The following is a 64,424-nucleotide window of genomic DNA, read 5'->3' on the forward strand; positions in this document are numbered from 1 at the left end:
TCCATTTAAACGGGTAAAAAAGATGTGTTCGATGGAAACGTATGACAGCCTGATCCTATCTAAGGATAATGAGTACTCCATTAGACAAAACAAATTAAAATAAAAACTTTTCAGCAGAAATCGTGACGACTATGTCACAACTAATGTCCAACCAACGTCGAGTAGCAACTTACTCATTGAGCATCGTCATAACATCTTGTACCAGCGCCGAGTCGCAACTAATATGCAACGGAAGGCACCCTTGTCTTTCTAGCTTCTCTTTCTTCATATGTGGAATATTGAATCTATTTCCTCCCTCCTACCTTCATAGTCTCCATCATGACGAGAGGGAGCGTCAAAAAAATTCGGTTCGTCTTGCGTACTGGAAACTCGAGGAAGGCTTGCTTTATGTAAAAAAGATTAGCTGCAGATAATATGAGTAGATCATGAGTAGTAAATGTAAAAAAGGTGACACACCTCTTCAACTATAGGAATAAGTTCATTTATTGTTTTCGCATTCTTCTTGTGCCGAATAGACTCAACAACACGAAAAACTCCCAAATCTAAAATATTCAAATACGGTGAATTTGCTGGTTGACAAATAAGCCGAATATCAAATCCATTTTGCTTCATGGCTTCACAAAACAATGGGTAAGTAGGTTTAGCATTATCTTGTTGTATAAAGATAGGTTTATTGATATCTTCACATGGCCACTTAGCTCGAATAGCAAGCAATACTTTCTCTATCAAAAAAGTTCTAGCGACTTCCTTTGTGACAATGATAGGCTTCATTTCTATTGTCTCTGCAGCTCGATTCACATTTGCTCTCTTTGCAGGTTCATAGGTAACTAGAGGAAAACACCTAATTTTTCCATCAAATGTGCAATTTCCATCAGAACCAAACCTTGGATGAGCAATAGCACATAAAAACATGATTTTGGGGAGGAAGCTTTTGCTTTTACACGATCTTACAGGCTCTTCTTCATCAGGAAGCATGCAATATCTCTTTGTTTTTCTTATAAGATAGAATCATTTTTCATCGATGAATACAACATCAAATAGTCCCTTAAACACTGGATTATTGGGTATGCTTATTGGATCAAGCATAGAAATACACCACTATAACCTAGTCTTTTTGTCCTGCTCGGTTAAACCAGACTTTATATTGTTAGAGTGACGCTTTATGACACCCTCCTGCTGCATTGCCAATAACTTGCGTTTACCTACATGTAAACGGACACATACATCTTGTAGTGTTGTTCGATCTGAAAAGGTAACATCACATAGCACAGACAAATCTACTTGAACCCTCTTACGACCAGAGCGACACTTCCAGCTAGAAACATCAACTATATTTCCTTGTTGAAGACCATCTTTGCCTCGTTTCCAAATACGCTGAACTGATCGGATATTCACCATGAACAATGCAGCAACTTCCCTAGTCACATGCCGTTTCAATTTTCCATTGGTGCTTTTCACTAGCAAAGCTTCAAATAATTTTGTACGCACATCATTTGATAGATCTTTCCTGCCTACATTTTCATTACCCACCAATCCCATTATCATAGCATTCTCGTTACCATCTAGAATGGAAAACATGTATGCCCAAATTTAAAAACATTTTATTCAAGACAACAAAAAAAATGAATGGAACATCAAAAAGATGAAGATAATGAGAGAGCTTACTGTTAGAAGATGATGTCACATGGCTGATTTCCTCCGATAGATCCATGTCTTCATTACCATTAGGTCCTGAACCAGTCGCGTCGCTAGAAGCAATCTCGTAACCATCTAAAAGGCCAAATCAAGTATGCCAGATTTTGATTCAAGAATCAATTAAATATATGCAACATCAAAAGGATAAAGAAAATGATAGCTTACCGTCAGATGTTGAGGACACATGAGCATGAATGATTTCTTCCAATGGATCCATATTTAAATCTGCTGCAAGTGGTCTATGGATTATTTCTTCAGGTGGATCCATGTTTAAATCTACTCCAAGTGGTCTTCGACCTCCAATATTATCTGCCATGGCTTCAAGGGTGGTGGAAGAGGAGGAAACGTAGGAGTTTTTGTATGAGTTTGAGAGGAAATGCAGGGCCGTTCTGCCATGCATGGCTTCTTATGGTTGCATGAGGAAATGGAGGAGTTTCTGGCGGTAAAACTAGTAGGTGAAGGGTCTTCCGGTGCCAACTTGCGCCAAAATTGTAAAAAAAAAATCGCACCAAGGGAAATCAGAAGAAAAAACTGCAAAATGCTGCATCCAGTAATCAAACCTTGGACCTCTAGAAGGCAAAGGTAGGTGTACACCACCTTGGCAGTGGACATTTGTTTATGTATTGAATAAGTCTTTAAGTAGTTGAGTTATGATAGGTAAAATGGTAAAGAAACATACTTAAGCCACCTTGGTATCCTAAATCTTGTCTAAAATGACATCTAATATGAAACCGGAGGGAGTAGTTCGGTTTGGTTTGTTTGGCTTGTGACTCAGTTGGTTTGGCTGCCAGAGGATTATCAGTGACGTGAATTGATGTATGTGATGATGTCGAGAAACCAAGGTGGATGAGGATCTAGGTGGTCAATGACATAGACGTCGTGGACGGGAACTGAGGACTGCTATGGATAGAGGATGGTCTTGCCGTTTCATCGCTCACCGAGTCGTTGGCAACTAGCGGCTCGACGCCTGGGACTTGCAACCTTCGCACCCATGCCTCGAGCGGTCGAGCCCTCATCCCTCGAGCATCGGTTGCGGTGGCTACGAGAGAATAGAAATGAGATGCTGCGCTAGGGTTTTTAGGAGTGGGGCTATATATTTGATTATGCAAATGTGCTACTAGGCTGCACAATGTTGTATGGGCTGCCTCCTGCCTTGTTTGGCTTGCAAGTTTCTCACAAGTTGCTTGCAAGCTAGCTCGCTCGCTATCTAAACAAGCTAAAACTCTAGCTCAGCTCGTTAGATTTTGGAATGAGCCGAGCCGAGACAGACACGAGCTGAGCTAGCTTAAGAGCTTCAAGCTTTTCGTTCAGCCCTAGTCCTGCGTGTTGTAGTTGATCATCCAAAGGCACAACCGCCTATGGCAGTTGCCTCCTTGCCACCCTCCCCCCCCACATCTTCTTCATGTATATATGTATGAGAATTGAATCAATAAAAGTATACAAATTCATTTCTATCTATTTGATCTATTGTCTCTACTGTGTTAATCGAGTTCTCAACACATTATTAGTCACTTGCTCGATCCACTGATCATCGTCCAACCAAGGAAGGCCACTCACTGAGCAAAAATACAAAGAACAGATGAAGCACATGATAAGATCGATGATCCACCGAGGATTTACCTTCATCATGTTAGCATTATACAGTTCTCTATCTCCAACCAACACCCCGCCCTCGATCGACACTTTCCATGGATGAAGACCTCGATAGAGGTCATCCTCCTATTGCCTCCTGTGGCATCGAAGACATTGCCAGCAGTGGTGGCCAATGGATACCACAGCAGACCATGTCTACCTCTATCCGGTTGTGCCCCATCCAACGACATCCCATCCAGACAGCAATGACTCCAATAATAGGCGAATGTGGGTCGTCCAGTGACAACCACACCTCACTGTTGACAACGGCATTGGATCCAGATAAGGCCAGGTTTGGAGCCTGTAGCTGCTCCTTCCTCTGACAACCCTTAATGCCGATTGAGGAGTGATGGCCGAAACGGTGTCCTGCCTGAGATGGCTATGCCCGATAGTGGCCTGCCCGAGACCTGCCAGAGACTTGCCAGACCGGTGACCTCTCCACATCGGTACCCAGGTGGCGAGGCTTGCCCATGTTGGCCACTGCCCGACGGCAACACGTCTTGCCCGCTGGCGCATTCTTTTGTAGATGATCGAGCCATAGGTCACATAGCTTGCCCGAATGCGGTGATTGGCCGGGCATGGTGATCTACCTGAGCACGACGGCGGTGGCAGCCTGTCGATAAGTGGCAACACGACGGCCAACGACCGGAAGGCACGACGATGCGGCAGCCTACGGCCGGTGGCGGCTATTGTAGCGAAAATGGTCCTATTAGATCATGATTGTGATTTTGGTGATTAATGACAACATAGTTATTGGGACTAACATGCTTGTTAAGAATATATATTAGTAAGTCTCATGGATGCAATACATGAAGAAGTCACCGAAGCCAGGACAAAGTTTGGTTGAATTGGAAAAAGTCCCAGGAGAAATGATTTTACCGGATGGTCCGATGTTCACATGGTTGAACACACCAGATCATTGTGTCCAGAGGCATTTGACCTCACCGAATGATTCGGTGCTCAGAGAAGGATACACACCGGAGTATTTCCATCAGAGAAGGTTATAGCTATTGAAGATCGAAGGTCAACACACCGAAAGGTCCGGTGATGAAGAGAAGTGCACATGACAATACACTCGACAATGAACAATGCAAAGATAAAGAAGAAGAAGACCCCATCAGATAGTCTGGTGATTGATTTGAACACACCGGAGGAATGCACCGGAGATTTGTTGACAAAGGAGAGAATGCAGTGACCTCACCGGAAGGTCCGGTGTTCTGAAGATTTGTACACCGGAGTATATTTTCCAGAGAGGGTTGCATTGGCTCGGCTGGCAGAGGATAACGCACTGGATGGTCCGGTGATGAATTGATGTGCACTAGAGCACTTTACACAGAGAAGATGTTGGCTCGGATGGCTATGGTATACTCACCGGAAAGACCGGTGATGAAGGTGGAGTATACACGATAGTATCTGGTGTTCACAAAGGCTTGACTGGGGTTCCAACGGATAGTTTGTGAGAGTGTAATCACCGGATGATCCGATGTTTGTACCACTGTTCTCACCTGATCATCAGGTGTTAACAGCTTTTTAGAGATGTTGGGTTAATGGTTAGTGCGCGAGTTTAAGGCTAAAAAATACCCCTCCATTCAGTCATTTGAGTGTGCTGGAATCTAGAGAAGTTCATATACACCTGAGTAGACATCCAAGCCACCAAAGTGCTTAAAGTGATCATCTAAGGTAATTAAGCATAAGATTAGTGAGTGATTAGTGCTTATAGGCATAGAGAGTGAGTTGCTAGGTGATTGCTGCCTAGAGAGTGGATCAATGAGTGATCCAACAGTGTACCTTTTGGAATGCTAGCACCTTGGAGTCTTGGTGACTCGTCGGCAAGCTTGTTGACCCTCTGACTTGGTATGGAGCGACGGCAAGGCTATTGTGCGGGGACGTGGAGACCCTTGCCTTTTTGGCTCAAGCTCCGAAGTGATCACAACGGCAAGTAGCAGCAAGCCGCCTTTTAAGCATCTACAACCAAGGTGGTGTCCTTTCGGCTTATCTCACACAAAAAAGAGAAGATTGCAGCGGCTACGTAAGTAGGAATTAATGGAGTAGCAAACTGAGAAGTTGTGGGATGATACTTTCAATGAAGTTAAGCCAATGCAACCCGCGAAGCAAATGCGGAGACCGAAGGTAAATGCACTGACAGCTCCTACAGCAATCCCTTTGTCAGCAAAAACACCTGTGCTTATGCAAGAAAACAAGGAATATGAGGATTTGATTGATTACGATGATTTGCCGATGCATACTAATGATGCTTGACCGATTGAAGGTATGGATATAAATATAGTTTTTATGTTACCTTCAGAATTTTGTGCTCACTATTAGAAGCAAGATATTATCAACGGTCTTCTTCGTCATCGACATGCAAGGTAACTATAGTGTTATTCTTGGGCGTGATTGGATTCATGCAAATAGTTGTGTGCCTTCTACCTTGCATCAATTTTTAATTCAATAGGTGGATGATGAGGTAGAGATAATTCATGCGGATACTTCGGCCTATGTTGCTATGGCCGATGCTTCAACCAATTGGAGATACGGTAATACTGAGTGCTTGTCAAGTATTGGTTTTTCAGATTATGATTTTCTTAGTGTCTCCAAGGACGGATTTATACCTGTGGTTGTAAAGCCGACTTGTGATAATCGGCTCAATGGCATGATGTATCAATGAGTAGAGATAGAAATTTAGAATGGTTGCACAAGGGTATGGAGCAATATCGGTCAAATAAGAATGATATTTGTGAGGCCATTGAAGATTTATATGAGTTAGATAAGTTAGGTCAAGGTTTTTCATCGGCTGATCCATTAGAAGAAGTTGATACAGGTGATGGTAGTATTCCAAGGCTGACGTTTGTAAACAAGAATATGAAAGCCAATTACAAGGCTAAAGTAATCGAGTTGCTTAAGAGAGTATGTTGACTATTTTGCTTGGGAATATCATGAGATGTCGGGACTTGACTGAGGGTTAGTAGAACATCGATTGCCTATTAAAACGTGGTTTAAATCCTATAAATAGCCGCCTAGAAGGTTTAATACTAATATATATGATTAGATCAAAGCAGAAATAGACCGATTGTTGAAAGCAGGATTTATTAGGCCATACAGATATGCTGATTGGATTTCTAACATCATCCCGGATGAGAAGAAGAGTAACGGTAAGTTACGAGTTTATATTGATTTTAGAGATTTAAATAAATCTATTCCTAAAAATAAATATCCTATGCCTATAGCCGACATGTTAATTAATGATGCTTCAGGACATAGAATAATTAGTTTTTTTATGGTAATGCTGGTTATAATCAAATTTTCATGGTCGAGGAAGATACGTCTAAAACGGCTTTTCGTTGTCCTGGTTTTGTTGATTTATTTGAGTGGGTGGTTATGACATTTGGGTTGAAAAATGCCGGTGCTACTTATCAAAAGGATATGGATTTAATTTTTCATGATTTGCTTGGTGTCGTTTTAGAAGTATATATTGATGACATAGTTGTTAAATTGGATGGTAATGATTCTTATTTAGCCGATTTATGGTTAGTCTTTGAAAGGATGCATCGGTATGGTATGAAAATGAATCCACTCAAATGTGCTTTTGGTTTGTTGACTAGGAGGTTTTTAGATTTTGTTATACATGAAAAAGGAATAGACATAGATCCTAGTAAAGTAGAAGCTATACAAAAGGTTCAAGCACCCACATGTAAAAGAGATATGTATAAATTTTTGGGTAAGGTAAATTACTTGAGAAGATTTATATCAAACTTATCTGAAAAAGTTAGTGCTTTTACACCTATACTTCGATTGAAAAATGAGACCGAATTTGCTTGGAGGGGAACAACAACAACGTGTATTTGATGAAATCAAGAAGGATTTGACTACTCCTTCGGTGCTTTGGGCGCCTATAGCCGGATTACCTTTTCGGCTATATATTGCTGCGAGAGATAATGTGATTGGTACTGTTGTGGTACAAGAAGTTGATGGTAAAGAGCACGCAATTGCTTACTTGAGCCGACGTCTTTTGGAGGCAAAGACAATGTATGTCTTTATTGAGAAATTATGTTTATCACTATATCATGCTTGCACAAATTTGAGGTATTATTTGCTATTTAGTACTTGTGTAGTAGCATGTCAAGCCGATATGGTTAAGTACATGTTGCAAAAGCTATTTTTAAGTGGTAGGATTAGTAAATGGGATTATGCACTTATAGAATATGATTTGACTTATAAATCTTTGAAATCTATGAAAGGTTAAATCATAGCTAATTTTATTGTTGACCATCAGATTGATGATAAATATGATTTAGACGTCGGTTATGTGTCTATTAAACCATAGAAGCTTTATTTTGATGGCTCGGTTTGCGGGATTGGATAAGATATTGGTTTTATTTTTATTTCACCTAGGTGTGTTGTTTTTGAGACATCTTGCCGTCTAGATTACTTTTGTACTAACAATCAAGCCGAATATGAAGCTCTCTTGCTATGATTAGAAATCTTAAGTTACATGGGTATAAGGAATATAGAGGCTTTTGGTGATCTGTTGCTGGTTGTGCAGCAAGTTTTCGGTAATTATTAATGTTTCAAAGGATCGCTAAATAGTTATCTTGATACATGTCTAGATATCATTGCTATTTAAGATGATTTTATTATTAAGCATGTGTTTAGAGATGATAATTTCAGCGCTAATGATTTAGCATATCAAGCATCCGATTATTAAGTTAATAGAGGCAAATTCTTTATGATTGGAAGACCGATGCTTGAAAGTATTGTATAGTTGAACATGAGTTTTTGGGTTCGGTTACGTCTTCTCTAGTGGGAGAAAATGATGAAGTTGCTAAATTCAAAGATTGGAGAAGACCTCTCATTGATTACTTGAAGGGTCCGAGTAAGAGTGTTGATAGAAAGATTTGGCGACAAGCTTTGAAATATACATTGTTGGATGATGACCTATATCGTCGGACCGGGGATGGTGTGCTTCTCAAGTGTTTGGATTTGGATCAAACAAAACTTGCTATAGGTGAAATACATGAAGACATATGTGGCACACATCAGTCAGCGCGTAAGATGAAATGGTTATTAAAAAGGGCTGATTTTTATTAGCCTACTATGCTTAATGATTGTTTCAGGTATTATAAAAGATGTGAGCCATGTCAAAAGTTTGGTAATGTTCAGTTAGTTCCTGCTACTATGATGCATCCTATTATCAAACAATGGTTGTTACAGGGTTGGGCCTTGTATTTTATCAGTCAAATACATCCTCCATCATTAAAAGGTCATCAATTTATCTTGGTTGCTACGGATTACTTTACTAAATGGGATGAAGCTGTTCCTCTCAAGAACATGACACATAAGGAGGGAGTTGACTTTATTTTGGAGCATATTGTTCATAGATTCGGCATTCTACAAACTTTAACTACGGATCAAGATACTTCATTCATGTCACATCAGGTACGTGAATTTGCCGAGTCATTGAAAATTAAGCTTCTTAATTTATCTTCATATTATACTCAGGTCAATGGTCAAGCCGAAATTAGTAATAAAATTTTGATTAAGCTTATTAAGAAGAAGGTAGAGGAACATCCTAGAAGATGGCATGAGGTTCTATCGGAGGTTTTGTGGGCACATTGTATATCTAGACATGGTGCAACTAAAGTAACGTTGTATGAACTTGTTTATGGACAACAAGCTGTTTTACCTATTGAAGTGAATCTTAATGTTTTGAGATTGGCCGATCAGAATAACCTATCGAGTGTGGATTATTATGATCTAATGATGGACGGAATTGATGAAATGATGGATGAAATGTTGAAGGCTTTGAGAGAGATCAAGAAAGACAAGTTGAGGGTAACCAAAACCTACAACAAGAAGGTAAAAGCAAAATTATTTCAGATTAGTGATCTTCTGTGGAAGATTATTTTGCCTGTAGGATCAAAGGACAATAAATTTGGCAAATGGTTTTCGAGTTGGGAAGGTCCATACAGAATTGTAAGTATCGTCCCTAGACATTCTTATTTGCTAGAAAATTTGCAAGAAGAGAAACTGCTTAAAGCTATTAATGGACGATGTTTGAATTTTTTTTATCCTAGTGTATGGCAAGATGCTTAGGAGAAATATAGCTGATGTATTGATTACCATCGTCCTAAGGGGTATTAATGACCGATGTCTTAATCATCGTCCTAAGAAAGGTAGAAAGGAGATGATATGTTTTTTATGAGCAAGTTTCACCAAAAAAACATGAAGACATATGTTGATGACAAGATTTGATATTTATAGTGGCAATTACAGCGATGATTGGTTTAATAGGTGACCAGATGAACAATACCACGATCAGATAAACAGTACCATGACCAGATGGATAATATCATGACCAGATAAACAGTACCATGACCAAATAAACAGTACTATAACCTGATGAATAGTACCATAACCAGATAAACAGTACCACCAACTAAATAAATAGTGCTCTGACTAGATGAATAATACTTTTATACCGTAAACAATACTTTCGACCAGTGGTCACAATCAATGAGTAGGTGATTAGCGGTCATAGTTTATTTCTGCGGTTAGCCTCTAGACAGATGGAAGAGTTAATCAAATCTAATAAGATTGAACTATGTTAAAACGTATTCGGATAGATATATAGAGTCCTGTCTCGGAGATGCGAAATTAGCATGATCCCTGGAGAACGGATAGAAGGCCCCGAGCTCAATCCACCGGTTGGAGCTCCTCGGTTGGCGACGGATAGAAGCCACAGATGTCTGCGCCAGCCATCGGCATGCGGAAGATGCCAAAGTTGAGCATCGTGGAGATCGAATACCGGAGATTTTTCCCATGTGCCCTTGTTGTCGCCGGTCCAGTGCGCGGCTGCCGCGGCATACGCGCCCGACCCAACGGACGTGGAGCGCGTCAGGATGAACGGCATCTTGCCCTGGAGCCCCTGCAGCACCCTGTGCGTGGCAATGGCCTGTGAGAAGCCATACAAGCTGTGTGCATTGTACTCCAGGATCCCGTTGTAGTGTGTAGCACTGGTTGCAATGGTGTTGAAACCGAGACGAGCCGTCTGCCCAGAGGCATTGATCTTGTAAGGTGGCTCATCCCATCTGGTGTTTGTAAGGTTCTTGCAATCCAAGCAGCAGACCCATGGCGTCTTTGAGTTCGGCACAGGGCATTGGTGCGTCTTGGGGATTGTACACTTGCCGGTGCAGAAGTTGGAGGCCTCGTTCATGTCAATCCAGAGCCCATCCACCGGGACAAGATCATGAAACCTCCGCACCTCATCAATCCACCATGACACACCATTCGGATTCAGGAAGTCTGGGAAGTAGACAGGGCCAGGCCAGACCTGGGCAAGGTATGGCTGCCCATCTAACTTGATGAAGACATCGCGTGCCATGCCACGCTGGTAAACACCATAGGAGTTGTTCATGGCGATGCCAGGGTCTATGAGGACAGCGCACTTCATTCCCTGCGCATGGATCTTGTCGAGGAATGCCAGCAGTTTCGGGCGTGGGTAATTGACAGGGTCAAGTGTGAAGTCCTTGGCAGCATCCATGTGATCGTCGTCGTTCCAGATCACGTCGAGGGGTATCTGGGCATTCCCGTAGCCCTCCACAACACCCTCTACCACTGAAAGGTTCTTGTACCCCCACCCACATTAGTGGAAACCTGAAGACAAGCACATGGAGTATTCAGAGACTTGAATTTCAGAGTACAGAAAAGAAAGTATATTTGCTATTTTAGATAGTATGCAGGCAGCATGTTTCTTTTTTGTTTTTTGAGGAAGCAGCTATAATTGATACAGGGAAAGGGATATCATTCATTGTCTGAAATTTGAATGATTACAACAAAATTATTCATGATTTGCATCTAAGAACATGCACGTTCACACCACTACTTTAGTTTTCTGTTCTGAGTGCAATTAAATAATGAAAGCAAATGATCAAAAATCAAAATGTCCGGCAAGAAATCCAATACAAAACAACTAAATTGGGCAAATTAATTGTAGTGCGACTTTTGCTGGGCTTTCTGATCATTGCAGACCAAGCTGGTCCATAAACTTTGGTCTATTGTACAGAGCTGGCCCATGCAAAATCAATTGCATAGAGCATGCAAGGCCTTATCGTTATCAGTGTCACAGCCTTACCGGAGAGATGAAACTAGCAGCACTATCTTGTAAAGACAACATCTGGTCAAGTTTGGGAAGCAGCTTTTGGGAAATCATATATTTGACAGTTGCTACAGAGATCAACTAGGCGATTTCACAAAGCAGGTACAGAGATCAAGCTTTTGGGAAATCATTCAGACATCTGAATACCAGATTATGTTATCATGTCAAAGCGCAAGCGAGCTAAGTTGCAGGAGTATTCTATTTGCTAACAGGGCGACCCAGTACCTTGCATGTCTTTCTTTTATCTGAAGGAACTTCACATGATGTCAGCATCTTTGGGGAACTAGTTATAATAATACAAACCTACTGGGGAATAGGACATATTGCACGCTTAGCACTGGCTAAAGACAAGTGATCCACCAATAAAACTTCCATCTCCTGTCTCCCAAGACCTAAATTCATCCATGGCATCACACAAAACTATGTGTTATCAGTCACTCTGGACTCACTGAATGAATATAGTAAATAATTCATAATTTGCAGAGACTAAGGACATGTAAATTTACGATAACTTCATGTTTTGAATTTTGAAAGCATGTAATGGTGAAAGAAATAGCTCAGTACATGCTGCAAGAAATTTAATGCAACACAGATGAATTGGGCAAAATTAATTGTAGCCCGACTTTTTTCTCAGGTTTCTGAACTTCTTCAGAATAAGTTACTCCATTTACTCTGTACAATCGGTGCAGTGCATGCATATTTCAACATTTACTTTGTACAGACATAAACCAGTCACATTTGGTTGTGAAATTTGCAAGGTTAGGGTAAGTGTTTTGGGGAATATTTGCAGTACTGGTAATGCCAGTTTATGTCGTTATCTCTAACCGTAAGTGAAGTAGCATGTCTTTCTGTTTTTTGTGCAAAGAAGTTGACATGATACCAGGAATCGATTGGGAACCAGTTATAACAGTTTGCTACTGTTATCACCGTCTAACGAGTCACGACAACTGATCCAGCAAATAAACTGTCCTCTTATGTTCCCAAGATCCAGTAGATTAGTGTGTGCTAGAGTGACAGCATCGCATCCATGGCATCAGATAAAACTATATGACTATGTTATTGGTCAATCTGGAATTGAGCCAACCATAGCATAAGCAAATGAATGGACCAAGCAAATAAATTATTATAGCTAACCATAACATCTGATACAGGAAATAAACCGCCCTTTTCTGTCTCCTAAGAGGCTAAGATCTACATTGTATGAGACAGAGTGACAATGTTCCATCCATTGCATCAGAGAAAACTATATCTTATCAGTCAATCTGGAAGTTAGCTAACCATAACATAAGCAAATGAATGGAACAAGCTAATCTGACAACAATAATGTAAAGGACAGCACAAAAGATAAAATGATTGAGATAGGAAGTCCTTACCAAATGCCCAATAGGGCATGGCGCAGGACGGCCGATCATCGATGTGTACTGATCCACCACGGCCAACGGCGTCGGCCCGGCGAAGAAGTAGAAATCAAGAACACCTCCGATGACCTTGTATTTCAGGGAGGTCCCCTTGTAGAAGACATCCATCCCGTTGTTGTTGAGCAGCAGCACGGCGTGCGCGACGCCGCGACCGCCCAGGTTCCTGAGGTCCATGTACACCGGGTGCGAGCCGTAGAGGTCGGTGTTGAGGTTGATTGCCGAGATGTCCGTGGTGTAGATCGTGTAGGGGTCGTTGGGCCGCAGCCGGATGCCGCCAGCCTGCGTGTTCTCGCCGAGCCCGTACAGCGCCGCGTCCGTGGGCAGCGCTGTGGACACCTCGAGGTACTGGTCCTTGAAGGCTTGAACACCAGCGCGCCGGAGCTGGCGTTGAACAGAGGCTGCCGGGTGGACCTGCGGTGCACCGCGAACCAGAAGGGGTCGCGGCCATAGGTGAAGACCATCTCCTCGCCCGGGTACTCGGCGGCGGTGAAGGGAGCGCCCGTGATCTTGCCGCCGGTCACAGGTGGGGCTGGCTCCCTGGGAAGCAGGTTGCAGGGGACCTAAACCCTAAACCCTAGGACCTCCCACCTCTGCTACTCTGCATCGGTGATCTGCACTCGTACCCTGTCCCTCGTCTCGTGCCTGCACAACATTGCACCATTAGAACATGGCCTCAGGTGCTTCTTCAAGCCATGGCATCATGGTGAGAAGTCTTAGAATACTTGGAAACTCATGATTGCAAGTGTATGAACAGAAAATATCTAAATATGGCATTACAAAGGAACAAAGCATGGGACATTCTCCTCTAATTGTTAGGAGTCAAAGATTAGCCTGCCATCTCTTCACCATGACAAATCATTTATTGCAAGCACAAACTTTTTTTTTAGGAGAACGAGCTTTGCTTCTATTAAAAGCAATATAACAGTAAACATACACCTGTCGCTAGATGCAACATTGCAACCACAAACATTCAACTCAAAACTACTACAAGACGTGCTATTAACAATTGAGAGGGCACCACTGGAACATAGAACACTGTGCATAAAAAATGTGATGAACAAGAAATTACTGATTTTGTCGCGTGACGAGTGGAGCATGTTCTTACTTGACAAAGAGCTTGAGGCGAGGGATGTCAGGGCCATAGGTGGAGGTTCGCTGCTTCACCTGCAGCCTGCAGGTAGCCCACAAGGCCTCCCCCGTTGGGTTGCTGAACCAGCGACACTAGGCCTCAGTGTGAAGTGCGAGACAGAGACTGTGGGAGGAGACGCCTAGAGAGAACGAGGAGAGAGAGAGGGAGAGCTGCGGTGATACGAGGAATGGCGGAGATTGAGCAGTGGCAGTACAGCATGAATTAAGTGGCATGTCCAGTCGATACGGACCTTTTCCCTCCTTTATAGGCTCCATGTCCACTCCCAGTGAGCTGTATCCATGGCTGATAAGTGGGTCCGGCTAATTTGCAGAGACCTAAATTTCAGCTGCTTTATCTTTAAAGAAGAAAACCTCAGCTTATATTGAAAGCTGAGGAATAGGTTCACGACACACAAGAAGAAAAGAAAAATGAAAATAAAAGCAACAACTGAGAATATATGTAGATAGAGTAACAGATAAACATGCCGATCAGTTATATGTTTGAGTGAAAGCACCAAATCAAATTTCACGAACATCAGAAACTAGACCCTCAGTTGGGGTGAAGCTTTGCAGCCACTCTTAGACCCGAGTTGTTGCCGTGTTCACCTTGGCCCTATCATTTTCGCTGAGGAGGATACTCTATTTTTGCACGAAGGAAACAACGAGTGTTAGCACTTCAACAGGCTTATAGGGGAACTTCTTCTTGATCGATATGGTGTTTCACGTCCTCCAAAGTGCCCAAGCAATTCCTGCAAAAAGAAAAAGACCTAGATTTTAAGAGATTTTGAAATGTTTTAGGAGCCAGCTCGTCCATAAGTCGGCTACTGAGACAGGGAACCCATTCCAACCAAAACTGTCTCTCAGAGCACTCTAAGTGAATTGTGCCGAAACGCATCCAAAGAAAATATGATTGGCATGTTCAGGTCTATTACATAAGCAGTAATACATGCTCCTTTTCCATCCCTCTTCTTGAGAGAGGCGGACATAGGAAGCTTATTGTGAAGCATTTGCTACAAGAAAATCTTAATTTCCAAAGGGAGTTTATAGGACCAGATGGTCATTGTCCCATTGCAAGACACCCCTTCAAATGTGAGAAACCTGTATAGAGATTTGGTGGTAAATTTTCTCGATTTATCTAGAGCCCAAGCCACTTCATCCTCATCAGCATTGAACTGAACATGTTGTAGCATGTGCAGCAGCTCCTCCCATTGGAGTAAATTGCTAGCGGTCAGACTCCTTTTGAACTGCACCTCCCATTCGTTATGACTCCAACAATCAGAGACCATAGCATCAGGGTCAGCACAGAGGTTAAACAGATTAGGAAACTGAGTTTTTAAGGGAGTGTCTCCAAGCCACACATCTCTCCAGAAGGAAACTTTATTACCATTATTCACTTTGTACACCACTCCCCATTGGTATAAGTGTTTAACCTTATGCAAGCACTTTTAAAACTGAGAGGTGCCTCTCTGTCTGGATGAGAAAAAATTACCATCTGGCATGTATTTGGCCCTAAGAAGACTACACCAGATGTCCTCAGAGCCAGATGAAATCTTCCAAATCCATTTGACCATCAGGCAATCATTCATTATCAGAGTGTTTAAAATACCAAGGTCTCCCTAGTCCTTAGGCCTGGAGATGGCAGTCCATTTAGCCATATGGTATTTATTCACATCCTCCCCCTCCCTCCCCAAAGAATCTAGACCTGATAGTATCCATTTTCCTGTGAACCCCTTTATGAAGGAGGTAAAACCCTATGGTATACATAGGTAAGCTAGTGAGACAGGAATTTATCAGTGTCAATCTGCCTTCATAGGTTAGCTTTTTACCCTTTTATGGGTCTAACCTTTTGATCATTTTTGGAAGGATCTCAGTTGAGGCAACAACACCTAAATGGTGTTCAGACGGGAATACCCAAGTAATTCAAGGGGAGTTGTCTCAGTTTGCAATTTAGCAGTTTGCCACCCTTTCTTGTTCTTCTTGCTGCATACCAAACCCAAATACCTCATTTTCGTGAAAATTAATCTTTAGTCCAAACATCCATTCAAAATAGTAAAGGATGATTTTAAGATTGAGGATAGATTTGTTAGACCTATCAATCATCAAGATTGTGTCATCAGCATATTGAATATGAGTAATCCCACCTGAAATGAGATGATCAACCACCCCCCTGAGTAGGCCCTTGTTTGAAGCTTTGACCATCAAGGCATCAAGAGCATCTGCTGCAATGTTGAAAAGCAAGGAGAATAGGGTCCCCTTGCCTTAAGCCCTTCTAAGTTCTAAAATATGGTCTCCTTTGACCATTAATATTTATGCAAACTCTGCCCCTTGATAGACTGCATAACCCAGTCAATCCACATGGGAGGGAATCCTTTCTCTTTCATGATTAGCTCTAGATAATCCCATTTGATCTTGTCATAGGCATTTTCAAAATCTATTTTCACAGCACCTCCAGCTACCTAGTTCTTCTTAGTTTATGTATGACTTCATGAAGGATCACCAGCCCTTCTAAAATGTTCCTACCCTTAATGAAGGTTGTTTGACATGGGCCCATAACCTCCTTGCTACTGGCGTTAGTCTGTTGTTAAGAACCTTAGTGAAACCTTTGTAGTCAATATTGAGTAGGAAGAAAGGTTTATATTGTTTGATGGTGTTAGCCTCCTTGACCTTAGGAATCAATGTTATGACACCATAGTTGATTCTTTTCAGATCCAGGTTCCTAACATAAAGGCCAGCAAATATGTCAAAAATGTCCTCCTTAACATAGTTCTAGAAGACTCTAAAGAAGGTAGCAGTAAATCCATTAGGCCCGGATGTAGAATCTTCTTTCATTCCCCTAAAGCCTCCTCAATCTCTTGTGTAGAAAAAGGTTGGATCAAGGTATCTTTGATATCAGGTGGCAGGCTGTTATGGTTGTCCCAGAAAGAATCATCAAGCATCATCCCACCTCTAGATTAAGATCCAAAGAGGTTTTTTTTAAGAATTCATAAATATGATCCCTAATCTCCTCTTGTGAATTGATTGACCTTGATCAGTTTCTATGGATAGGATCAGGTTCTTCCTCCTTCTCTCATTGGCAAACAAATGAAAAAAATCTAGTGTTGCTATCCCCCTCTTTAATCAAGGTCTTTCCACCTTTCTGTTTCCAGAAAATCTCCTCTATGGAAAGAATTTTCTCAAGACTTTCCTCTAACTTATATCTAAACTCTTATTCAAAAATGGCCAGCCCTTCAGAGTTTGCTTTATTATCCAGCATAGCAAGCTGAGCTAACATATCATGCTTATTTTTATTTTGTTCACCAATATGATGTCTATGTCAACCTCTCATAAACTGCCTAATGTCACATAGGCTGTCATACCATTTATCCATAGAATAACCACTAACAGGTCTTCTCCATTTCTTCTCCAACCACCTCTGATGGACACTCTCTTTGAAGCTGTCAACTAGGAGCCACCGTTTCTCAAAGTTGAAATATTTACATCTCTGCACCCTAGCTTCTCCTGAATCCAAACAAATAAAGTTGTAATCAGAGCCAACCCTGGTCAAGCTTCATGCATGATATAAGGGAAAATGCTGTTTCCAGTTACTAGACATAAGGAATCTATCTAGATTCACCATTATTAGGATTAGTTCAAGTGTATTTGGTTCTAGCTCTTTTCACTTCCCTCAAGTGAAATTTCAATAAAAAAAACCATTAAAAAGATCTATCAAGTTGTTATTTATGTTGTTAGTGTTTTTGTCATGGGCCTCTCTAATAAGATTTAAGTCCCCTCCTAGAAGAAAATGTAGTGACACCTTGTCACATATTCTCTCCAATTAAGCTGCTTTTAGAAAGAGAACTTCCACTCTTCACACGCAAAAAGAAAAAAAAATTATGTATTATCTGAATTTTAACCAAAATCCGTATGAGGAGACAGACACGAGGAATGTGCACTTTTAACCAAAATCCATAGTAATATTTATTGCTCGAGATGTTTAAAGTTTGATTTGCGCTACTATTGACGTTTTATCTGAATTTTATGAGAGATTGGGTCTATAGGAGAGGAGGTTAGTATGGATTCTACTACGTGAAAAAAAAAACTTAAAAGTGATGGGTCATAATCGTTATAGACCCCGAATGCGTCATTGATGATTAGTCATAAGTGACGGGTAAGTACCTATCATCAATAAGGTTATTGGTGACGGGTCAAATCTTGACTCGTTACTTATTAAGGTCATAAGTGACGGGTCACAGTGATTGATTTATGTTTTTGCGTATTTTGACAGAAAAAGTCAAAAAAATATTTTTTTTCACTCAAGCCATCCCAACGCATGCCTATCACCACTGGTGACGGGTCACTTTTATTTTTTTAGCACTATTTTCTATCTTTGCGTCAAGCGGGAATTGAACCCGCCACCTCCCATCGCGCGCATGTGTTACCACCTCAGCTATCATGTGTTTGTGAGATATTGGATATTTTATTCTTTTACCTTCTTCTCCGAAGGTCATAAGTGATGGGTCATAACCGTGACCCGTCTTTTATGAAGGTTATATGTGACGGGTTGTAATCTTGAGTCGTCACTAATGACTGATTTTTTTATTTTACATATAAAATTTATATTAATATTTACATATAAAATATGCATTAATATTTACATATAATTTGATAGGTGATTGGTTATAATTTATCTATAAATTATATTAATATTTTATGAATTTCTAAATATCTCATGCAAACGATCGCAATTTGATCGGTGCTCCAGAGTGCATCCCGTAAAACGGGCATAACTTTTGCATACGAACTCAGATTTTGAATTTTTTTACTCTACAGACATCTATAGAAAAAGTTACATCCATTTCTTTCCGACTTTATCGGGTTTGGTGAATTTTTCGAGGCCAAAGACGGCTTAGAATATTGAGTTCTCGCCCCCGAAGTTTCTACACTATTTTTAGAATGCGCGTTTGTGTCCATAGCCGTCACCCATTACATCAAACTTGAGCAGAAATTATATATATTTTCTATTCTAATACTGCTTAGATGATAAAAAATAAGAAAAAATAAAAAATATTGAACTAAGTATCTATGACTATTATCATTAGTGACGGATCGCAATATGACTATTATCATTAGTGACGGATCGCAATATGACCCGTCACTTATGACGAGTAATAAGTGATGGGTCACATTGCACCTGACATAAGTGACGGGTCATGCTAATTTTATGTCTATTTTATATATTTTTCACGTAGTGTTCTTCCATATTGTTGCTTTATTTCCCTTTTTTTACTCGAACGCCACTATACAGGCCTCCAATAATCCACACGGAATAAGTTGGCCATTCATTGTAAATCCTCTCCGTCTGCAGCTCTCCTAATATAGTGTGAAGGTTTCTAATGTCCATCCTGAAAGAGTAGTTTATTTTTCACGTAGAAACAGTGTCTCTCGTGTTATTGATCTACCTTCATCACATGTCGTTTACTAACAACAACCGTGATTTAGGTTCCAACTTATTCCTCTCACATACTACTATGCAGTCTGGACTGACAAATGGCATCTTGTTCCTGACTCAAGTGTCGATTTGGGTTCCAAGTTATTTCTCTCACATATTGAGAAACAAAAGCTAGACAGCACATACTTGAATTTGATTGCCTATTATACTTGAATTTGATTGCCTATTTCTGCTTTATTAAAGCCAAACATGTACTTCCTCCAATTGTAAATGTAGGTCGTTTTAGACTTGTGCACAAGGATTAAGAAAGTAGATCAAATAACCTTGTTGCCTTTCATTTATTCTGCATTGAAAAAGACAACTCATTCATTTGTAAGAGTGGTAGCATTTATTAAACAAGGGCCAGACGGGAACAAAAGAGAAAAAAATGCATAGAAGTTTGAGAATGACTTATATTTAGAGAATAGTTGAGAAGACTAAAACAACCTATATTTACAACCAGAGGGAGTAGTTCCTCATGCATGTGTTTATTCCTCTCACATACTACTATGTAGTCTGGACTGATAAATGACATCTTGTTCCTTCAACAATAAGAAACTCATTTAGTCCATACACGATAGAGCTTGCTCTGATTACATCTTGTAGCTAACTTGATGCGCTGGACCATGCAAATATAGAAAATCCATTGACAGTTCACAGCTCTATCTATATGAAACCTGAGCATGTATAGGAGCAAGCACTCCTATACCTGCCTGCCTGTACATTTGTATTCACCACTTACGTACGCCCAGCTTGAATTAAGCCTAACACATGGCAGCATCATTTGGACAATGAGTAGGGGTTGGTCAAGAACTGCCGCCTCAAGACAAGATGCGTTTCCTTTCTTCTAGGAACCGAAAAGATGTGCAACTTTGTGATTAGAGAGAGAAAGAAAGCCTTTTTCTCTAGGGAAGAGAGTGAAAGAAAGCTGCCGTGCACACTTTGTGATTAGAGAACGGAAAGATCGGCTTGAAGGAGGCAATGATTTCCCGTTGCTTTCTGCGTAATTCTTGCGGTTCTTTGGAGTCCATGGATAGTGACTATATCACCAGCCTGTTGATGGGCACCGCCGCCTCTGCTCCGGGGCTCGACTTTGGCACGCTGATGTAGGATCTAGGATACCGACTAAAGGGAGGGTTGAATAGGCGATTTTAAAACTAATTGCTAAGTGATCAACCAAACTTGCGGAAACAAACTAAACATCACTGGAGCAATATGAAAACAACTAAGAGCTATGCCAAGATTTGTAATCCTAGGGTGACATGCAACAATTTATATTCTAGGAAGATAAATTGTATAAAGTAAATTGCATAAAAGTAAATAGCTCAAAGGATGACACGCGAAATTTATCTCGTGGTATCGGTGATTTGCCGATCACCCCTAATTCACGTTGATGTGAGTTCAAGCTTCTAACCGCTTCTCTATCAAGTACCCAATTCTCACACGAGAAAGGAATCACACCGAACAATTTTATCTTAAGCCATCATAGAACAAGAACTACTCAATACCTCAATTTTACTAGAGTAGCACTTTGCCTCTCCGACAAGACGTGCTCAAAGGCTCTCACAATCACCGTCGTAGCTCCTTCATAATTTTCTTTGAAGGGCTTAATAGTGCAACAACCTCTAAACTGTCTAGGAGGTGATAACCTCCAATAGTAACAAGTCGATGATACTTGTTTGAAGGATCACTAGTGCCATAATGCTCAAACTCTTCAAAGTTATCCAGTAGATGTTCTCACACTACCAAACCACTAAACCAAGAGAGGGAGATGAGGAAGGCAAGAGCTCAAATGAGTTGTAGTCAAGTGCTAGCATGCTCCCTTGAACTAGCCAAGCGACTATATGGGCTACACTCCAAAATGTGACTGTTTCTGTTGATTTAACACTTCTACGACACTAGAAGTTAGACCGCAGGTCAACTAGTGGTCAGACTGCTAGCCATTCAGCGGCTATAAAGTCGTGATGATTACTTTTGACATAGGCTGGCGGTCAGACCGCCAACCCTCTCGGTCAGACCGCCAACCCTCTCGGTCAGACCGTGAGCAAGGAATAAAGTGCTAAAACTCTTTGTTCCCAAGCAATCAAACCGGCCATGCCCGGCAGTCAGACCACTAGCCAAAGCAGAAGGTCTAAACCCCTCTGTTCCTTAGCGGTCATACCGGGCCACGCCACGGTCAGACCGGGATTGAGGCCTGAACACATCTCAAACATGGTTATATAGCGGTCAAAACGGCAAGGCCCTTTGGTCAGACTATGACACTTGAAACTTGAACAGAGCATTCTTTTCTATACAGCGGCCAGACTGGTCGTTCCGGAGGTCAGACTGCCACAACTTAGAAACACTAAAAGGCCATCTTTCTTTGGTTTCTCTCAAACTAAATTTCCCACTCTATATAAAATGCAAGTTTGAGCAATTGTGGTACTTCAGATGTCTCAAGTAAACGCACATCAACCCCTCTTAAGTATGACATTTATCCTATCAATCCGGTCATCTCTTCTCTAATCACCATTGATCGGTAAAAGAAAATATCCTATATTTTATACCTTTGCCTTGAGCTATCCATCCTGCCGGACTTGATAAACACATCATCCAAGTCTCGATGCTTCTTCTAGGCTTGTCATCAACCCTTCACTTGACCTTGATGATGATGTTCATTCTTGCTTCCCATCTTGATCCTCTCTTGATCAAGCTTGATGAAGTTCACTTGATTGCTTCCATACACCAAGCATGGAAGATTTATCTTTTCACGTCATCTTCATCCAGTTCACCACCAAACCATGAACCGCAAGCATCAAGCACACAAGTTGTTCACTAAGCTTGTCTCGATCTTACTCTTTTAATTCGGCATATTTAATATCTCAATTCTATATTTGCCTTCATATTGAACCTAACCCCAAATTACTCTCAAGCATATAACACATGTGTTAGTCTACAAATCTCAATTGATAATTCTATACCTTTAGTCACTTAATCTCCACAAGTGACTTAGCCTTCACGCTTATTGTCAATCTTCTTGAGTTTCTTCCTTCATCTCATGAGCATCATATAGAGCTCAATGACTTCAATGCATCTCTTTGATCTTATGACATTCCTTAATAAATCCATACTCTATCACTTATGCATCTCCTATGGAATAACCTGCTAATAATTCTCAATATAATTGTTAGTCTAAGATATTGTCATCACTTACCTAAGCATCACCTAGAGCTCATTCATCTCGATACATTTCTCTTGATCACATGACATTCTCTAATGAATCCATGCTCAATCTTCCATACATCACCTGTGGAACAACCTACTAACAATTCTCAATATAAATGTCAGTCCATAGATATTATCATTAATTACCAAAATCACACTTAGGGCTACATGCATCTTCAGCTGGATGATGGGTTCTTGGAGACGCTATGTGGTGGTGGTGGTGTCGACCTGTTCGGGGTGTGCAGGTTCCCGAAGGAGTAATTGGCATCCAATCCGGTGTGGGTACGTGCAAGGGACAACGACAATGCCAAGAAGAGGAAGACGCCCATAGGAGCCGGCGACGGGAAGGGCGATGAGGCTTGCTTGGGCGAGGTGGGGGGAATGAGCAGTGTGGAGAGGGTTCCACCTTTGTCTAGCTTTCTAGTTCGTGATGTGTTGGTCTCATTTTGAATTTTTGTTTGGCAAGTGAGGGAGGCAAAGGGGCCGGATGGGAAGAGGTTGTATAACTGAGATAGACAATTAGATGGGGTGAATAGGCGTCTTACAAATTTCTTGTGAAATAGATGGTTTATTCCTTGTTCACCCAATGCTCCTCAAAAAATACATAAACAGAAGCATAAACTCTAGAGAGACAAAGCGAGAAAGAAATTTCTAAGGCAACATAACTCCATGGATGGAATATGAACCATAGGTTATATTCAAGACCATTTCATGTGTCTTTGTATACAAAAGCTTGAAACTTGAATGGAGAACAAAACAAAAAGACAACCACTGAAAGAAGCAACTCTCCAAGTTGATGATCTAGAGGCAAGGGGATTCAATACCCTCTCAAATACATGAGCATATGAATGTTTATACCTCTAGCAACATGAGAATTACTTCACAAAGATGGATAAACTACAGCTCAAAAGGAAAATAAAAACCACAACCAAAAAAGAAAAAACTTGCAAACTTGCAATGGAACCAATAGAGAGACACTAGAAAGAGGGAAATTTAAGCATATGTAAATAACATAAACTTCATTATTCAAAGAGGTCAGTTCTATTTTAGGCAGATTACAAATTTATTTTTCTCACAAAAGCTCTAGCATATTACAAAGACTAAGATTATCATCTCCTCTCCTCCAAATCGTATCACTAGACTCTCAAATGGTTGGATCAATCTCTCTATATAGCCCTACCCCTCTATTTATAGGCACAGGGAGGTGCCTTGGCCCTTAAGTTTCATTGTTCTCATCGGTAATGCACTTCTACCTACCATCGGGCCATTTTGGTCTATTTTTCGCTCTGTCTATCAAACGGTCATGGCTTCTTCACGACTTAGCTTCACCTTGATGCAAGATTTGTGATCATGCCACGTGACCCTCAATTCCTCTCGTAGTTTTGTGACCAAATCGTGAAACCCTAGTACGCTTTTCAAAGTATGACTAGCCGCCACTTGCTTTCCCTCAAGCAGGTGCTTCGATGTTGATGCGTGTACTCCATCTTGCAACCTTGACCGCTGGTGAGTCTCTCCCGCTCCCGATCCCTCGGGCCGCCTCGTCACTTGCACCGGCATCCTCTTCGCTTGACTTCATCAACACGCCGTTTTCATCATTCTCCATTCATGCTTTGCTTGACCTCCATGTGTATCGCTAGGATCATCCTAGACTCTGCCCGACCTCCTTGATCGTTTGGCACCAAACCTCCCGCTTGGCCCTAATCATCACGCGGTCGACCGCAAGTTGCATATATCACCTGCATACCATGAAACAAGCAAACATGTTTATCCCACTCCAAAACCATCTCCAGGTTAGCTCAAAACAAAAATCCTCAAATGAAAGCACATCATGCAGAAATTATGAACACCAGATATTTCGATGTGTTCTACTCATAAACATCGGACCATCCGGTGAGTTCAACTTCATTTGTGTACAGAAAGTTTGTTCTTTGTAAGAAAATTTCTGGTCAGATGCTCTGGTGAACTCATGTCCATTATCGAATCATCTGATCAGTTCACATGCACCAAACTCTCATTTGCAACCTCTTTGTAAGAATTTGTCTGGTGAATATTTCGGTGTGCACAAGGCATAAGCACCGGATCATCCAGTGTTTTCATCCCCACCTGACTCGCTTCTGCATCCTCTCTTCAAGAATTAGTTCAGTGACGTTGCTTGCCCTCACCAAACCATCTGGTGCACTGCTCTTACTTTTCTTTCTGCACTAAAATACTCTGGTTCTCCATTCACCTTAACACCAGACAATCCGATGAGTGCAAAAACCTAACCATTGGATGATCTGATGAGATAATTTTCCCTGGACTCACACCAACTCCATTGTACTTTCCAACAATGGTTAGCCATAAGCAAAATCATGCATGAACACACCCATACCACACAAGTTCCATTCAAGACCAATGTTGTCAATGACTCGTCACAAACAAGCCAAGACACATCTCAACTTGGTTTCTTAGAGGTGCAAAGTGGGCAATGGTGAGAGCCTGGTGAAGCCGAAGGTGGAGGAGGCAACGACGAGCGACAACTTGTTTCCTACGTTCAATCGCTGCAGCAGCAAGTTGAGGTGAGGATGCCACTTACATTTGGTTGCGTCACACGGTCGTAGCTCAAAATTTTGATCCTTTTTCTGTTTATTATACTTTTAGTTCTTGTCCATGAAGCCTGCGACTGTGAATCCGTAACTTGACTTCAACAACCTGCCTACACTCCTACACAAAGATGTGAGCTTAAATTATCTCTTTTTTGGTGCTCCAGATCTATGAAACAATCCCTAACATGTTATTTCCTTGGTAACAACTAGTGCTCTCTAAGTCTGTTAGACATGGCTCTACCCCACACAACCAACCCACAATTTGCTTTTTAGAAGCAGGTGACTAATTGTCGATATGGTGTGATTGATGTAGGTCAGTTACAAGCTGATCATATAAAGATCGAGTTCTAATCCCTGGTAATCTCCAGTGTTGATATTTTTGTATTTAGCGAGTATGAAGACATGTGGCAAGTGAAGTCATAAGTTGACTGCCATTAGACTTTAGGCCTAAGAACTAATTAATTTCATGATATGCTGATGTACGGCAGCTTGATTCTTCTCATAGAGATCATATCTATGTCACAAAATTAAAGTAAATTGTGTAATAGATATGGTGCAAATATTATAAGCATCATCTTCTAAAATTCTAATATGTAAGACCTAGCTGGTATTAGAACAATACCATGGTGCAAATCCTATAGATTGCTATAGGCCGTAAATACTTTTACCATAGCGTGAGGGTGTTGTAATTCTATTTACTCTAGTTACGCTTGCCAATGCTTGAGTTGTAACTATTGTTACCATGATTTGAATGGTAGCACATGAACGGCTAATGATAGTTTTGCCCCTCACTATTTACATCCACAGATGGTCCTCTTGTGCTTCTTGCTCTGTCATCATCTTGCGAGTGGTCTCATTTAACTCTCTCCATATCTCGTTGAACTTCGCGTGCTGGTTCTGAAGACACAACCCTTTGAACCTCTTTACAAGACCCTTGTTGTGGTACCTTGTGTACAGGTTTGCGCCCAAGTGTCGCATGCACCACCTTCTCTCCACATCATGCCATGCAATGAAGTAGTTTGTGCTGTCATGCAGCACGTCTAACGCATACAAAAGGCCCTTGTTATGATCTGAGATGATGTAAACTCGCCCCCTATTGCTAGTGACACGTGTCCTCACCAAGGTGAGGAACCAAAGCCATCTATCATTTTTCTCACTCTCAACCATTGCAAATGCGAGAGGAATGATCTGATTGTCTGCCTCCACCACCATCATTGTCATAAGGTTACCATGGTACTTGCCGCTATGAAATGTGGCATCCACACATACAACTAGCTTGCAATGTCTGAAAACTTCGATGCATTGTGCAAAGGACCAGAAAAACCTAATAAGGTATCGGTCAATGTTGCTGTATGACCCATCCTCCAGCTTGATCGGCTCATCCTCCATGGCCCACTGAGTCCTTGGATATGTCATGGCAATCTTCTGCAGCAGCCTCGGAGCATAGTTGTAAGACTCTTCGAAACTTCCAAACAGCATCTTCAACACCTTCTGCTTCGCTCGTCATGCGGTGTGGTAATTGATCAGCATACCCGTCTTAGTTTGCACCTCCTGCATAATGGATTTTGGCGACAAACATATGTTCGTGCCAACAAGGATGATGAGGAGTTGTGCTATGAACCTCGCATCAACGGTGTGGCTCACATTCCTAACAGCCTCTTCGCTGCATGTATGTGGGGGTGTATCTACTCAGCACAAAATAGTACTCGTATTTTGGCTTATGTGCTCATACGAAGTAAGGATAATTCGGATGCTTGATACACCTGACCTTATATTACGTAGGGTTAGACCGGACACACTTGTGGTCCCTTCTTGTGATTACAGCATAGTTGCTAATAAAGTGGATGACTTCCTCCTTGTTTTGAAACCGTTATCCGACCTGGATGTCACTATTCTGGTATCCCCAGTTAGACAAGGTGTTATACTCAACGATGGTAGAATCCAGTAGCCCAGCACCATGAAAGTACTGGATCACCAGCACCAGGTCATCGTTGTTAGTAGCTTCTTGATCCCCGCTACCACCGACTTCATCATCCATGCATCCTGTATCTACCTCAGAAGGGTCCACTCCAGCTCCCTCTATACCGGAACTGCCCTCCCCGACATGCCCTCCCTCATCTTCATGCATCACATGCTGGCCTAATCCTTCCACGCTAGTCACCGTATCATCTTGCATCAGTCGTGATACTATGTTTACATACACCCCCATTTCAAAGTTCTCTTCCAATGCCTTGCGTGAGTAAAAAGCACATACGTTGTTCCTTCTCAACTCGAATAAGTATGGACAATGACCAAGCTGTTTGGCACAAGTCATGGCTGCACACCCTCTAGGACAACATTATAGAAATGTTGGTTCACACACAAAAGGCTTATAACATGTGATTTCAGGTTATCTAAATCAATAGGTAGCTCAACCATATTCTCTATGTGCTGGCAATTCTGAATTGATACGAGCCTCCTATGAAAAATAGCGAGATGTTCTCCATAATAAATATAGATAGTCATAACGTATCTGCTAAACGTACATGTAAAAAAAATAACTACTTAGATGTATGTACAATACACAACTAATTATGCCCCCATACATTAACCTAAGTGATTAAGCTCATTAATCAAATTAGTTCTGTTAATTTGGTCTACAGTGTCATATTCGGCACCTCGTATTACTCTACTTAACGTAAGTGAGTAAGATAATTAATCATATTAATTCAATTAAACTAATTAATCCGATTAATCATACAACTCTAATAACTCTGATTACATTACGCAAACACTCTAAATATGTGCTCTAATTTATCAATTCATCACACCGACTAATCAAATTCATTAATAAAATTATGCAAATACTTTACGTACTCTAATTTATCAACTTAATATCATTTAACAAATGTATTTACACGGAATAAACAATCTACTTACTCTAATTACATTTACTAATCTAAATATTAATTACATACATAATCTAAGTACTTACTATAACGGAAGGCAACCCTCTCCTCGCGCTGCTGCTCCTCCTCCTCGCTGCTCCATTGATGCTAATCGCCGAACGCTGCTACTCCTCTCCTTACACTACTACTCCTCATTGCGCTACTGTTCTGCTGCTGCTAATCGCCGAACGTTGTTGCCCCTTTTATAGCCTGCATGCAATGAAAACTTGCATGCACGCGACACGGCCAAAAGCAAAAGAGCCTGCCGGCCATCCGTGCCCAAAAGGGCCTGCCGGCCATCCGTGCCCAAAAGGGCCTGCCAGCCAAAAGCAAAAGCAAGGCTCCAAATCAAAAAAGGACACGCCGAAAGCAACCACGACATGACCTTCTGGTAGGAAAAAGGACACGCCCAAAAGAGCCTAACGGCCAAAAGCAAAAGCAACGAAAGCGGCCACGACGTGACCGCACGGCAGGAAAAGGCATATTCGACACACCGTGTACCGAATACGGTACTGTAGTCTATATTTGACACAGGATGTGCCGAGTACGGTTCATATTCGGCACAGGGTGTGCCGAGTACGGTTCATATTCGGCACATATAGGCTATAGTGCTATATTCGGCACACGATATTCCAAATATAACTTTTTGGGTACATGATACGTCGAATATGAATACTAAATTAGTAAATACGATTATATATTATCTATTTCGATAAATACATTTATATATATTATCTAATTTTGAATTTTTACCCCCACATCTACCGGCACGCCACGGGCACACTTGCGTGATCGCGGCCCGATCGGTAGGCCACGGAACCAGACCAGTTCACGCCAAGCCTCCCGACAGACCAGTTTTATGTTTTCAGTTTCCACCAGGGCAACCACGCACGCACGTCAGTGACACTCTACCGCTTTCGGATTGCGTTTTTTGTGACGATCGATCAGCAACGCAAGGGATCGAGGCTGCCTGGTTTCGGGAAATCTTTTGGCTCGCTCGCTCAAAGACGCAAAAGCAAAGGAAAACAAATGAATCAGTTGGAGATATGCTCAAAGACGCCGTGCTTCGTTCCGGAACAGCATGTGCTACTACTGGTCTCGTTAGACTGTTGACGTAGGCGCGATAGCCTGCCCCACCTGCCTATCGTTTAAGCTCGACACAACCTTGCCTGTCACGTTGTCGGATACCGAGATGATATCTGACGACGCAGAGCAAGAAGACGATACGGATCTGAGGTTAAGCGACATCGCATGAGTGGTCGCTTTCAGGTTCGCCTACACCGTATGTCCGTATGCGTAGATCGATGTGGCAGTACTACTGGTAAATACTTTCTCTGACGTAAATATATGTCGTTTTAGTTTTCTCAATTATTCTTTAAATATAAGTTATTCTTGAATTTCTATACACTTTTTTCTTTTTTATTTTCTTCTTACCCTTGTTTAATAAATGCTATTACTCTTACATATGAGTGAGATATCTTTTCCAATACAGAATAAATAAAGTGCAACAAGATCATTTGATCTACTTTCTTAATCCTTATACACAAGTCTAAAACAACCTACATTTACAATCGGAGAGAGTAGTAAATAGGAGAACGTATGTATACTATAAAAAACTCTTTTTTAAGATACCTAGATTTTATTTTTACATGTGGTTGATATGACAAATTGTATTAGTAGTAGGCTAAGGCCTAGTGTGATTTTAGACCGTCTGTAAAAATTAATTTTCACAGATTGTTACTTATGTGAACCGCTTGTAGAAATAGTTTTATTATCATAGACGAATCATATAAGGAGCTGCCTCTGAAAATATCTATTTCCACATGCGGTTTTTATATGAACCGCCAGTGAAAATAAAGTTTTTTTCTACAGGCGGTTCATATAAGGAACTGTCTCTGAAAATTAGTTTCATAGGAGGTTCGCTATGTGAATCGTCTGTGGTAATGTCTCTATAAATAGTGCCTATCCACGGAGAGCTCGATTCAGACCGAACTTATTGTTGTTCGAACAGTACAACTCAAAAAGCGGCCGCAAAATTTGAAAACAATAGGAAAGATTTTGTTTTTTAATTCCTTAGAGGATACATATAAGGTAAGAGTATCTCATCCCTAACTAACATCTTTTTAAAATCTAGGATTTGAATATGTTCTAGAGATGCTCATGGTTCTAGCCATTTAGATTCTCGAATGAGCTAAAATTTGTGGCAATGTTGATTCAATTTTGTAGATTCACATGATTCTAGCATTATATTTCAAAAATACAGCTACAATTTAATGTTTTTTTAGCCTCTTGGAGGTTTTATCATGAATAGGGATTTTTTTTTATCTAGATCTAGATTTAGAGGGAGAGAGTGATGAATCCATATTGTTTTGGGTCATAAATTTGCACCAATATAGATTCACTTGCATAGACATATTATAATCATAACATGCTTAATTTTTTTATTTCTTTTAAAAAATCTTTTTAATTATGATTTTCATATTAATTAATTAATTTATGTATCTAATTTTATGGTTGAAGTTAAAGATGGACAAAGTATGGATGTATGATACGACAAGGAGAAATATACATCAAAGGACTCTTTTTTTTTTTGAAGCCGCCAAGAAAGACGCTTTGACTAAGAAGACAAATGAAATATATTGTCCATGTTCTGACTGAAAGAACCAGAAATTATGTGATAAATCAAGCATATTCAAATCACACTTGATCTTGAGAGGTTTTGTCGAGGATTACACATATTGGTTCAATCACGGCGAACAACGTACAAGCGAACCAAATAATGACATCGCTGGTGATCAAGTGGATGGAGATGATGAGGGAGTCGAACGCGACACTGATGTTATGATGGATGATGATATTAATTTCAATCTGGAGGAAATGTTGCATCATGCATAACTACATGTTTTAAGAGACATGAGAGGTTTAGATAATTTTGATGTGCTACAGAAGGCATCGAAGGAACCTTTGTATGAGGAATTGAAGGGCTACGATAAGGAGTTTACTGTGTTGCATTCATTGCTTGAACTTCTAAGGTTGAAGGCCAGTAATAGATGATCCGACAAGAGTTTCTCAGATCTGTTGAGTCTCTTGGCAAACATGCTTCCGAAGCCTAACTCCTTTCCCACCACCAGTTATCAGGCGAAAAAGCTTATCTGCCTGTTGTCATTAGATGTGTAAAAAATACACGTGTGTCTGAATCACTGTATCCTCTACCGTAAAGAGTACGAAGCCTTGGATAGATACCTATTGTGCAATGCGAGTCGGTACAAGAGGAATGATGATTGTGAGGACGAAGATGCTTCCACCAACATGAAGAAGAAGAAGAGTAATGTTGGTCGTGGCGAAGAAGACACTTCTTCCAACATGGAGAAGAAGAGAAGAAATCATGCCATAGTGATGTGGTAACTACCAGTGACCTCCCACTTGCGGTGTTTGTACTCGAACCCTAAGGATTTGAACTGATGCGTTGGTATTTAGATAAGCGCAGGAATGATGGAACTAAGCTTTAACACACTGTTGATGCTAGCTAATGGAGAAATTTCGATGTCATGTATCCAGATTTTGCTAAAGAACCAAGGAATGTAAGGTTCACATTGAATACCGATGGAATGAATCCTTCAATGACATGAGCACCTCACATAGCACTTGGCTAGTGGTCCTGGCCATCCACAACCTTCCTCCATAGCTATACATGAAGCAGAAGTACCTTATGCTGTCCATTCTTATCCAAGGGCTGAAACAACCTGGCAATGATATAGATGTGTTTCTGAAACTATTGATGGACGATATGGTGAAACTGTGGAACAATGGGATCCGAGTGTGGGATGAGTTCCGACGACAATACTTCATGCTGAAAGCCATGATTTTCGTTACCATCACAGATTATCCTACCCTTTTTTCCCTAATAGGGACAGGTTAAAGGGAAACAAGGATGTGTAGTGTGCTTGGATAAAATAGCGTATGTGTACCTTCCGTACTCACAGAAGGTAGTGTACATGTGACATCGATGGTTCTTACTCAAAACTCACAAATACCACACGATGATGAAACATTTTGACAACACGATTGAGGAAGGTACTGTCCCAAAACCTCGCAGCAGGGCACTAGTGTTTGAAATGGTCAGGAGCATCAAGGTTGTTTTTATGAAGCCACGAAAGGGTAAAAAGAGGAAGAAAAGTAAGACACCGACCGACATGTTGTGGAAAAAGATGTCGATTTTCTTTAAGTATTTGCCCTACTGGAAGGACTTGGATGATCTCCACAGCATCATTGTCATGTATGTTGAGAAGAATGTGTGTGATATCATCATTGTCCACTTACTAGACATATCGGGCAAGACAAAGTATGGAATCAAGTCACGTAAGGACTTGGTGCATTTTAAAATTAGGCCAGAGTTACACCCTAAAGACAGACAAATCGAAAACACTATCTTCCCCTGGCAAGCTACTCTCTGACACATGAGGAGAGAAAGACACTGTGCAAGTGCTTATGTGGGGTGAGTACTGATTAGTTACTCATCCAACATCAAGAAACTAGTCTCGATGAAAGATTTGAAGCTAATCAGCATGAAGTCTCACGATTGTCATGTGATGATGACGCATATGCTCCCTATTACAATTAGGGGTATCAAGCCAGGATACATAAAGATGATCATCACACTGTTGTATCACTTCTTCAATGCAATTGCTGAGAAGGTGATCGATGCTGAAAAAATGGATGCTCTACATAGTTACTTGGTAGAGACTCTGTGCCAACTTGAAATGTGCTTCCATCCATCCTTTTTCGATGTCATGTTACACCTCTTGGTTCACATCGTGAATGAGATAATTTCACTGAGCCGTGTATTCTTACATCATACGTATGTGTTGAGTGTTACATGGGCATTCTCAAGGGCTATGCATGAAATCGTGCTCACCCAGAGGGTTCCATGATCGAGGGCTATAGTATCGAGGATGTCGTTGAGTGTTGCATCGATTACATAAAAGATGCTAAACCGATTGGTGTACCTGTATCTTGACATGAGGAGAGGTTGTCTGGGAGAGGGACCAAAGGAAAGAAAAGTTTCATCGATCATGATTACAAAACAGTGGAAGAAGCACATTTCACCATCTTGTAGCAACTATAGATAGTGGCGTCGTACGTCGAGCAACACCTGAATGAGCTTTACACAGAAAATCAAGGCCGGTCATATGATTGGATCTTGAAAGAGCTCAAGCGTCGCTTCACCAGATCAATGGGTACACGTAGATAAAAAAATATGAAAATATTGGCTTGTGGACCATCAAATTTAGTTACGTCATGGCAAGCGTATGATATTAATGGGTACACATTTTATACCAAAGAAAATGAAAAGATGAGCACGGCCTAAAACAGCGGTGTTCTAACAGAAGCCTATGACACAATAGGGGAAAATCACCTGCTATGGGTTTATAGATGAAATTTGAGAACTCGACTATGGAGTGAATCTACAGATCCTCATATTTCGGTGCAAATGGGTCAAACACCCAAATGGTGTGCCGATGGACAACTACAGATTCACAAATATTGACCTTAGTATTGTAGGCCACAAAGATGACTCGTGAGTACTCGCTAATCACGTCGCACAGGTTTCCTATACAATCGACCCCGCGAATGAAAAGAATCACATAGTTGTTTCTGAAAAATAAAGGATTATCGGAGTTGAGAATGTGGAGGATGAGGAAAAATACAATCAGTTCGATGACATGCCACCTTTCGGAGATCCAAAAAAGATCAAACTTGTAGAAGCAACCCTCGATAGATCTGTGATGCCTTACACACGCCTCTTGATGGTGTAGAAAAAATAGTTCAATGCAAATAGTGCCATGTTATGTAACTTAGTTTCCAATGTGATATTCATGTTATGTAACTTAATTTCCAATATGATATTTATGCTATGTAACTTAATTTTCAATGTGACATTCATGTTATATAATTTAATTTCCAATGTGATTATTGATTACCAAAAGTGACAAAAATAATAATGATTAATACAATTGTCTAAAACATTTTATTTAAAATCAGTTCCACATGCGGTTCATTAAGAAAACCACTTGTGAGAATCCATTTCTACATGCGGTACATTAAGTCAACCGCCTGTGGAAATCATTTCCACAGTCGGTTCGTTAAGTCAACTGCCTGTGAATATCATTTTCACAGGCGGTTCGTTAAGTCAACCGCCTCTGAAAATGGATTTCCACAAGCGGTTTACTTAACGAATCACTTGTGGAAATATTTCTATATATAGGTTAGCGCTTAGCCCTGAAACCCTATCCCATTGACGAACACTCATAATGCAGTCAACATGCCTCGAACCCTAACAGCTGCCGACTCCAGCCGCCTCCTCCCTACCCACCACCTCCTCCCCTGACTCTGGCTACCTCCTCCCCAACCCACGCTCCCTGGCCCGCACTCCTCCATGACTCCGGCTGCCTCCTCCCTGACTCTGGCCGCCTCCTCCCAAGCCTGTGCTCCTCCCGAATCCGGTCGCCTCCTCCCGACCCGCGCTCCCCGACCTGCGCTCCTCCATGACTCTGGCTGCCTCCTCCTCGACTTTGGTCGCCCCTCCCTAACTCTAGCCATCTCCTCCCTGACGACGACCACCGAAGCTATTATGAGTATCCACCCTCTCCCAGCCAACCCATCATAGCCGGTGCTCCGATCGAGCCATGTGATGTCCCTCCCGCCTTCTCTGTGTGATGCTGACCACCGTGCCGCTATGATTCCCGGCCATCATGCCACTGTGATTCCCGGGCATTTTTGTTGCATAGGAATTTTTCTTTAAAGTTACTTTGCAATGGATAATCTCTCATTTAATTATCCAATTTGAATTTTAGTTCAAATGCATTCAAACACAAGACCACAATTTCCAGGAATAATACTCAAGACGTTTGAGATTCTGAAATGACATGCAATAAACTTGGTAGGCTTTTGCTTGGAATTACTATGAAGACAAGGCATTAAAATTTTGAAATCTAGAATTCAACGAATCCTCGAGAAAAATACAAACTTGCATGCGTTTCACCAAACATGTACAATCACTCAGTTACTGGAGATTAGGAGTCTGGATAGTATGGTTTCACCTTAAGCACATTAGTGTTTTCTTCGCCTCCATCGATTTCTAAATTTACATTAAACCTACTTGTCGTTCAAACTAGTTAGAAATTTTTTAGGTAAAGCTCATATAGCTAACAAAATGATAAATATTGTAGTTCATGTGAACCATATTATCCTAACTTAGCTTCGCTCCGAGCGGTAAGGTAGTGTTGGATGGGTCCAGAGGCTATATGGATCGCCAAGCTCTTGTTTAAAGCAAACTAATCTAATGTAACCATTAGAGCGATAAAAAGTTGTATTATTGAAATTTTCAAGAGAAAAGGATTTACCACCGTTTATGAGTAAACTCACTAGAAAGATGGCGCAACGTTGCTAAATGTTCCAACCACTGTTGTTGCTCTAGCCACTGTTGTTGTTCTAGGACTGCGAGTTCTAGCCACTGTTGTTGCTCTAGGACTGTGAGTTCATCCTCATTCTCAGATCCTTTCTATACTTAATAATGCTACTACTACTATACTTCTGTCCGTTCAAGTTGTCTTGTTTTATTTCTTCAAGTACAGTTAGCCACGTTTTGTTAACTCCTCATGAATACCTAACATTGTTTTTCTTTTGCATTTAGGTTCTTCTTCTTTGATGAGTTGACTGGCTTTGAGATCAATGTGTTCCGGTTTAGTGTACATCAATTAAGTATGATATTTCTTATTTAACCCTTCACTAAGTCCAGGAAATGCTAAAAGCATATATGTTCTGGTGGTAAAATTTTTGCTTCTCTTCCATCCCTTCTTCAAGCTGCTACCTCACGCACAGGGAGAGAAGAAGAAATCACGGTATTTGGAGGCAAAAGTGAAAAAGGGCAAGTTTCCTGTGTGGAATCGATGCTATTCCTCATTCAAAAGATCCGATTCGCAGCTCATCCAAAATAAAATGGGAGATATAATGAAGCTTTTACCGGTAGATCAGTCAGATTGGACAAAAATCCGTTGGGACACAGCTTGATTTATTCTATTTTTCTTCTTCCCTCGTTCTTCTTCCTTCATCCTCTATGGAAGCAACAATTCTACCAGCGGCTGTGTGAGGCGAGGATGTGGTACTGTCCGGACCTACGGCTGGTAGTGCTGCAGCTGATGCCAGGGAGCTATGAAGACGCAGCATATATGTCAATGCTAGAGACCTTTGTCTTTGAGAAGCAAAATAGCAGTAGCAGGGACCAATTCTACCAGCTTCTTAATAGCATCTGATGTATTCCTTTTTGCAAGCACCTAAGATATTTCCCGAACAACACATATGTAATTATCATTGCACTTGACTCAAAATATACGGGAGGTTGCTATCCAGTGAATGCTCCGTATAGGAGTGTACAAACAGAGTATACATATGATGCAGTGGTACCAAGAACCACTAGCACATCTATGTTTATAGAGCAATGTCTCAGAGCCCTACAAGCCGCTACATAGAACCGTTGGCCGACAACAAACTATGCATTGCTTACCAATATCCACTTCAGCAAATCCCCCATAAGAAATGGTCCCAAATTGATGATTAATGCAGATTACTCAATCGACAGGAAGAGGAAAGCAGCCTTGATCATGATTTTGATATCTGCATTTTTTCTTTATATCCATTGTCTAGATTTTCCTACGGTGTGTAGTGTAGTGCTGGGGAAGCAGAGAATACTTCCATGCCTGTTATATGGTTAGTTAGGAAGAGGAAAGCAGCTTTGATCATGATTTTGATATCTGCATTTTTTCTTTATATCCATTGTCTAGATTTTCCTATGGTGTGTAGTGTAGTGCTGGGGAAGCAGAGAATACTTCCATGCCTGTTATATGGTTAGTTAGATAATTTATTGCCCTATATTAATTGTAGAAGGGTCTGACTATTTCTCAAGTGCTTGACACCAACTTTTTTTTTTCTCAGACATGGTTCTAAGCTATTGGACCAACACTGACAGCCTCAACCCATAAGTAGTATAATGATTGTGAATGGATTAGAATAGTATAATATGTTATGTAAGTTAATGTTTGATATATAGAGTACATGGTAAAAATGTTATGTAATATAAAAATAATATCTAAATTTACATTGGTTTGTGAAGAAACAGTGGATATTATCATAAGTGGTTATATGGAAAAGTAGATAGTATCCTAAGACCAGCTCTTATCCTGAAGAGGTGAAGAAGCAAAATGCAAAATTCAGTTGTTGCAGTAAAGTCCCCTTTGACTCTTCCTTCATAACTACCAGTTACAGGCTTTGGCCATTTGAAATATGATTGCCATGCCCTCTGTGCCACATGGGCCAGTTTTAGGAATGCAATCACTTAACCCAGATTTTGGTAGTATTGGAGGATAAAAAAACATTTACTAATCAGAAAGAAAAATCAACTGCTAACAGATTTTATCTCTTCCTAATGCAGCCAAACATTACTGATTGTGAACATTAATATAGGTAAAAGCATCTCCATTGATCATATGAAAATAATGGTCGTCATTAAAAGGCACAGTCATGGACTTGCGAAGATATATTTCTAAAACTTTTACTGACGTACCGCATATTTTCGTTCTGATATTTATTTTATTATATATTGTTAATTTAGACAGATTTAAATACATTCTCTTCCTAATTATAAATTATCTCTTTTAAGTGCTACAAGCGTATATTTTTTATATCTAACTCTATATTCTACTTAATATGACAGCATTGTATACAGCTACAAGTGAGGAGAATCATAGCAGAATTACAAGGTAAGACCAATAGAACCTAACAATTATTTAATTTCCTTTTTAAACTTAGATTATTACGTACATATGTGGATTACAATGTAATATTTGTTCATCTTTAGTTATCTTCTTTGTTTGCTGATTGTATAATATGTATCTAACTGGGTTTCCCTTTTTCTGCATATATATTATATCAAAATGCAAATATAGTCTCAAATATGGTACGCAATAAAAAACAAAAAATATTATCCCCATATTTTAATACCGAGTACAATGAAAACATTGTAAAAAGACGAGGAACTGAATTAAAAAAAACAATATGTCTTTCTCCATGACAAGAAAATGCGGAGAATTTGGTACTACACATATCCAACAAGTAAAAGAATCGTACAGTGAAAGATCATATTACGGACTGGCAAAATATATTTGTAGATATTGTGGTGCCTCCTTTTGGTTTGAAGAACGGGTTAAACGGGAATCAACATCTAGAACAAATAATATAGTATATAACCTATGTTGTAAAGGAGGTAAAATACGCATTCCACCTTTTAAACCTCCTCCTTTGATGCTTGCACATCTACTTGATTACAGAGGTGGTGCAACATCAAAGAAATTCTTGGAAAAAATAAGACAATATAATAGTTTATTCGCATTTACATCTATGGGAGCAAATATTGACAAAAATATAAATAATGGAGTAGGACCATATGTATTCCGTATAAACGGACAAGTACACCATCGAATTGGATCATTGTTACCAAAAGAAAACGACATACCAAGATATGCAGCATTATATGTATATGATACACAAAATGAAATATCGAATCGAATACGAGCTCTAACACAAGAAGATCCTGATGAGGCTGATATTAATCCAATAATTGTCCATGGTTTAAAGGAAATGCTAGATACATGTAACCCATTAGTAAAAAAATTCCGTCTAGCACGTGATCTAATAAATGAATACAAAGGAATAGATATAAGCATACGGATAATAGGATCAGACAAAAAAGGACCAGTACAATATGAAATGCCAAATCAAGATGGCCTTGCCATACTGGTTGTAGGTGACCAAACATTAGATAATTTCAAGCGCGACATCATAGTAAGTAGTAAATCAAAGGGTCTACAACGAATTTCAAATCTTCATCCAGCCTATATGCCTCTACAATATCCATTGTTATTTCCATACGGGGAAAGAGGTTACCAATTGGGTATCTATTATTATGACACAAGTAATTCCGCAAAGAAAAAACGAACTCGTGTAACAATGCAAGACTTCTTTCGATATCATGTGCATTATAAAAAGGGACAACCAAATCCATATCTGTGTTATGGAAGGTTATCTAAACAAGTTGTTGTGGATGCTCGTATTTCCATAGATGATGATAGACTTCAATATATAGCTAAAAACCAAGATAAATTAAGGATAGAGTACTTACAAGGCATAGTCGATGCTGTAGAAAAAGGACTTCAAAAGGGTGAAGACGTCGGAAAAAGAACACTATTACCTTCAAGTCACACTGGATGCCGACGCTATATGGTGCAAAATTATCATGATGGAATAGCAATATGCTGTGTTTATGGTGCTCCAGATTTTTTTGTTACATTTACATGTAACCCAAGGTGGGCTGAAATACTTGAATCATTAGAATTTGGCCAACAACCAAATGATCGGTCTGATATAATAGTTAGAGTTTTTCATATGAAGCTTGAAGAGTTACTAAGCGATATTAAATCAGGAAAAATATTTGGGAAAATTTGTGCTATACTATACTCAATAGAATTTCAAAAAAGAGGTCTACCCCATGTACATATTCTTGTATGGATATGTAAAAATGGTAAAGAAATAACATATGAAGTAATAGACCAATACATATCAGCAGAGATACCAGATCCTGAACAAGATCCACTCGGATACATCCTCGTAGCAGAACATATGTTGCATGGTCCATGTGGTGATACAAACCCAAATTGCCCATGTATGAAAAACGGCACATGCTCAAAGTTTTATCCAAAAGAATTCCAAAATGAAACGACAACCGATGAAAATGGATTTGCAATATATAAACGACGTCATACAGGAATCTATATTAACAAGGGTAAACACGATTTAGATAACAGATGGGTTGTACCATACAATATATACTTGCTGAAAAAATATCAAGCTCACATCAACATAGAATATTGCAATAAAACGAGAGTTCTAAAATATTTATGCAAATATGTTAATAAAGGTCCTGACAAAGCAAAAATAATTTTCGAACAGATAAAAATGGGACAAGATGTAGCTACAAATGAGGAAAATAAAAAAAAGGATGAAATAAAAGAATATTTAGAATGTAGATATATATGTGACCAAGACGCTCTTTGGAGAATCTATGGATATGACATATATGGTCATAACCCTGCTGTTGAACGACTTCCAGTACATCTACCTGTGATGAATAACATTACATTTGACAAAAATACTCAACTAAAAAAAATTATAGAGGATCCAAGACAAAGAAAAACAATGTTAACAGAGTGGTTCATAGCTAACCAAATTTATCCTGAGGGACATGAACTTACATATTGTGACTTCCCAACAAAGTGGACCTGGAACACAAAAGATCGTAAATGGATCAAAAGAACACACGGAACTAAAATAGGAAGATTATATTATGTAAATCCAATGGAAGGTGAAAGATTTTATTTGCGTATGCTTCTTATGATTGTGAAAGGAGCCAGAAATTATGATGAAATTAGAATATACAAAGGAATTGCATATAATACATTTAAAGAAACATGCGGAGCACGTGGGCTTCTAAATGATGACCATGAATGGTATAAGACTTTTCAAGAAGCTGCAACATGGGCTACATCAAACCAATTACGTCAATTATTTGTTACAATGTTACTTTTCTGTGGAATGGAAAAAGAGGAATTTTTTTTGAGGATAATTGGAGATTGATGGCCAATGATATCGAATACCAATCACAACAACAATACCCAGGGATCAATATACTTATGAAAGACATTGAACTAAAAGATTTGGTTCTACAACATATAGAGTACCTACTATCAAGAAATGGGATTAAAATAGACAGGTTCAACTTACCCGCCATGTCAAATATATATAGACCCCAATATGTAAATCGATTAATAGAAGAGGAGTTAAACTATGATATTAAATCATTAACTGAAGATGCCACGAGATTATACGCCAACTTGAACAAGAAACAAAAACATGCATTCCATATTATTGTACAACAAGTTATAGATAACTTACATGGTTTTTATTTTGTTTCTGGATATGGAGGGACCGGAAAAACATTTTTATGGAACGCAATAGTCTCTTATTTAAGATCGAGGAAAAAATAGTACTAGCAGTAGCATCATCGGGAGTAGCCTCATTGTTATTACCAAATGGGAGAACAGCACACTCAAGATTTAAAATACCTGTTGACATAGATGATACATGTACATGTGATATCAAACGTGGCACTATGCTTGCAGAATTACTAATTGCTACATCACTTATAATTTGGGATGAAGCTATGATGACAGATAAAAAATGCTTAGAAGCTCTAGACAATACACTTCGTGATATTATGCAACCCATAAAGAAGAAAGCAAAATCGATACCATTTGGTGGTAAAGTAATAGTACTAGGCGGAGACATAAGACAAATTTTACCAGTAGTTGAAAATAGTTCTCGAATACAAATTATCGAAGCATCTATAATCAAATCACAATTGTGGAAATGTGTACATGTTTTACATCTCACAGAAAATATGAGATTAAAACAACATACACAAGATACCGCTTTAATAAATGAATTATCAACATTTAATCAATGGATCCTAGATCTTGGTAATGGACAATTACCAACAAAAGCTAGAGAGACAGAGAATGAACCTACATGGATTAAAATACCAGAAGAGTTTTTGATCATAACCTCTGAACCAAGGATCCCAACTTTGGTTAATACTATATATCCAGAGTTTATTAAAAACTATAACAACCATGAATATATCAAAGAACGAGCTATTCTTTCACCAACAAATGAAACAGTTGATGAAGTTAATGATTACATGGTTTCACTATTACCAAGTGTTGAACATGAATACTTAAGCGCTGACAGTATTTCCCGCTCTTTTGACATAGTAAATGACGCAAATATATTATACCCTATTGAATATTTGAATTCACTTAATACAAATAATTTTCCACAACATAGAATAGTACTGAAAAATGGCGTCCCAATTATGTTACTGCGAAATCTAGACCAAAGTATCGGTTTATGCAATGGAACGAGGCTCATAGTTTCAAAACTAGGAGATAACGTCATAGAGGCTACCATTATAACGGGTTCTAATATAAACAACAAAGTATGCATCCCTAGAATAAACCTCACCACAAGGGGGCCTAAATGGCCATTCTTGCTAAATCGACGTCAATTTCCAATAAAAGTTTGCTATGCAATGACTATAAATAAAAGTCAAGGACAAACATTGAAAAATGTAGGTGTATACTTGAAAAAACCAGTATTTACACATGGCCAATTATATGTAGCTGTATCACGAGTAACATCAAGGCATGGACTAAAAATACTAATTGAAAACGAAGATGGCACATGTGGTAATGAAACGAGAAATACAGTATACCACGAAGTTTTCAAATACATCTAACATACAGGTATCCAATTGGTTATTCTTGGCCAATCTTTTTCCAGATGCCCTACAACCTATTGTCAGATATAAACCCTTCGAGCATACACTGGACTATCCAAGTCAAAGTATCACGTATGTGGGAGTTTCATGGTAACACTGACGAAGGACCTATTAAGCATCTCGATTTGATCCTTCTTGATGAAAAGGTAATTATATTTGCAGATTCACGATATGTTTTTTATCTGTTTTAGCTTTATTTCCAAATATTGTGTAATATACACTTATTCTTTTCTTTTACTCCTCTCACCAGAACAATGCTATGTATGCGGAGATACCACCTGATGCTATCTCCATATTAAAACCAAAGCTCAATGAAGGAATGGTGGCGGTAATAAAAAAGTTCTTGGTTGAAAGGGCGAAAACCCGTTTCAAAGCAGTTGATGCTCCCTACATGATCAAAATGAACAGGCTAACTAATATCAACAAGACTGGTACATATCCACCAACATTTCCAGAGTACACTTTCAGGCTGACACCATTTCATAAGCTCAATGAATATGTGAATGTTGATGAGAAATTTCATGGTACGCACCTTCTACATCTTAAATCTTTTAATTTCTGCATTATTAACACACACAAAAAAAACTGCATAACCCCTTCAAAATACATGCAGATGTCATTGGACAAGTTACAGCAGTTTCTAATAGTGCTGTTGTGAGGGTAAGCAAAGATAGACATCAAACTAAACGTGTTTTGAAACTACAAGATCTCAGGTATATTGTTACAATTCATTCTTTGTATATTCTGCAGACCTATGCATATTTTTCCATTTATTACTACGAATACAAAAATAGTTATTTGTGCAAAATTTCACTTGGCAACAGCATATCCTACATTATTTTGTATTGCACAAGGTATTTATTATGCCCATCATTCGAAATATCATCTATTATTCTGAACAAAGTACAAAATAGGATATAGGCGTGTCCAATACCGTAAAAAAGTTACCACACTCTGGTTTCCTAAGTGCCTCAACATATCAGAACCATAAAAAAACTATTTAAGCTGCTAACTCATTCTTCCTCTTCCTTTGTCCATCCCTTCTTCAAGCTGCCAACTCATACACATGGATAAAAAAAAGAAAGTAAGTCAGTGCCATGCACTATTTTGATTAGTCTTTTACAACAAAAGCAGTCTTTTACATGAAAAAAACAATTAGTTTACTTTGACTCTAACGTCAGGAATCACTGTTTGTTCTGTCAAGCAATATTCAGCTATAACGTTATACAAGCAAATTTCTGATACAAATTTCTATTATTTATTGCAGTGAAAACACTCTTGATGTTTCATTGTGGGGTAATCGAGCATTAGAATTCAATGGAGAACAAGTGTATGAACAAGGGCAGAAGCAAGCTGTTATCGTAATCTTTGTTGGTACTCTGTATAAAAAATATGGAGGGCCACCATTTCTCAGCTGTACATCTGCATGTAGATGGTACATCAACAAGCAAATGATACCTGAAGTACAGCGCTTTTACCAGCAGTGAGTATTAAGACTAATTACAACCTTATCCCTATATACTTATTCCATTTGCAGATGCACCCAATTTACTAAAAAATTACAATTCACATTTATTTTAGGTTACCACAGCCATCTAAACCAATTGAAAAAATTACATTAGTGAGCAATGCAACTATCACAACACAGGTTCAGCCCAAGACAATAATGCAACTGAAAAAGGTTGATCCTTTTGATCAAACGGTACGGGAAAAAAATTATAAATACGATTTCAATTGTTTCTTCACAACCTTCATACGTATACTAATCTAAAAACATTTAATTTCAATTAAATGTAGGATGAAAGGTACTGTTGCACTGTCACAATCTCACGACTAACGCCAAACCAAGGATGGTTGTATGTATCATGCAGAAAGTGCAGATCTGGGACACGTCTAATTGGAGGTACTTACAAATGCAATGACACAGACTGCACTGAAGGAGATCCAGAATACAGGTTTTTAAACTTTTGTCATATTCACTTTTAGTAGAGAATTATCACTCTTATATTATCCACATGTTAAAATGAAATGCTATCTGCAGGTACAAATTATGTCTCATAGGTACTGATGGTGATGGAGATTTAGAATTTGTTCTGTTTGGTGATGTGGCACAACTGCTGATTGGAAAACCTGTTATAGTGATGAGAAACAAATATCGCAGTGATGAGATTCCTTTGGAGATACAAAACATTGTTGGACAAAAATTCACATTTGTTGTAAGAATCTCTGCAAAGAAGTTCATTAGAAACCCCAATGCTGACCCATCGTTCGAAGTTATATATATTGCTGAACAGTTTGGCAAGCAAGACCTTAATCTACAAATAAATATGAATCAGCCACCAAGTACCTCAACTCCACTGCAAGTGACCAAGGATTTACCACCACTAATGCCAATAACAGATAATACAATAGGTGCCAAGGTAAAGAACAGTACCAATATATTATATATCATATACTACTTATTTTCCTTATCTTATTTATCTACACTTAAATATTTATGGTTATATCCAGGAAGATAAGGCCCAAGATAATAATCTCGAAATACCATTTGACCCTATGGACATAGAGGACAATCAGTAAGCTATACACTTATATGCATGTTTTATTTCCATACTTCCCACTATGCACAAAAGAAACTTAATATTTATATATTACATCTATGATACATAGACGACTTTTCGATGATGGAACGGGAAAAAAAAGAGCTTTTGAAGATATTGAGGATAGTCCATCAGGATCTACTATGAAAGCAAAAAGTAAATCTTCAAAAACCAAGTAAACCTACCTCAAGCAGGTAAAATAAAGTAATTTGTTGCTTCATATAATATCTACAACAGACTACTATTTCCAAAAATGTATTCACATTTGTATTTAACTATGTTGTTTGCTTCCTGATATAGTTGTTTTTATACTTATTGTTTGTCGTGTTAGTCAATTGAATGCCTAAATACACATCAAGTTGAATACAGTATTTTTCCCCATATTTACCAAATCTTGTATGCATGTAACTAGAGTTCTCCCATTCTTTTTTTCCCAATAATATTTAGTATCTAAAGTCAGGATCACAAAGATGCAGGGATACCAAGGACTTTGCAAGCTTTTGCACTTGTGTATTACACTACGAGCAACTGTGTTGGTACTACATGGACTTCCAGACTTAATTCCTATACAACCAAATATTCAGGATGAGCTCTTTGATCTGCTCAACATGTCCTACAACTACTTAGCTATATTTTAGAATAACAGGAACAAGATGTTCCTTTGGAATCTATAATCATCTATGTAAAGCTATGTGTATATATATCTTTTTATATCTACTGAACCTGTACCATGTACCTTTTAAGTTTTTTTTTCTCTATATCCCGCTGCATGTCAAACTCATGAACTATGTTCTATCTAGATGTTTCAGCAATTTGCACTTTATCATACAACCTGGATATGTAGCATAACAACATTGTCAATAAAGTCCTACAAGAAAAAGGAGTCTACCAGAGAAAAGACCGCAATATGCTAGCATCGTTGGCCATCAAACATGCGCGCCAACGGCGCGCTACCATTCTAGTTTTAACTAAGGTTGCAACACTTAGCTTAGAAAAATTTGAATGCCCCTGGTCCTATAATACAGCCTGCTAAATAATGAAATGAAGGAAATAGATTTATCTCTTCATTTGGTTGATAGCTATAGATTCTGTGATTTTGCCAAGCTTCGATATTGATGCTCATCTCATCATCTGCGAAAATAAATCTTAAGAATGACTAATATTTACTAATTAATATTCATGCTTACAATTTACAACATTGCTCGAGATCCTTAGCACAATCAATAACTAATATTGTTCTAGCACAATCATTTGGTTTCCTGCTTTGCCTCTAATATTGTTCTTAACACAGTCAATAACTAATGCCATAGTTAAGGACTTCTTAATCCTGAAGCTATTTTTCTTTCTACCTATCTATCATTCTTTATGGTATATTCAGTGGAGAGCAAAAACTGATGGATTTTGTAAAAAAAAAAAGATCAGATTAATTATGTTCGACATATTAATAGCTACTCTTTCGCTCTTCACCAATTGCCTTAGCTCTTCCTACGAAGAGAACAAGAGGATAGTGTTCCAGTTATATAAGGAAAAACACATAGGGCTTGTTTTGGATTGACGCACACAGTCATCCCGCTAAACATGGGCATTGACCGGGTGTTGCATGGGTGGCTGTTTGATTGAGCGCTAATTATTGGCTCACTCAGACCTGTGTTAGTTCACACAATTTATTTTTGCATTCATACGCAGATGAACCGATGGTGCTAAAATCGCTCGTCAATCTTAAACGAGCCAACATTTTGACGGAGCTAGGCAGGACTCATAAGATGTCTAGTTGCGAATTTCATAATTACATACAGCACAACAGTGAAGCTGTATAGAAGACTTGTACCTCAGAAGGAGCACTCTGATCTAACCAACCAAGTTCATTCATGGTCTCCATCTCGCTGAAATCCTTCAGTAGATTTTCTTGTTTGATGTAGTACTTTGCGACTTTCCTTTGCTTCCCTGAAATTTAGGATCTGAATAGTCAGAGATGGTACTTTTCTTGTTTCTTGTAGTACTTTGCGACTTTCCTTTGCTTCCCTGAAATTTAGGATCTGAATAGTCAGAGATGGTACGGACAGAACGCAAGGAAAAGCATTGATCAACCAACAATAACTTCGAAACTTTTTCAACAAAGGGTTAACAGCCCCTGTATCTCCTTGTATCAAGAAAACACAAATAAAGGCCACCATCTGTTACGCCATTCCTGTCTAGCCACAGGAGTCAGTTAAGACTATAGATGTATTTTGGATGTGTTTGATTGTCTGTATGGCTCAATCTGTATGAGTTGAGATAGTCTGAGTTGAGTCAAACTTGAAAAATACAATAGAGTCTGTTTGGTTGGCTGTATGTCTTAGCCTGACTGAAAAGAAATTATGTTAGGTTGCCTACATGAGTATATGTTGTATTATAAAAAAACTCACTTTTTTACTAAATAACCTAGGATTTAAAATATTTTTATAAATTAGTACGTCGCAGGATAAGAATATTAGTGAATTTTTTATGATTTTTAGAGAATTTTAATTAAATATTAACTTAGGTTTTTTTTTTCAAACTAATTAAAATGGGTTGCTAATGAGCTCTAGTTTGCTAAAAAATATTTAGATTTTTTAGACCTCTCTCGTACCTCTAAATAAAATCAAAAGTTAAATAAAAAAATTATGTATACAGTACTTTTGCATCTCGCCAGCCAAACCCGCGGAAACAGCCGATTCCGACGTACACGCTGAGCCAGGATGGGCGGATGCGCGTGCATGGGCGAATGCAGTCTCGAGCGGCAGTACCGGCAACCAAACACGGAGCGAACGGCCGGCGCCTGCACACGTGGAGCCAGGCCGGCGCACGTGCAGGCATCCAAACACGTCCTTTGAGATTGAAGCCACTAGAAAGTTAAGTATAAAACATAGCCAGAGCTAAAAATAGTACATCAACCAACAGTGGCTTTGGAAGTTAAAACAAGGACTTGTCATGATCGGTTTATATATATACACATATTGTATATTTATTATGTGTCTAAGTGTACTGTAGTTCACTGTTGCACCACCCCGCAGTTATGATTCAAAAATAGTATAGTTGCGACTCACAAGATAGGTCAGTTACTACAAATATATATAGTCATAACTGGGTACCTTATCTAGAATTATGCACTTTTTTGTCATGTGATCGCAACTGGGTCACCTCTGCGTACACCCCCAGTTACGATCTAAAAAGTAGTATAGTTGCTATCGTAACGGACTTTTTTGTTATGTGATCGTAACTTAACTATCTGTGCTGTCGTAACTGACTATTTTCTTAGTCGTAACTGTGATCGCAACTAGGTCATCTCTACGCATACCCCAGTTACGATCCAAAAAGTAGTATAGTCGTAATTGTAACTTAGTTGCTATCGTAACTTTTTTTTTTATGTGAACGTAACTGAACTATTTTTGCTGTCATAACTGACTATTTTCTTAGTCGTAATTGGGGGTGGTGCAGCAGTAAACTACAATATTTCTCGTAATTATACATTTTTTATCATATGATCGTAATTCACCTATATATGCCATTGTAACGTTGTAACTGACTAGTTTCTTAGTCGTAACTAGGGTGGTGCGAAAGAGGCTACAACAACTGAAGGTGGCGCAATGTAGTTCACTATTGTACCTAGACGCAGAATAGACTTGTCGTGTGTATGTGTGTGTGTGCGTGTGTGTGTGTGTGTATATATATATATATATATATATATATATATATATAAGGATAATATGTTGTTTGATACACACATATGATTCGAATTGATAGTATATGAGTGATAGTTTCAGTGATAGCTTCTAAGGAGGTGGAATGGGGTGTTTGAACATATAACTCATATTTACTTTTCTTATGAGGTAATGCATGAAAATAGTTTCAGTATCTACACTTAGAACTAAAAGTATTTGAGTGATACTATTTCAGTGTTCTTAGGTTGTTCATATAGCTAACAAAATGATAAAACAAAACAAACATGTAAATAAATTTGGGATAAAGATTGTTTTTTAGATCAAATTCATTGCTGGCACAAAGATTTTTTTAGATTAAATTTATCATTGGCACAAAGATTGATTGTTGCGTTTAGTTAGTGGATCTCCATTTAGATGTGCTCACAAAAAGTTTAAAAGGCATACCTTGATTCCTTTTCTTTCCTTATGCTTCTTCGCATCGTGCTTCACCGTCTGTGACTCCGGCACCTCCGCCTCCAGCGTCTGTGACTCTGGCACATTCACCTGAGCATCGGAGAGTCCCTATCATTTGTTACCCCATATGAAAATACTCTAACATCACCGGTGAAGAGGTGGCTTCTGTCCTCAAAAGCAAAGGCATCATCCACTGAGAAATCTCCAGCGAAGGGCGATCTCACGAAGAGACCGACAAAACATTAAGTACCTTTCAGTTGTATTTCTTGCCTACATCGGATGTTCCTGATAAATATGAGAATGACAAGCCATTTCTGCTATTATTTCAACTCCAAGAAGGTCTATGGGAGATGAGGAGATTCCACGAATGGTACATGAGGGCATGTCGTGTGGGGTTCTCTATAATCACTGCTTCTGTCCCTGCTAACGTTTTTCTAAGCGGGAAATCCTATCTCATTGTGGATTTTAAGGACATGCATGTTTTGTTTCGCCGTGACAAACTTGACATCAATCTTATAAGCGTGTGGTGCCTGTAAGTGCCTACAATCTACCCCTATGTTCATATATTTACCAATATATGTTATAAAAGTTAATGACTATTGACTTGTTCTGTAGAATACAATTTAACGATGCGGAAAAGTTGAAGTTACCGATCGGTTTCATTAATCCGCAATGAATTTCCTAGCCCAACTTGATCGTGAAGTTGAGAACTGATGACCCCCAGATTAAGGGGAAGAGTAACAAGAAGAGAGCAAGAGTCATAAGAGAAATGACTAAAACACGTAGACTTGAAATATCAACCTACACAGAAAGGGCCATGCTAGAAATACAAGACAAGGACTATATCATGACTCTTTACAACTTTAAGTAAGTGTGATACGTCAAGAACCTAACATAAGTATTCAACTTAATTGATCAATCAAGAACCTAACATAAAGGTTTATGTAGCAACCACTTTATTTGTATAATGCTAATGCTGAAGTCGAGCAGACTTGTGGTCTTTGACTCAGTCGATCTCCCTCAAAAATCCTACCAAGATCTTATCGACGTTGTACAAAGGTAAAGAAAATTCTCATACATAAAACTCTTATAAATCATTTATGAATTGATAATTACTCATTGACATTCAAATAGGATCTACAAATGGTACATAACGAAAGGTGAGATACACGATATAGCCAAGCCAGATGCGATGGCCATCCGTACACAATTTCTGATAATAGTACACCTCTAATGCTTGTATCTCACTATTTATGATTAAACTAACGAATGTGTTGCATTTTTTTTTAAATGTCACAAGCAAGGTTTCGATACTGTTCTTTATGGATATTATGTATGCGCGTTTTTTATAAACGGGAGGTACAAAACGAACTCTAAGGACGTAAGCCATAATTGCGCTTGCACATTCTTATTTGATTCTGTTTCTGTTAGCAGTGTTTAACTCTTAGTTGTGTTTTTATTTCAAGCACGGATAATCAAACGTACCAACACCTCTGTCACATACGAATATATTCAAAACGTCCAACGTGACATGTGCCTGTTTATTATGCACGAAATCATAAAAAGAGTGGCAGATTCTTTGATCTCAAAGGCTAATTAGCTAGCCATCCGAGGCTTTATGAGTGGGAGAGGAAAGACTCTTAGCAATATTGACTTTTAATATAAATTGACTTGTGATGTAAAAATATTGTACTTGTGAATATTAGATTTGTGTTGATTCAAATATTGTTGAAATTAGTGATGTTTGAAATCTGTCTTAAAAATATGTTGAAATCCGGAGAAAATAAAATATATGCTAATTATTATTTTTAAATAAAATATATATCACAGACGGGTCCTTATGTTACCCGCTGTAAAAATCTATCTATCTATAAGCAGATGCTAAAATATAATGTCTGTAAAAACCATTTTCACATATGATTTCTTAAGTGAATCCTTAAGTGAATCGTTTATGAAAATAGATTTTTAATAGATGATCTATTTTGTATCAGTAGAAATCGTTTATTTTTATAAGCATTCGATTATAGATGGTTACGCTAAATATCTATAAAAATCGGTTAAGAATCACCTAATTTTTACAATAGTTTTTTAATCAGTGGCTACGGTCCCAGACACGGGCACACGGCCACCGCTCGGTTTTGTCCATTTGCACAGCCCCCTCGGCCCTCACGTGCGAGAGAGTTACTCCCGGCCGGTGCTGCCCGCCCTGCCCTGCCCTGCCCTGCCCATATGGGATACTGCAATTTTTTCTGGGGACAACGCGTGCAGCCGTAGATATGTACATGCATGCATGGGGCCATCCTGTGGCCGGGCAGTGCCATTGCGAAAAAATCCGACGGGGTCAGGGGGCATGTTATCGCGGTACAGGGTGCACCACCACTTCGGTGCAGTGGCGGATGTAACAAAATTGAAAGGATGTGCCTATTCATACACTTAATAGACTTCAAACTATTTGGACAGCAACATGAAGTGCAAGCCATTATGCAGGATAGAGGTCAATGTTGTGCAAACAACGCTATATCTGCTTCAAGTTGATGGACGGAAGATAGCAATTGACTGCAATGACAGTGAAATCAGTCAAGGTGGTAGAGGCAAAAATCCTCGAGCAACTGCTTCTTAATTGGATCGAAACCCATACATCAAGAGGCCAAAGCCGCACGTACAGGAGAACAGTTTCTCAATTGTTCACTTCAGTCATAATAGAATTTAACCAAACTGACTCCGAGGCTGCGTTAAGGCTGTGAATTTTGGAAGAAACCTTAGCTCGAATAACCAGTTGCGGTACTGATCCTTGTAGCTTCTTGTAAGGGCCTCTACATCTTCCTTGTGCTTCGGGGGATCTCAGGAAGGGAGGCACACAGCACCTACAAAGAGATCTCAAATTAGCCAATTGCACCCACAGGTTTGTACCATGAGAGGTGAAGAAGTGATCCGAGGGAGAGGGTGGGAGGGTTCTGAAATTGCTCGTCGACGAGGTTGAGGTTCGAGGGCTTGCCCGCGGTTGCGAACACGCTTCTTGCTGGAGGAGGGCTTCTTCTCCTTGGCCAGCAGGCCAGGAAGTAGCTCCTGGAGAACCCCGCCTCCTCCTCGTCCTTAGAGCTGGAGGCAGCAGAGCAACACAGACGGAACGAGGGCGACTCTAGCACTCCGCGACTACAGGACGATGAGACGAGGAAGGCAATTATGGAAGGGAGCTGGGTGTGAGGGGCGTAGTGTTTTGGTGCGGTGCGGTGGTGCCAGGTGGATGGTGAGCCATTGCATTGTCAGGGAGAGGGCCATGGGCAACCGCGAGCAGAGGCAAAGTATGCGTGTTGTGCAGCTAGGGCATGCGTCATCGTGGGCTTAGCAGATGGCTAGTTGTGCACATGGGCTGGGCCTTATGCGCTGACATATGATCCGCTAGTTTCTAATTTTTTTTTCAAAAGAGCATGTATTCTTGAATATATATATATATATATATATATATATATATATTAAGAATACACGCTTATTTGAAAAAATTATATATGTAGGCTACCATCATCTATTTAACAGGCGAGAACAAGATCTTGCCCATTCAACGGGTGAGTACTTGTAGGCTCCGATACTCAGTGCATTAAATAACTGGAGAGAGGAGTATCTCGCTTTTTAGTGGGCGAGAACTAGATCTTGCCCGCTGAATGAGCGATATCTCTATGGTTGCGACACTGGACGGACCCACCCAAGAGGTCTCATCCATTGAATGAGCGAGATCTTTTGGATATTTAATCCGACCGCGCCAACCCTGCTGACGTCAGCCGCTCATTTCATACCAACACAGCTGAGAGGAAAGGAGATGAGAGGAGAGGAGGGGAGAGGGGGAAATCGTGCGGCGAAGCTCTGTCGGAGGAAAGACGTATGCTTTTTTTTTAATTTTTTAACAAATCCTGTAGGATAGCCACTAGTGCTAGGTTTTAATATAGGTTAGATATTAGATCTAATTTTTTTTACAAGCCTGGTAAGATAGCCACTAGACGTAGTTTAAAATGTAGATCTAGTTTTAGAATTAGGGTTAGATATAGTTTAGCGATTAAATCTTTTTTATACATATTTTTTAGCAATTAGATGTAGTATTTACACATGTTAGGTAAGGTGCTTCACAAATACTATTGTTCGATAAATTAGATTTTATATTCTCCTATCATTACTTCACTAAATAAAATCAACTCACACTTTTACATCAATTAAATAAAGAAATGACGACAAGATGACATCGAACCAAAATTAAGGATAAAATGAACCACTTCATGATGCCGTTTGGACAACTATTTACGCAACTAGTATTTTTCATCAAATAAATGTGCAATATTTTTGAAATTATTGTATACAAAAGTTATACTGAAAAATAATTATAAATATGTTCGCTTCTGTTGTAATAAAGATATCATCCATTCATCGAACAAATGTCGCTTCTGTTATATATTAATAAACATGTCGCCTATTCACTGGGCGAGACTTTCGTCTCGCCCGTTCAACGGATGAGATCAGTTCTCGTCCATTAAACAAACGAGATATTTCTCTCTCCAGTTATCTAATGCACTGAATACCGGGACCACAAATTCTCGCTCATTCAATGAGAAAGATGTTGTTCTCACCCGTTAAACATGCGACGATAATTTACCCATACTATTTTTTCAAACACAAATGTATTGTCTATATATAGAGAGAGGGGATCCGTCCCTGCGTGTACGTTCCGTTTTGTGTCATACATGGGCCAAACGATGGAGGAAAAGAAAACACATGGATGCCTGTTGCATTGGTTCGGGAAAGCAAAACCGAGTTGCTTGCGGAGCGAAACATACCTTGCGAACCCAAAATGAAATGATCTCTCTTTGTAAAATATGAAACTGGGAGGAGATATGGATGTGTCCATCTGACCATTTCCGTGCGTCCAATCTCGTGCCAGGTTAAAAAAAAAACTACTGGCACAGACGCTCCGTCTGGATGGTCGCCGCGATGTTCCTCGCTTTGCATCTCCTTGAAAAGTCAGAAGCAGCAAACTGGACAGCCTTGATTCTCACAGCCCACCTGTTGTCACCACCACGCCGGACCGGTATTCTGCACGGGCCCGACTATATTTTCACGAAATGGACAAGCCCAAAGGAGAAAGAAAGAAGCGGGTCGAGGCCGGAGTGCTCTCAAGGGCCTGGCGCGAGGTGGAGCGAGCCGCCCACGGCCTCACACTCCACAGCTCAACAGCGGTCCGGGCAGGAATCCGTGTTCATTTGAGCTCACTTCATTTCCTCAAAAAATAAAAGAAGAGCTCACTTCAACAGTGACCGTACCCAAAAAAAAAGTGACCCTCCAATTACTGAAAGGACAATTGAATTCCTGCTCGATTTCCCCCTCCATGTGCCGGCGTAGGGCCACCACGATGTATCATTCATCCTCTGGCAGGCACTGGGGACTTTCAGAGGCAAAAGAAAGAAAGAGAAAGAATAACTTTAGTTTGAGTGGCTAACTAGCATCATTACTATATAAGTCAGCTAGCCACAGACTTGATCTGCTCATCTTGTTTGTGTGTCTTTGTGCAGCCAAGCCGAGCTCAACTTTTGTATCAGCACTCTTGGCACGTATGCGTCTTAAGTTTCACTATCAACCCCGGCGGTAAAAGATATCATCTACGCTCATGTGAAAGCAACTGCCCAAGTTGAAGTGGGCGTAATTTGATCATGTCACCGGCTTGAAAAGGTTCTCGTTCCTAAATACTCCATCCAGTAATATATGTCTTCATTTTAGATAAAATATGGTCTCTAATGCATACTTTGATCACTATTTTTTATTAAAATATACTTATAAAACTTATTGAAATTTCGATATTATGAAAACATTTTTTAAAAATATACATATGTGATTTTAAGATTTCTAAACTAAATATTTTAAAAACTACTATTAGTCAAAGTTTTAAAATTTTGATCTAACCTTTTCTATAACTAGAGAGAATATATCTACATTAGTCATCACTGCCGGTAAAAATACTTTGATTTTGACCATAACTAGAGAGAATAATATATCTACATTAGTCATCACCTGCCAGTAAAAATACTTTGATTGTTCTCGTCATATACCAACAAACCGGTCGCTTCTGTCGAACGGCTTTCGTCAGAAGGAGCGACGCGACCGAGGCAGGTAAACATCGTCATATCGGAGACAAAATAATATCATGTCATGACACCACGCCGGCAAATTTTTCTTATTTTTTTCACTGTTCGGTTGATGCAAAGTTTGTTAGATATGTTTGTTTTTTTACGCGCTGTGATTGAGCACTCAACTAGTTGTCAAATTGGATGGAGCGAGGTCACTACCGGGTGTTTGATTCGGGGAATAAGATGATCTGTCATCATTTTATTTCTAACATTTATTATTTGGTTTGAGGAATAGAATATGTTCATCTATCATCGTATCATTTCTCGCTATCACAAGAGCGGTATAATCTCATCAAAATTCATAGAATAAATGAATAATAGACCATCCGGTTTTGTGTCTCAAACCAAACACCCCGTACGTGCAATGATGCCTGTCGATTGTACTGTCATAGTGCCTATTGCTTTGTGCGGCCGTGCCAATACGCCTTTGAGTCCATTTGCTCGGTTGGGGTTGGGGACCTGCATCAGCACTGCTCTAGTTCAAGGAGACCTTTTTTATACAAGAGTTCAAGGAGACCTTGACCTGGCCATTGCTCCACAGTCAAGGTCACGAGCCAGCTTGAGCGGACCCGGATTCTCTGCATTAATACATCATTAATGCAGAGGATCACTGTTTATACAGTAAAATGAGTCTGATGCTACAGTGCTGTGCATTAGTTAATGATACATTACTGTAGCAACAGTATCTGGTTCTATATGCAGCGTTTCTGTACTGTAGCATGCTACTGTAGGTACTGTAGCATACGAATCTGATGCATCCACTCTGAAATCAACGGCTCAGAGCAGACCTAAATGCACTCTACTGTAGCTACAGTAGCCTCTCATGATCCCGATCCAGCTTGAGCGGGGCCAGTGAGCAGTGATGTCCGGCCTGCCAACTGCGGCTGACGACAGCGGCCTGAAGGGAGCATCGTGATGTCACAGCAGGGCCACGACACTGTACGTCGAATCGACGGTGCACCCTATTCCTTTTTATTTACTTTTCTATTCCTATCTCAGTTCTTATTTTCTTTATTTTTTTTATTTTCGACAGCTTCGTGAAGTGAAAGAAAAGATAATCATATCTTGAAATGAATAACTTTGAGAATATTTTTGTAACAGGAACCGTAAAAGAAAAATATTAGAGCACTGAAGAAAACAAAAATCCCTCTGTAAAGAGATTTTAAACCTTGACGGAAAACCGTTGGAGTTGATGTAAACCATTTCGCTTATTGTTCGTGATGCTTTGGAAATTTTAGAGATTCCGGAACAAGTGCGTGCCGACTTTACACGAATTTTCTTGCAAATTGTCCACAAAGTTATATTCTCAGTACCGTTGTATCCCAGGAATCGAGAAAAGATAAAAGGGAAGAATAATCAGGAAATAACGTAAGGTGACGTACCGGCCGATCGGAGTCTCACATTCTAAGGCAAATAGTGCAGTCCCCAACCAGACCTTGTCCTGACAATGGCCTCCACTAGCAAATGGCATCAATTTGGTGATGAGGTGAAAGGACACAAGTAAAATTTCCGAAGATTTTCCAAGTAGACCGGGCTCGACATGCTGCTGCGCTGCACGCCGTCCACTTGAGTTCAGTTCAGACGCGCGAATGCAACCTAGCACAGATTTTTGCAGCGTGCGAATGAATGCTTTCTTCTTCCGTGCGCGACCGTAGCGCAAAAGCGTGTTAGCGGTGGCCCCGTATTTCCCTGCTGAGGAATCCAAGTTAGGTTTCATTATTGGTGGCTGCAGAGCATGTGCCCGCCCAGAAACCGTTTAGCGGAGACGGCACCCTCTGCCAATCTTGCCAATGGTACAGACTATACCTGAGCAAGTCAGGCGGCCTGAGCTCTAAATCCAGCCCGAGACTGTCTTGATTAGACCCGGCTCTACAAGACCGAAAAGCATCTTGGGCCAGGCACGTCATAAGCTCGAAACAGACCGTGCCAAACCTTGATAAAGAGTAGTGTGTAAACTCGCATAGCGTGGCACGATTCGGCACAACCCAAAATTCCAGCCCGAGCTTGGTCAGAGATTCCAAGCCCCAAAAGACAGCCAAGGCTAGTCTAGGTTTTGCTCAGGTCTAGTCCAAACCAAATGTTTGCTACCATTCTTTGTGCAGCTGAGCTCATGCCATGTACTCACCACCATTCATTGGTTTATTTTCTTAACCATCCACTGGGCACGGAAATTACTACCACTTCAAGCAATTTATTCTTAGGCGGGGATAGAGGGGGAGGAGGGTTCCACATGGTTGCCGAAGTTCCGTAAAACGAGACAATGCTGCATACTTGATTACTGTTGCACCACAAACAATTTCTCCACCTGAATGCATTAGGGCCACCAAGCACAAGTCCGTGTCGAAGTTAATAAAAACCCTAGATTTCACTATCACTTTCCTAACGATGGACAAGACATATTCAAACCCTAGGTTAGCTCAGGTCTAAAAGGCTTGGGCTCCTGGCCCTAAATAACTAAGCCTAAACCCAACTCAAAGCGTGTGTACTTGTTTGTTCTTCAAGGTGAAACCCTGATCCCATAAAAAATATGGACAAAAATACGAAACATAGGCCTTGCCTGATAATTGAATTGAGCTAAAATGGTAGACCCAAGCCCAATCCCAAGTATAAGCCCCGTTTGGGGAAATCAAGCAAGGCTAGGTTATCCATGGCCAAGTCTAACCACGGCTGCACTTTATATACGACACCAAAGTCGACGGTTCATCAGCTAGCTACACCATATTGTTAGCTCCCATCTACTCCTTCGCTAGGCTCGATGGCTTTTGTATACTCTAATTGTGCACCTTCTATGGTGAGATGTGGTTGAGGAAAAACGTTGGCGTACAATTTTTAGAAACCATCGTTGATGCCATAATGATGATAAAAAGTTTCTTTTTGCCAAAATTTACAACATTTTACGACAATTCGCTTAGAAAATATGACAGAAGATAACAATGATGCGTATGTCATTGAAACCATCATCCCCGCTTCACTACAACTTAGAAAACATGACAGAAGACAAGCACGATGCGCCTGTCATTGAAGCCATCCTCCACCGCTTCATTAAAGCTTAAAAAATATGACAGAAGACAACAATGGTGCACATGTCATTAAAGTCATCCTCCACCACTATACTACATCATAGAAACACATGACAGAAGACAACAATAGTGCACATGTCATTGAATGCATCCTCCATTGCTTCGCTACAGTTTAGAAAACATGACAAAAGATAACAATGGTGCTCATGTCATTGAAGCTATACTCTACCACTTTGCTACGACTTAGAAAACATGACATAACACAACAATGATGCGTATGTCATTGAAGTCATCCTCCATCGCTTCACTATAGCTTAGAAAACATGATAAGGCAACAACGGTGTGCATGTCATTGAAGTCATCCTCCGCTTTGCTATAGGTTAGAAAACATGACAAAAGACAACAACTTTGCTCATGTCATTGAAGATGTCCTCCACTACTTCGCTACACCTTAGAAAACATGGCAGAAGACAACAATACTGTATATATCATTGAAACCATCCTCTACTACTTCATTACATCTTAGAAAACATGACAGAAGATAACAATGGTACGCATGTCATTGAAGCCATCCTCTACCGCTTCGCTACATCTTAAAAAACTTGACAGAAGACAATAATAGTGCGCATGTCATTAAAATCATCCTCCACTATTTCGCTATAGTTTAGAAAATATGAAAGAAGACAACAACAATGCATATATCATTAAAGCCATCATCTATCTTTCTTATGGTTATAATTCATCAGGGACATGCTAGGATGTGCGAGGAATAAAAGATAGAGGAACATTTTTCTACAATGATGAGGGAACTAATATCGTGGCCTTAGTAATATATTTTGATTTAGACTAGTCTAGAATTTAGTGATAATTTTGCAAAGCTATATAATATAATAGGATGTAGAAAATTTTACTTAAATGATGCAAGCTAGTCTGCGATACAGCCTTTTCAGACCCACAAGTAGTTGTGCCTTAAAAAAAAGGTGAAATAGATGTCACAATAAGCCTTCAAATATGTAGAGCAAACAGAAGTTTATGAGACCAGTAATTAGTCATAACAATATATTCATAAAGAGTTGGTCCCAGCTTAGAAAAGGAAGACCACTCCATGGCAGAAGCGTCGAAGGAAAAATAGTATATTGTATCGTACTACCCTTTGCATACTGGCCTTTTCCCTTCCCTGGCTTATAAACCACTTTTTCTTTCTTTTCTTCCAAAACACCTCTCACTCTCAGTCACCAAACACACGCCTCTGCCCGCTCCTCCACGCGCACTTCCCCTCGCGCTGTGAGACCATGGACGCGACCACCGCCAAGCGCAAGCGCCCCGCCACCGACATCACCGGCGAAGACTCCGCTCCCGCCGCCGTCACCGTCGACGAGGTCTCCGACGCGGAGGTCGAGGAGTTCTACGCCATCCTCCGCCGCATGCGCGATGCCTCCCGCCGCCTCTGCGGCGCCGGCGCCCGGCCTTCCCTGCGCGCCCCGGCGTGGCGGCCCAGCTTCTCCTGGGAGGACTTCGCCCCCGCGCCTGCGCCGCCGCGGCCGGACGAGCGCGTCCCCGAGAACGGCGCGGCGGCGCGGCGCGCGGGCCTCGACCTGAACGCCGAGCCGGAGCCCGATACCCCGGCCCTGGCGTAGCGCACCGCACGGCACCTCCACCGCCGAAGAGACGACGCGTGGCGCGTGACGCGGGCCATCAACACATGCGGATGCGTCGTTGTCTGGTTGGCTGGTGGCCGGTGATCTCACCGGACGGTGCTCAACTGCTCACCATCCATGCCGTGCGTACCCCTACTGATCGATTAGCTCATGTAATCGGTATGCGTAATTAGATGTCTCTCCCTTTCTTCTCTGTGGACAGGTGAGGCTGGCTAATCAATCACTTGTAGGAAGACTTAATCGGAGTAATTAATGTACCGCCCGACAATGAAATGTTCAGTTACTTATTCGTCGTGTCCGTTGTCATTAAATTGGTGACGGGTTTTCTTCAGCTCGTGAAGGATTGTTTCTTCGTTCGTTTGGCACATTTCTTCTGTGATGAATAAGATATATATCTTTTTAGGGTTAATTAGATCTGTGACATCACGATTTTGCCGGTTTTGAAAAACATCATTATAAAAATTGAAATCGGATAGGTGCTATTACAATTATGTCGTTATGAAGATTTTTAGATCAAATTACTCGTGTCTTCTTCCTTGTTCCTCTTTAATCTCCCTTTAATCTATCACGTGTTTTCTTGCTCATATCTATCGTCGCCTCCTAAGAGAGATGCCTCCAATGAGCCACTCAGCTACTAAAACCAACCATCGGATCCACCCGTCCTTAACGCGTCGTTGCAATATCCGGCCGTCATAGCTTAGGGAAACCCAGTCCTTGACCATAAGCACCAACGACTCCTCGAATTGCTCGGCGACAATGAACACGAGACTGTCGGAGGAGAGAAAGGGGTGTGAAAGGGGGAAAAGAATAGGAAGGATGAGATACAGAAGAAGGTTAGGGTAGTTAGGTCAAAAAATTTCATAATAGAATATCTTTAGGAAGAAAATAAATTATATTAGTAACAGACTGATTTTGATCTTTGCAGTGGTATTCTTCAAAACAGTCAAAATAGCCACGGTACAAATCTAATTAATCCATTTTCTGAAAGCTACCCGAGGTGTGCATGTTTGGAAAGCTATCCTCGCACAACCACTTCGATGCAGTGACGCAGAAAGAAAGTTGCTTTGTTCCTCCATCAGTAGGAAGAAAAAGGGAGGAGAAGCAGAGGGCTCTACTAGCTTCTGAACCCAACTTTTATTCCGAACCGTCGAGCAGTCATCATAAGAATGTAATCTACTTTTTATGTAGCGAAAGGGAACCCCCTGACTCTCAAAAGGAAGAACTTTATTACTTATCGCAACTTTATTTACATTTTAAAATTTCTTCACTCCAAGAACCATAGAAAACATATCAATGCGGGCGGTCCGATCTATAACGGTAGGACCGAAAATAACGATTAGAGTGAGATAAATAGGTATCACATTAAATTCTTGGATGATCTTTTCTTGATCTTTCACCTAACGCGTCTCAAAATAACATGCTGAAGTAAAAACTCAAGAGAAACATGCTGCACCAAAAAAATTCTCTAAAAAAATATGGCTCTCATAGATGAAATTAACCACTAGGTTCCATTAAAAACCAATATATACGTCATTGCACACAAAATCTTGAAATTTGAGAAATAAATACTTAAATCCAAGGAAATAGTCACCGAGCGAAGAAACTCTTCAAGTTGATGATATAGAGACAAGAGAATTTAAAACTAATTTTGAATGTAAATTTTATGTCTCTAGCAACAAGAAGAACCACTTCAGTATGGTGAAAAATTTCAGCTCTCAAACAAACAAAAATCGCAATAAAAACTATAAAACTCACAGTGGAATAAGAGAGCTAATAGAGAAAAACTAGAAAGAGATGAACAAAAGCATAATATGCAATATGAACTTCATTACATGCAAATGGCATCCCTATTTTCGGCAGATTATAAAATATTTTACATATAAAAAACTCTCACTTAATACATACGTTAATCACTCTTTTTCTCTATCTTAAAATCCTACCACATAACTCTCAAATAATCGGCTCAAAGAGCTCAACCAGCTATCCCTTCTATTTATATCACACCCGATTTTAAGATTAAAATCAAGTGTAAACTATATGTATGTCAGGATCAATTTATTCATACATATAGCGACGTCATTAGTGCATAACAGACACAATGCTTCTTATTACGTTATTTATTACAAAATGATCACACACGGGTCTAAAAGAAAATACACCACAGCAGAACAGAACAGCGCAGCTCCATGCCAACAGACGGCCGACCGGAAGCTCCACAAGCTTAGAACTCGGCATCATCTTCAGGGAAATCATCTTCAGGGAAATCTTCAAAAGCTTCACCTTCTCAAACATCAAGTATGAGTATTTGCAATACTCAACAAGTGGGGAAAAAATATGATATGGTGGTTTGGACCAAGATTTCCTATTCTCTAGGGTTTTATTTGCATAAAAGCCAATTTTATCCTTGAACTATGGAAAAGCAAATTTTATTTTAAAAAGGAAAAGATGTACAAAAGATTTTCTTTAACCTCCGAGAATTCAACCAATTCTCAACCATGTAAGACATCCACCCAACTAATCATGTGAGGGTTCATGCCGCTCATAACCGTGAGCACGCTGAATATTCAGTTTGACACTCTGCAAAGTTTGTACACTTTACCCACGAGTCGTGATCTTCTCTGTTGCCGGTACCTGCCGGTACCTTACACACTTTCGGGGTGTGCGCCAAGAGATCATTACGAGGCTTTTCCAAAGAGTCTCCCAGTATGCACTTGCCCACTGAAGTTTCACCGCCGTACATAAGTGGAGTAACCCTCCACCCCAGAAGCCCCCTCTTATGCCGGGTAGAAACGGGAAGTAACCCTTCCTTATCTACACATCCAATTGGCTCATACAACAATGGGAGAACATCTAATTACTAGGCCAGGTCGTACCATATTAGTCTCGTGGTTGTTCTGTTGCCATGGATGGTCGCTCCATGAACCGGTCCTTAAAATAGTCTGGACAAGACCGCCAATAACCCCATAAGAGTAGATTACCAAACATCTCCATTCAACCAACCATGCCGAGAATAACCTTTCTTGCCCAAAACCCCAAATATCCTTGTTGTTAACTCCTTTAACAACATCAGTTTTCATGTTATACTTCCTATGTTAACTTTTAGTTCATAACTCATGATTCATCACCTGCATGCTACATATTCATCTAAAAGCATGGCTAAGCATAAACATGATGTTATTTTAAGGATAAAACATCTACAACTAACACTAGTGTTTGCTATTCTACCTATTTTGTAAAACAGCATGCATATTTGATAAAGACTATCTTTATGTAAAAACTGGGTTCTCAACATGGTCAAGACACTTGCCTTCATCGAAGTGATGCATAGGTCCTTCAAAATCTTCTTCCTGGAAGTTTCCGAACTCTTGGACTGAATCGTCTACACGAGCACACAATTATACATAAAAACAGTACACCAAACAGTCCTAAAACTAGAGAAAACCCCTATAAACAGGATCTACACATCGCTACGAGCATATGAGCGCAAAGATCGCCTAAATCGGAGCTACGAGCAAAAAGTTATGAGCGTTTGAAGTTTCAAGGGCTTAACTGCAATTTTTACTTATTATCAGAGAAAATCCGAATTGTTTTTATACTGAAAATTGGATTTATGATGTCTCACCGTGAGCTCGACAGCGGCAAAGGAGCTCCGGAGACGGCCGGCGACGGAGAAGAAGGCCGGCGGTGCTTCGGTCACGGCGGAAACGGCGTCCGGCTGCGAGAGACACTCCAAAAAGCGCCGAGGTGAACTCCTTGAAGTCCGGCGACACCGGAAAAGAAAGGAAAAGGGGTCAATTATGGTCCGGCCGAGGAGAAATCTTTGCGACACAAGGAACACATGTTTCCCCAAGGTTATATCATGAGCTAAACATTTGACAAAAATAGAAAATATAGTACAATATTCTTCAATCCACTGTCTTGAATCAAGAAGTCTAGATCAAGATATTCATCAAACTAGTCTTAACCCAACCATTGACTAATCCAAAGCAATTATAAATATGATGATCAAGAATGTAGCATTTCATAGTCTACATGATTTATAAAATTGTCAAATATTATCTTTAAGAAAGCTAGCTTGCTTAAAATATTTCATGTCAAAGCATCTAAAGGAGCATAAGATTAAAAGATTGCT

The 64,424-nt window shown here is 39.9% G+C and overlaps 3 protein-coding genes and 1 pseudogene across 6 annotated transcripts; 2 read left to right on the forward strand and 2 right to left on the reverse strand.

Annotated features, from left to right (window-relative positions):
* Window positions 1-9,812: 9,812 nt before the first annotated feature.
* Window positions 9,813-14,304, reverse strand: LOC133930768 (alpha-xylosidase 1-like; annotated as a pseudogene).
* A 9,399-nt stretch (window positions 14,305-23,703) lies between these two features.
* LOC133887388 (uncharacterized) lies at window positions 23,704-28,380 on the reverse strand. Of its 2 annotated transcripts, none has more exons than XR_009903547.1 (2): window positions 28,259-28,380; window positions 23,704-24,435 (listed from the first exon to the last, which is right to left on the reverse strand). XR_009903547.1 is itself a non-coding variant. In XM_062327327.1 (2 exons), exon 2 carries the CDS (start codon window positions 26,761-26,763, stop codon window positions 26,080-26,082), a length of 684 nt encoding a protein of 227 aa, XP_062183311.1. In that variant the 5' UTR covers window positions 26,764-26,835; window positions 28,259-28,374; the 3' UTR covers window positions 25,849-26,079. The 2 variants fall into 2 exon arrangements, 1 of the variants encoding a protein (XP_062183311.1); XM_062327327.1 differs by lacking the exon at window positions 23,704-24,435 and adding an exon at window positions 25,849-26,835 and having other exon boundaries at window positions 28,259-28,374.
* Window positions 28,381-37,870: 9,490 nt separating this feature from the next.
* On the forward strand, window positions 37,871-46,031 carry LOC133900657 (replication factor A protein 1-like). Of its 3 annotated transcripts, none has more exons than XM_062341998.1 (11): window positions 37,871-38,026; window positions 42,720-42,863; window positions 42,968-43,241; window positions 43,331-43,430; window positions 43,985-44,200; window positions 44,299-44,419; window positions 44,515-44,672; window positions 44,759-45,137; window positions 45,229-45,293; window positions 45,388-45,511; window positions 45,788-46,031. In XM_062341998.1, the coding sequence occupies exons 2-10, from the start codon at window positions 42,720-42,722 to the stop codon at window positions 45,494-45,496; spliced, it is 1,566 nt and encodes a 521-aa protein (XP_062197982.1). In that variant the 5' UTR covers window positions 37,871-38,026; the 3' UTR covers window positions 45,497-45,511; window positions 45,788-46,031. The 3 variants fall into 3 exon arrangements, 2 of the variants coding, with proteins under 2 accessions (XP_062197982.1, XP_062197913.1); XM_062341929.1 differs by having other exon boundaries at window positions 45,794-46,031; XR_009906582.1 differs by lacking the exons at window positions 37,871-38,026; window positions 43,331-43,430; window positions 43,985-44,200; ... (4 more) ...; window positions 45,388-45,511; window positions 45,788-46,031 and having other exon boundaries at window positions 38,033-42,863; window positions 42,968-43,106.
* A 13,776-nt stretch (window positions 46,032-59,807) lies between these two features.
* LOC133887399 (protein NEGATIVE REGULATOR OF RESISTANCE-like) lies at window positions 59,808-60,581 on the forward strand. The gene has a single exon (XM_062327340.1). It carries the CDS (start codon window positions 59,927-59,929, stop codon window positions 60,269-60,271), a length of 345 nt encoding a protein of 114 aa, XP_062183324.1. The 5' UTR covers window positions 59,808-59,926; the 3' UTR covers window positions 60,272-60,581.
* Window positions 60,582-64,424: the final 3,843 nt, after the last annotated feature.

This window comes from Phragmites australis, chromosome 1 (genome assembly GCF_958298935.1).
Source record: "Phragmites australis chromosome 1, lpPhrAust1.1, whole genome shotgun sequence".
Taxonomy (NCBI): Eukaryota; Viridiplantae; Streptophyta; class Magnoliopsida; order Poales; family Poaceae; genus Phragmites; species Phragmites australis.

Coding starts and splice junctions, on each gene's coding strand:
- LOC133887388 (XM_062327327.1), bottom strand. CDS start 26,763: ATGCTGTTTGGAAGTTTCGAAGAGTCTTACAACTATGCTCCGAGGCTG.
- LOC133900657 (XM_062341998.1), top strand. CDS start 42,720: ATGCCCTACAACCTATTGTCAGATATAAACCCTTCGAGCATACACTGG. Junction 43,242..43,330: donor TGTTGATGAGAAATTTCATG/GTACGCACCTTC, acceptor AAATACATGCAG/ATGTCATTGGACAAGTTACA. Junction 45,138..45,228: donor ATAATACAATAGGTGCCAAG/GTAAAGAACAGT, acceptor GGTTATATCCAG/GAAGATAAGGCCCAAGATAA.
- LOC133887399 (XM_062327340.1), top strand. CDS start 59,927: ATGGACGCGACCACCGCCAAGCGCAAGCGCCCCGCCACCGACATCACC.